The sequence below is a fragment of the Ailuropoda melanoleuca genome, chromosome 1 (assembly GCF_002007445.2).
Source record: "Ailuropoda melanoleuca isolate Jingjing chromosome 1, ASM200744v2, whole genome shotgun sequence".
NCBI classification, from domain to species: Eukaryota; Metazoa; Chordata; class Mammalia; order Carnivora; family Ursidae; genus Ailuropoda; species Ailuropoda melanoleuca.
Window position 1 is genome coordinate 195,409,085 of NC_048218.1, and position 70,177 is coordinate 195,479,261.

The 70,177-nt window shown below is 49.4% G+C and overlaps 2 protein-coding genes across 2 annotated transcripts; both read right to left on the reverse strand.

Moving 5' to 3' along the window:
* Nucleotides 1–2,309: 2,309 nt before the first annotated feature.
* On the reverse strand, nt 2,310–41,866 carry SLC13A4 (solute carrier family 13 member 4). The gene is made up of 16 exons (XM_019808334.2): nt 41,021–41,866; nt 35,617–35,745; nt 24,274–24,410; nt 22,129–22,301; nt 21,655–21,709; nt 19,360–19,399; nt 18,273–18,350; nt 16,119–16,303; nt 12,436–12,555; nt 11,353–11,454; nt 9,864–9,965; nt 9,039–9,136; nt 8,702–8,826; nt 5,881–6,042; nt 4,562–4,699; nt 2,310–2,497 (listed from the first exon to the last, which is right to left on the reverse strand). Exons 1-16 carry the CDS (start codon nt 41,117–41,119, stop codon nt 2,360–2,362), a joined length of 1,881 nt encoding a protein of 626 aa, XP_019663893.2. The 5' UTR covers nt 41,120–41,866; the 3' UTR covers nt 2,310–2,359.
* Nucleotides 41,867–43,064: 1,198 nt separating this feature from the next.
* On the reverse strand, nt 43,065–59,257 carry FAM180A (family with sequence similarity 180 member A). Its single transcript, XM_011235235.3, has 3 exons — nt 58,892–59,257; nt 48,398–48,498; nt 43,065–46,962 (listed from the first exon to the last, which is right to left on the reverse strand). The coding sequence occupies exons 1-3, from the start codon at nt 58,965–58,967 to the stop codon at nt 46,618–46,620; spliced, it is 522 nt and encodes a 173-aa protein (XP_011233537.1). The 5' UTR covers nt 58,968–59,257; the 3' UTR covers nt 43,065–46,617.
* Between the last annotated feature and the right edge of the window lie 10,920 nt (nt 59,258–70,177).

The following is a 70,177-nucleotide window of genomic DNA, read 5'->3' on the forward strand; positions in this document are numbered from 1 at the left end:
ATGAGCGGGCTCGGTTAGCCTGCAGTCTGGCTGTGGGAAGGAAGAGTGCTGCTCTGGAGAACAGTCAGTAGAGCCAAAACTGCGTGCACTGGCTCCTCGGAGCATCTGGCAGCAACTATGGAGGGGAGTTGCACCGCTTTCCCTTTAGGGCTGAGTGAGGTTCACAAACGCTGCACAGCGGCCAGGAATTCTAAGTCCACTGAATTCTCAGTCACCTCTTCTTCCTCTTTTTTACTATTTGTACTCTGGAATCTTACTATTTGCACCGTTGTCTTAATATGACTAGGGGCTTGGTGTCTTAAGTTCTGGCATGGGTCAGACAGTTGACAATTTGGCAGCTGTGACAATACGACAACACCCTGACTCTTCTGAACATTTTATAGCAAAATAACTGTAGAGCTGCTGCCTCGGTCAAACCAGCTATTGTGTTTATTTGGGCTCAGTAGGTCTTTATAAGGAGTCAAATAATGTGGCCTAGGCCAGTTGATAGGGCAGAAGCTGTAATATTCGTGGTTAAATCTGGTCATTTGTGCTGTGGTCAGAGCATGCAAGTGTTGGCCGGCACAAAAGAAATTTTAGAATTCACAGATATTTGATAAACTAAGGGAGTGACTTTATTGATAAGTTATTGTGTGGGAAAACTGCCCGTGCTATCAATAGTAACTTAAAATCAGTTAAAAGAATGAAGTAACTGTGGAGTATTACTTTTCCAGTAAGACTGATTTAGCAAGGTACTGGGGGTAGAAATCTGAAATATGTATTGCCTACAAGCCAGGGGCATTGGGAGCTATAGCCAGTCATATAGGAAGGACATCTGTCGTGGGGAAAATGGCATGGTTTTCAGGAGGAAACAGGAGGCCTTGATTTCCAAAGTGATTTTTCTCACGGGCAACATTTATTGAGTAGTTAGTTTACTATATTGTATAAGTTGCTGGAGATGTTAAGGAACATAAGACATCTTCTCTCCCCTCAAGGGACTCATTGACTTGTAGGAAGTGACTGATAGTTTGGAACTTTCTGTACTTGTCTTCTGAGGAATGAACTCCTCATTACATCCAGAAGAAAGCTAGTCAGATATCATTAATAGTACTGAGGTCTTAATGATAGTTTGGGCCCCATTAATAAAACAGGTATGAGAGTTTTTTCTCCCTCCCAACTGAACCAATGCAGTGATATTGATTAGTGGTAAGTGAAGAGAGAGACAGATGTCCCCCGCTATCCCAAAGTACAGCATTCCTGTGAAACCTTTCGTAAGCTGAAATGGCATTGAGCAAAGCAGCAGTTACCATTCATTTATATGGAAAAATATCTGAGCATTGGCAGACCCAAAAAAGAACCTCTCTTAGGCTTCTCTGATACCTTAGGACACTTGCTAACGGGGCACAAAATAAAGACAAAGCACAGGTGTTCGCAGCTCTGGCAGCTTGATGCTGAGATGCTAGGTGTTTCCCTGGAGGGGGCATGGTGGTACCACTCCAGCTGCTCAGGTTGTGCACTGCTCCTCTAAGGGCTTGCTGCAAAACCAGTGCTGAATGCTACATGCATTTTTCTCCTAAACCTGAAAATCCTCTTCAGATTTATTTCAGTTAGCGACAACTGGTACTAACGTAGGTCTTTCGTAAAAGTGAAGTGGTGTAACTAGAACTTTTGAAAAGCGGGGGATGCCTGTACTAATTTCAATGTGTCATCTTCCTCTACTTTTCCTTCGACAGAGAGAAGCCTACCAGCCCCTTTCTAAAGGAGAACACTATTTCTTTATGGGAATTTGGTGCCAAAGGTAGAGAGAAGCCATTGAAGGGAGATGCTTAAGTAATGAGAAAGGAGTACTGATTGCCACAAAGAGGACTTACCAAGATTGCCTTTTTGTGGTGAGAGCTTAAGGATAGAAACACTGATGAGAAAATTCTGGGGCAGAATTTCCTCCGAAAGAGGAGATGTAACTGGTTTCGTTATCTGTGCACAGGTAGGATGATTTGGATTCCCCCTTCAATTCCTAAAAAGCGGTTAAGGTATTAAGAATAAACCTAGTGAGGCTAGTTTGTGAGGCTTAGCCTCTGAGGGGCGACTAAGGTTTTCTTCTCTTCCTGTCTTCAGAAAGAAGTGGAGAGCCCAAGATACCGGAAGTGAGAAAGGTCACAGGGTTTCCTGAACTATGGTGCTAAGGAAGGAGGGCAGAGCAGAAGGCACGAACATCCAAGCTTGTGTTTTGGTTGTCGGAGGCTTGCTGCACTTTGCTTGAGGAGGCAGATGGCGGAATCTTCTGGTGTTGGTTGTGTGCTCCTGGTGGCTTCCTTGGCCTCTTGGTCAGATTCTATTAGGTGCTGGCAGCTCCTTCGGTTGGACCGTTTGCCCACTCACATTAGGCCCGATCAGTGATGTTACTGACCTTCGCCCAGGCTGGAAAAGTGTCCAAGTGGAAGAGGCTAACTCCCCATGTGTTGATGGCTACCATGACGATCACCAAGCCAATGACATTGACCCCCAGACCAGCTTTCACCTGTAGGACACAAAGCAGCCCACCCTCGTCACTGAGCAGGCCGCAGCACAGATCCCCCAGTGCTCCACATCTATGCTGACCACCCAAGCCTTGGCCCTGATCTGTTCGAGTCACTGCCTGGAATCTGGAGTGTTGCCTTCAAGGATGGCTCAGGACTGTGAAGGATGGGAGAAGCCATTAGAACCGTCTCCACTTGTGTTCTCACTCTCAAGTGGAAGCCTGGGAGGCATGTACTTGGAACACCAGGTCTTAGAATGTTAAGAGTTATGCTATGCAAGGATCCTGTTAGCTACATGATAGGGAAATGCATTAAGCAGGAACTTCTTGGAGCCTTTAATGTGCTGACACATAGGGGACCTGTAGGAGAGGCCCCACTGTATGAAGCCTTTGCCACTGTTAACTGTTTTTTCCTTCCGAAAGCAACAGCTTATGGAAGGTGGTGTGCCTTGGGTTCACCTGGAGAACCAGGTCAGCTGCCTCTGCTCAGCCCTTCCATGGGAGGGTGACACAGACATGCTAGCTTTGCTGCTTTCTGCTGAGGGAATGTCACCTCCATGACCCTGAACCCTCCCATTGCTGCCATGGAAGTGACACAGGCTAAGGGGGGTGTGGGAGGATGGCTGGCAGAGCCAGGGTCAGATGGAAAAATGTACAGTAAGGGTAGCTGGCAGCCTACCAGGGAGGAACCAAGCACACCGCTGTGGCCACCGCGGGTCCACTAGCCGGCATGAAGTTGGGAAATCCGTGAGGGAAAATGAACGCTAGGAAATTGTTCCAAGCAAGTGACTAGATGTGTTGCTTCTCTGCTTTCTGGCCAGAGCCCTTGACTTATTAATTATCTTGCCCCCTGGGCTTTGGGCGTGGAGAACTGCCCAGGTCCCCTAGCCAGAGGAGGCAGGTTCTAACAGGGCTGAACTGAAGTTGTTTAGAGCTGAAAGGAAGCAGAGCATGTATTTGGAACCTCCGTCTTCTGCAGGTGAGGAAATGGAGGTCTCAGGTCAGTGCCCGGGCTGGGAATAGAACCCACGACTGGCTCACCTCTTGTCATCTGGTGCCTTTGAAAGGCGCTGTCGCTGATCACTTGATTCCAGAGAAGATGGCGGGGAAAGGGGGTGAATGGTGGGGGTACCCAGGAGAGGAAGTAGGGGACAGGAGAGTTGGGACCGAGCTCAACTCTCTCGAGCAGACAGGGTTCTGCGGTAAGAGATGAGAGGGAAGGGAGGGGCGTTGGCTGTGCCCTCCCTTCCCTGAAGTATTACAGAGGACCTTTATGAGCGGTTTGAATGGTACAAAGGATCTGAATATCTGCTACTGGCCTGAAGCTCTCCCTTTCCTCCGTTTGGTATTTACAGGGCTGCTGGGTACGAGTTTGGACTTTACTGAACAAGAATGTTTGAGACCCTCAGCAAGGGGGACAGCCCTATCTCAGACAGCCTGGCCCCAGTAATCAGGAGTTGTTTTCATCTTTCCCCCATACCCCAGCGGCCTGGATATCCAGGAGCACAGCAGTGAGTATAGGTTGAGGGGTCGAGGGTAAATAGGCCCAACACAACAATCTGACCAGATGTCTCCCCAGAGCCATCTTGTGGGAGTCCAGCTGAGTACTAAGAAATGAGATGTGGGTGCTTCATTTTGCCATTGTTGCCTCAGAGGTTCTGGCGTTGGGGAGAGTTCAACGGGAGGGTCCTGTCCCATCAGACCTTTCACCCTAGGTTCCTACAGTTTCTCCCACTTCGCTTCTGTGAGTAAACCAGTGGCTTTTGCGGTGAACATCCCCACTGGTCCAGTGAAGAAACTGAGGCAGAGCCTTGTGCCGCCTCACCCTGGGCTGCATCTCGTGTCTGTTCCAGCTTTCTCTGCCTGGATAAGGGTGGGAGAGCACATTCTTGCTATTCTTGGTGCTTGTGGACCGGCTGAAGGCCTTTTTGCCAGCACCATTTTTCGACCACACTAGACTGGGTGTTGACAGACCACAGACACTGCTGCAAAATGATAAACTTCAGGAGAAGGCTATGAAGCCACTCGTCCCTGTCCATCGGCAGGAAGCGGGCACCCATGACTCACCATGTCTTTGATCTGGCAGTGCCCGTAGCTGAAGACGATGGCGTTGGGGGGATTGCCAACGGGCAGCATCACTGCAAAGGAGATGCACATGGTGACTGGGATCAGAGTGTAGAGTGGATTAATGTGCAGCGTTTCAGACTAGGAGAAGAGAGAATTCACAGAAACGTCAGCGCTGAGATGCGGCTTGCACTTCTTGGGCTTAAAATCACAAACATGCTCTAAGTGGTGGCTTGGTGGTGGCCAACCTTGGCTGGTGGGGGCAGTTAAATCACTACCCTCGAGGGCATACAGTGCTGGGCAACCCGGGTGGGCTCGTGCTGCTCACTCACTTCCAGTGGAAACGTGGGCTCTGAGTTCCTTCCTAGAAGGGATGTTTCATTTCTTGGTGCTGGTCTAATTTTATCCTTTAGCCAAGAGATTCATTCTTCAAACTCAAATCTCATGAGTAAGCTGCTTGGGTTGAGGTACGGATCCCTCATCCTTGGGGTGCAGAACTAAGGTGTTTTTCTAGGTGATGCTTGCTTTGTATGGGATTTGAAACCCATGGTCTTACCCTCAGTGTTGCCGCGTTTTAGCTAAGTGCACTCCCACGCTCACACAAATGAGATGATGGAGGGAGCAGGTGGAAGGCGACATCTGAGCAAAGAGCAAAGATAGTGGCTGGGGGTAGTTTGGGGTTAGAGAGAAGAGAAGGGTATCAATTTGTTGGGGATGGAGCCTTCATTTGATAGGTTCCAGCTTACTAATGGGACAGACGCAGCATTGTGTCTGGTGCGTTACCTTGGGGGTAGCCAGCCTGAGATCTGGGAGTTGCTCCCCTCCCCTCATTCATGAATAACAAATTGTTCTGAGACCATGGGATGAGGCTGGCATTGCCTCAGTTCTCAGACCCCCACCCCTGGACAGAGAAACGGGGGAGGTGGTGATGACAGAGCTGTGGTCTTGGTCTTTACAGCCAAGGGTACTTCTGGGAGCATTTTGCCCCCATTTTCTGTAGTTATTCCTCTGGCCCTACTCTTAAGTCTTAGGAGAGAAAAATGATTGTGAGGAATTGGAATCCTAGGGTTTTAAGGATATTCTCTGCATTCTTGTTTCCATTCAGGCTGCCTCTAAACTAATCCTAGTCTTTTGGAAAAGGGTTTTTAGAACCCTTGCTACAATTTTATCTATCTATCAAATCTGAAACCATTTCCAAACTAGCGCTGGAGCACCGATCTGTGGTGTCTGGGGCAGTGACCAGAGGAGAGAGGACAGCTGGGGAACTGCTCCCTGGGCCCAAGGCAGCTCCTCCTGACATCTGGGCGCCCTGCCCTACTCACCAGGCTGCATAGGATGGGCAGGAAGATGGTGATGGTGGCTGGGTTGCTCACAAACTCGGTGACAATGGACACCAGGATGCATGCCAACAGGGTGACAGCCCATGGTGGGAGGCCACTCAGAGACAACATCTGGTGCCCAATCCACGTGGAGAGGCCAGAGCTCTGCAGGGAGACGGGTGATACAGTAAGAAGAGAGGAGGAAGAGCACATTCCCCATGGCATTCTTAGACTCCAGAAGGTCAGGGACGTTGAGGGGTTGGAAGGAACCACTAGGAGTCATCTAATTTGCCATCCTATTTTCAGGCAGACAGGACCCAGAAGCATTACTGATTTGATGATAAGATCATTTTTACAGCCCAGAAAATTCTTTATGATTGTATAACGTTCAGTCTCGGGGTTTCCTGGGCAGTCGTCACAGCGCATGGAGAGCCATCCATCCTAATGGCTGTGATTTTTCTCCGGATTTTGCCATGATGGCTTGGCAGGGGCTGGAGATCTTTGGGGCGACAGGCCCTTCAACTTCAATCTCATTACTGTCTCCAGCCTCTGACATTCTCACTCTGTGCATCCAGTCAACAGTGATTTTGACACAGATTCCCCAGTGTAATCCTTAATTCTACTTTTGAAATCTAGCTCTCTTATCACCTGTGAAAGGAGGAAAATTATCAACATCTTTGGATAGTAGCCTTTCCTGTGGTTTGTGGGGAGTCAGTGGGCAGGGCCGAACACTAGAAGCTTTACATAGAGGGATTCCCAGTCTAGCCGCACTCATTGGGAGGGTGCCACCAGGCTGGCCCACCAAGCTAGTCATGGCCATCCGGCCTGTTTCAGGTTCAGTCTCATCATGGCTGACATCAGGATCTATGATCCACCAGTGCTTTTTCACGACACAAGATTTGAAGGTATGGTGCCACTCTTGAACCTTTTCCATTAGCAAAATTTATATAGATCTACTCCAATAAATGAATATTATTACCCACTTGGAATAACTTCTTTGGTTGGAAGCTGTTCCTTTGCCAATGGTGGAGATTCCCTCCCTCCCTTAGAAAATAAAGGACACCGCTGAGTTTTTGTACTATAAACCTCAGGTTGCCATATGCATTCTCCTGCCCTCCCTCCCTCCTCCTCCTCTCTTCTATGGCTGATGTGCTCTGACTTTTCCTGAGCCGAAGGCATACGCCCAACTGACTGAGCCACCCAGGCATCTCCTGGGAGTGCTTTCTTTTCTCTTTTTGCTCCATGGCCTGTGAGCTGCAAATCCAACATGTGGGGACTACAGCAATTCATGGTTGGAACAGGGCTTTGAGGCCTACAGGAACTCTGTGATTGTTACCTCTTATAGCACATTACACCTTATCCATTGGACAGAGGGGAGGAAGAGCAGTTAGCTCAGTGGAAACAGTACTTCTTACAAAGAAATGGCATTCCACTGATCACATTATCCAGACTGTACTCAAAAGTAAAGTGAAAAAATTTAATAGCAATTTTTTCCAGAAGCTATTTTATACTGTAATTTGAAATAAATTGAGAAATTAGATTGCCAAGTTAGAAAAGCACAACAAAGGAAGTCTTACTTTTTTCTTTAACCTTGATATGAAAACATTTTACATTGGATTTTCCTTATGTCAAAACTGAATTATTTCAAACTTGGTAGGAATCACCTATATCATACTTGAATTATATTATTAAAATTAGTAAAGTCAATAGATTTTACAGAAAATACACCTATGCTATCTGTAATACATACAAAATTTTGGTTTAAAAAATCAGGGGCTTAAACTAACAACTGAAATTCAATTAAGAGGTACGATATTTTAAACTTGGAATTAGAAATAACAGCACATAAGCAGGATTGGCTGCAAGACGGGACATTTAATAGTGGCTAACAATGAAAAGAATGAGAGTTTCAGTTGGCTGCAATTTCAATATAAGTGTTGACATGATTGCCAATGAAGCCTTATAAAAGCTTCCATAAAAATACAGATTGGTGCTTGGATCAGAGGTGAGAGATGGGGCTTGGGTAATATGACTACTTTACTCTGCAGTAGACTGACCACCTCTGGACCACGTTTGAATAAGTCCAAGGGCAAAGTGTAGTGAGTTCTGAGGAGGGGGACCAGAGTGGTAAGGAGTCACTGCTTCTTGAAGAATGGTTGAAGGATCTAGGGAGTTTTAGTTGGGGGGGGGAAGATGATCTAAGAGGATCTAATAACTTTTTATGACTTTAATAATTATTACCTAGGATGGGGTTCCAGAGGACAGAGCCAGAGTCAACTGGAAGACATACAGAAGATCTGAGCTAAAAGTAAAGAGCAATTCTCTGTTCCCTGCTCAGGGAGTGCCCTGTCACTGGTGCTGTCCAAGCCCAGGGGTGTCTAAAGCACAACTTTAGAACACATTCTCCAAAGGGACTCAATATATGCATATGGACTGACTGAGGCACAGTTTGCTCTGTGTAGATGTGGGGTGTGTCTGGACCCTTTAGAGACACATTTCTTACCACCACTGTCAAATGCCCAGAAGGAGATGGCTATAAAATCCAATAAATTTGTGCCTGTGGCTGTGTGGGCTGGGCAGTGAGGTGGGAGTGCCCATGTGCTGTGACTCCCTGGCGCAGCTGATCTGTAAGTCTGTTCTCAGAAGCACTAGCCTAGAAGCTCGGGGCAGGACAGGGTATCCATGCCAGGCTGTACTGGTCCATGGGATGAACGTTCACCTCTCCCTCAGCACCTTTGAATCTTCCCCCCAGAATCAAAATGACTCATTAGGTAAAGCTGCTTAAAAACTCTTTGGCCCAAGAAGAACAGGATTCAAGAGTTACCTTGCTGCCAGAAGCCAGGGCATAGCCTCCCCCCACCAGAATGACAATCTCCCAGGGCATGGTCTTCTGGAAGTCCTTCCATGTGATGATGGGCTCTGTCCCCAGTGAGGGCTCCTGGTTCTGCCCTGGATCACAGGTAGACAGAGGAAGAGCCAGATGAAACCTAAATGGGTAGGGGTTGTGGAGACAGGGGCCTAATGGGCGAACTGAGGATTTGGGAGGCTGCTCTGCCCTCGTGGGGGGACTCAAAAGGCCTTGGGAGGGCTCTTCTGAAAATTCTGACTGGGGTATGATTAACCAGAGCCAGCCCTGACTTCTTCCCTTGAACTTCTCTCACCGTCACTCTTCTTCCCAAAGCAGGGCTTCTTTGCTGGGATCAGGAAGAGGAGGAAGCCGAGGAACACAGAGACCGTAGCATCGGTGCGGTAGCCCTTCCTAGCAAAGAGACAAGCAGGGCTGGAGGCGGAGGATCAGCAGGGGGAGGGGACCATGATGTCTCGGGACAGTCTGTCTGAACACAGTGCCTCTTTTTAGGACCCAGTCTAGTGGGTGGTCAGCCTTCCTTCCTGCAGCTGCTGCCGTGCTGTCCAGCGGTGGATTGAGTGGGCGAGGGTTGAAGTCTGGAGGCTGGGTCTGGTGAGGGTAGGTGTCTTAGTGTGGCAGGAGTTATTTCGATAAAGGAGACTTGAAAAGGATGAGTCTCTTTCCTGCAAGGGTCACACCTTCGTGTGCGTCTTTGCTCCTCTGAGAAGCTGAGCTGAGAGAAGTGTGGCCCCGGCCTTCGGGGGTCCTGCAGGGGCGGCCCTGGGGCCTCTACCTGCCTCTGCCTGCCAAGGCCTCGGCCACCCCCTCAGGCTCTCACAGCTGGCATTTGATCTTTACGCCTCAGAGCCACCTGCGAGACAAGTGAGGTTCCAAGAGCTTAAGTAACAAGATCAAGGTCACACGGCTGGTCTGGTCGGGGCAGCACCAGGTCCCAACCCCAGACTCAGATGCCACACACTGTCCATACCGGCTTCCCTAAGAAGGGGGCACTTTCAAGGGGATGGAGTGCTTCCTGGGCTCATGGCTGCCCCTACGAGTCGAGGAGGGACACTGGTGGGAACTGCCTGAAGGGTGTGTGTCAGGGGGTTATTCGTAAGGAGGAGACAGTACCACTTACTTTTCAAAGAAAGAATCCCATCCAGGAACAAAGCCAGGCTCCCGGGTGAACCACAGCACGGTCATCAGGATGAAGAAAAATCCAGTTACCATTTCAGGGTAGCTATAAAATACAACAGGAAAAGCTGCTCCAGGAACTGGGAGGTTTCTGTTTGCTTTTTCACTTTGCGTGGGGTGCGCCTGTGTTCAGAGCCCCCATCCCGGGGACAAAACAGTGGCTGCCCCACCGCTCTGAGCTGCTGAGCAGAAGTGGGAAGAGGGCTGAGAAGATGCCAGACAACATGACGTCACCCGCATCTGCTAGAGAAGCCGAGGTGGGAAGGGTGGACGTGGAACAGCAGCCTATGTTTACACAGTGCAGAGTAGGGCCTCCAGGGAGAATGCAGTGGAAAAGGCCCTCACACTCGGCTGGTGGGGGTAGGAGTGGCTACAACCTTTTGGAGGGAATCTGATGACATGTCAGTAGCCTCAGATTCGGTCCTTCCTTCCATGTAAGGAAATAACCAGAAATGCACAGTGATATGTTATCTATTTAAAAATTAAACATTAAAAGTGGAAACAATCTACACATTCAGTGATATTCCATGATGTCAAATACATTTTGGTATAACTGTAGGCTCGAATGAGATGCATCTAATAATCATGTTTGCGCTGCAGAGCTGATGGCCTGGGAATATAATGACAGTCTAATGCTAAGTGAAAAAAAGACAAGATATAAAACTATGTTCAGTTTGGACTGAATTTTAGCAAAAATACATATAATTTTGCACGAAAAAAGCATGGAAGGAAGAGTACATTATGGTAACAGTTGTTAACAGTTAACACTGAATAAATAGAAGTCAATTTTAGTTTTTTTCTTTATATTCTCCTGTATTTTCTTAATGTTCTACAATGAATGGGTATTCCTTTTATAAATTAAAACATTTTAAAATACTGCTTATACCGGGATCCTTTTGCCCAAAGTTGTACCTGCCTATTGCCATAAAAGGAGAAAAATGGCACTGAATAGGCTGCGGGGTCACTGGGGAAAGCTGATAATGGCTGAGGGGGTGGTGATTCCTCGGGCCTTCTGTCTTCAAGTCTGTATTTGATGATGTCTGATGTCCCCCAGCTCCCCAGCAGTGGCCACGGGAGCGGCGGTAGCCCATTCAGAGCAGCAAGGGGTGCTGACTGTACGGGGAATTGGGCCTTTCCCAAGGGGGTGGCTGTGCTGTCTCATGCTTCTTTCCCGGGCCGCCCCAGCCGCGCCATCCACCCCCACATGCCAGCTATACGTTGGGCTTGGAACATGGCAAAGGGGAAGGGCGGCCACCTGGAATCTGGACTAGCCGGACTTGGGAATTCAGAAGCATCTGTAAAGGCCTGGATTCGTAGTTGTCGAAAATTCCCCAGCTCAGGGGGCTGTGGGGAACGAGGCTGCTTGCGTGCTCACTTCACCTGCTATGCTTTCTATCCGGGGGAAGGAGAGAGGGTGAAGGGCTGAATTTTACCTAATGGCTCCCAGCTTTTCATATTCCTCTTGGATTCTCTTCTCTGACACCTCTTCCCTTTTGGTCTTCTTCTTCTTGCTCAGGGAGCAGGTCTCTCTAAAACTGAGAAGGAAGAAGGAGCAGAAGAATAAAGGAAACGTGCTTCTGAGGCCCAGGGGAGTCAGGATTGAGCAAATGCTAAACTGTTGGCTTGCTGTGATCACTAGTCGCCTCTTCTCTCCAAGCCCAGCTCGCCTACGACTTTTATCTGCCAGGTTTCACAGCCTCCCCTCAGCCTCTCCCTGAGGCTTCCGGGTATGTCCATGTGGGTGTATCTCTGGTGTATTGACATGAAGTACCATGTCTTACAGACTTGTGCGAGTGTGTTTACGTGGGGTAGTTTCTACATTCTGGAGGTACAGAAATATACAGTTATCACTGATTTGATAGTAGCCTCTGAGTTATTAAAAAAAAAAAAAAGCAACTCAGAGAACATTCCCTGAGCAATGGGAATCTTGGGTCCCATGGACCAATAGCAAAACATTATATATATCTTCCCTTTATGTGTTTGAGGCTGATCGAAATATGGTCATGAAGAAAGGCTTGCTAGGCAGATTAATATCAGAAATAATATTGCAAGAGGAATGTCTAACTTATGACTTGGAGAAGTACATGAATAGTTAGTTCCTGCAACTACTACGTATGAATTGCTCGTGTCTATCAAATTAAGCCTAAGGAAACTCCTACTTGGAGTCACATTTCTTTAGAAGTTAGTTCAAATTATTCTGTATGCTTTGAGAGAAATGAAACTACATTAACCACCCTCCCCTTCAGACTTTTTATAAATGCCGGTTCCTTTAACCAGTGAGTTGGAAATAAGAACGTTCCATTGCAGAGCCCCTAGTGAAGCGCTGAGGCCATGCGTGTTTAGAGTGGGTAGACTGGAGGATGCCTGACTTCCCGTCTTGTCCAGTGGCTTCTCCTCGCGCATCCTCTGTGGTTACTCGGCAGCTCGGCCTCGGGTGGTGCTCCCCGGGCCTCCCGCCATGACTTTGGATGGACAGGAGAGCCTCGCTGCCTCGCCGGCGGGGCCCTGGGACTCACTTGCAGCCCAGGAACAGCCAGTGCATCCAGAACCAGCTGACCACCAGCATGAGGAGGGAGATGGGGAAGCTGAAGAGGAACCAGGTGCCGAAGTTGACCACCTCTGCAGCGGGGTACTGGCTGCGGGGGAAAGAACCAGGTCAGTGATGAGAAAAGGCTGGACTCCCACGTGGTTCCTGGGGGTGATAAGCTAAATGCTCCCTAAGAAGACAGACATCAGAGCTAATGCTAACGACATGGTAGGTAACACATTATCTAGAACTCACGTTTATCTCCCTGCTGCAACTGTACAGGGCCCAGCCAAGCAGCATGAAGTGAGCTGGAAGGGGCACCTAAGCAACCAGACTTGATACCACTGAAGTATATGTACTTTGCACTCAAGAGAAACACTCGGGAGCTGTTTGGCTCTTGGTCTATGTAAAGAGTCAGAACTAAGTTTACTCATCTGGTTTTCAGGACAACAGAGAATGGAAAGGGCAGTCTGGTAAACTTGATTTATAAAGTCCTTGAAGCAATGTGAGCTTTGATGGGGGATGCTAGGCACCAATTCTGGAGAAGTTTGGACTTTTGAGTGTCATGAAGGTTCCAGGTATTAATAGTGCCCCTAGGAGAGCCATGACTTGGAATCTCCAAATCTTTTATCAACAACCACTGCTGTCCTAGGGTCTCAGGAAGGTTACCCGGAGGACTCTTCATTCATCAGGAAGAGCTCTGGCCCCCAGCCCAGGTGTTGTTTCCTGAGGAGCCATGGTGGGCCACATGTGAGTCATGACTTTAGCCTAGACAACACCTGTGTTCCTTTCCTCTTGGGTTCTCCCACCTCTAAGGTGGGAGGAGACTGCCCCTCTTTTCACACTAGGCACTGCCTGGAAAAAGAGAAAGACAAAGAGCAGAATCCCCCCCCAGAGAGAATGCAGTGGAAACACAGGTTGTAAGAGTGTTTCATCTTCTCTGTCATCACAGGGACATCCACTTCTTTGCACTGTGGCCTGGTCAGGAATTTACCTTTACCATCCATGTGCTTCTTGGGAAATTGTGACAGCTTGTGCCTTCCCTAAGTGCCAGAGTGGGTCATTGATGGGGGGATGGGGTGGAAAGAAGGGCTTTTGGAACTAGAAGGCTACCACGGGGTGTAAGTCTGGCCTGTACTGGACTAACAGGAATAAAGTCTGTTGTGTCTTCTCTTCTCTGTACATAGAAATCTAGGCCCTGTTCCTGGACCCAGGAAAGGGAATGGGTTTTTAGACTAGATTAAATAGACTTTTGTGGATACATGTGGGAGCCTATTCCCATCTATAGCACTTTAGAAAGTGTAACAACTAACTTGTAGATTTTTGAAACACAGCCAGAATGAACTCGTGGTGGTCTGTTCACCAATGCCAAGAAGAAGCATGGCAGCACTTTCAGACTAGGGGCGACCCAGGGAGTGCACCTTTCTTTCATAGGATCCCTGTTGTCCATGTATGCCACAGTGATGACTCAATGTACCAGCACACAACCCAGGAAGGAGACTAAGAGAATATGAATTAGCCCAACCACAGAGTGAATCAGAAATTAGAGAGCAGAAATTCAGAGTCTGGACAGAGTAATATGGTGTGAGGACTCTGTGACACTCAGATCCTGAGGACTTGGGTCTTAACCTTTCATTGGTCCGTCCTCCCCTCCCCTCCCCTCTCTCCCTTCCTCCCTCCCTTCCTTCTCTCCTCCTCTCCTCTCTCCCCCCTCTTCCTTCCCTTCCTTCCTTGCTTCCTTCCTTCCTTTTCCTTCTAAAATGAAAAGTGTGTTTCTTCTCTTGTCTGTGATCAGTTTCTCTGCTCTCTGCTCTAGAGCCCTTCTTGTGTTCTCAGGGACATCACTCTATCAGTCATCCCCTCTCTCCCAAATCTTTAATTTTCCTTTCACCTGGAGGTTCCTATCGACATTTAAATGTCTTCCATCTTAAAAACCCCTCTTGACACCACTCGACTCTCCATTATCATCCCGTACCTGTCCTCATCACAGACAACTCTGTCTAACCACCTCCAGCTTACTCCTCAACTCACTGAAATTTGGCTTCACTTTTCAATCACTTGACCAAATTGCTCTTGCCTAGGTCACCAGTAACCTCCATGTCACCAAATCGAATGGACACATTTTTGTCCTTCTTTTGCTTAGTTATTCAGCCACTTTAAACAGTATGGCCCACTCCTTCCTCCTTGAATACTATCCCTTGGATAGAATGACAGCAGATTTTCCTCTTCCCTGTGTGATACCTACTATTCTCTCATTTACAGCCTACTTTAAATATTTGAGCTTAATATTTATGGCCCCTACTCTACTTACTCTATATATTCTCCCTGAGTGATTGATCTCCTTCACTCTCCTGGCTTCAATTTCCATATGCATCCCACCAGGACCCACTACCATCTAATTTGTGGGCCCCAGTACAAAATGCAAATGTGGGGCTGCTTGTTCAAAAATGATTAAGAATTTCCAGATGGGAGGGGCGCCTGGGTGGCACAGCGGTTAAGTGCCTGCCTTCGGCTCAGGGCGTGATCCCGGCGTTGGGGGATCGAGCCCCACATCAGGCTCCTCTGCTGTGAGCCTGCTTCTTCCTCTCCCACTCCCCCTGCTTGTGTTCCCTCTCTCGCTGGCTGTCTCTATCTCTGTCGAATAAATAAATAAAATCTTTAAAAAAAAAAAAAAGAATTTCCAGATGGTGAGAGCAGAGCATCAAGTGAAGTGTGGGGCCCTTCTGAGCATGGTGGTCAGTGCGACTGTTCAGGTTGCATGTTCATGAAGTCAGTTCTGAAGGCCCCTGTCTCTAAATCTATGCCTTTAGGCTAAAAATTCCTCTTGAGATTCAGAGCTGTGTATCCATCTGGACATCTCAACCTCTACGTCAACATTTCCTTATTTTTCTGCTCATTTAGGGCAAGGGCAACTCTGTTGCCCCAGCTGCAGAGGCCATGAGTCTGACAATCAGACTTGGCCTTTCGCTCTCTCAGACTCTTTCTAATCCTGCCAAGGCGGGTCAAGTCTACCTCTGCCTCTCTCTCAAATCTGACCATTTCTCCTCACCACTGCCTGGGTTAGCAGGCCACCGCCAGCCCTCTTCTGAGCATCTGCGGTGGTGTCCAAAGTTGTCTTCCTGCTGCCTCCTTTCTCTTTCCCATTTTTTTCAGTCGGAATCAGCTTTCAAAACTATAAACCTGAGCATCTCACTCCTACCTAAAATTCTTCAAAGGCTTCTCATGGCCTTTCGGATGAAGTCCAAAGTCCCTCGTGGGCCTCAAGAAGCCCTTCATGATCTGCACGTCCACCTCCCTGGCCTCCCGTTGCCCTCCACCATTCTCCTTTATGTGCTCTGCTCCCTCGCCTCGGAGTCCTCCCACTCGCTGTTGTCTTGGTCTGGAAAACCTCCCTTCATCCAGTGCAGGCCCCCGTGCTTCCCGTGTGGCTTCCATAGCTCCGTCCTTGGGGAGGTGTGTCCTCCCCGTGGACTGGGTGGCCCCCCGTGGGCTCTCCCAGCAGAACCCCGCCCTACTCCAGTCACACTGAACTGTCGTGCTCCATCGTCTCTTTTCCCTCTTGGTACAGAAACTGTTCTAGTTCCCTTTTCTGCCCTGTCCTTAGCACCTTATTCTGCTCCTGACATGTAGTGGGTGGTGAGTAGATATCTGTTGGCCAGGTGAGTTACTTACTTGTTGAAGTGTTCCAAGAAAATCAGGCTGGTGGATGTGCCAATGATGGTGGTCAGGCCCCCAATGGTAGCGGCATAGGATATGCTCAGAGAGAGGCACTTGCAGACCATCTGGTCATGCTGGGACTTGTACTTTCTGTTGAGCTCCTGGTTCCTGGGGCCAGGGATCAGGACCAGCGGCTTTTCCTAGCAGAGAAAAACCAGTGAATCTTTCTATCCCAGCATGGGCTGTCCGGGCCACAAAGCATGAAGATGGGCACCATGGTGCCGTGGAAAGGTTTTATGCTTGAGTGTCAGAAAGACAAACCCAATCCTGGTTCTACCGTTTACCAATGTGGGCAGCCCCTCTGAGCTGCCTGTTCTTCTGCAAAATGGAGAAGATCCTATTTTCTCCACCCGATTGTTGTGAAGAGTCATTGAAGTAATGTATGTAAAGCACTTAGAGCACTTCCAGGCGTTTGACAAATGGTAAGCTAGTATTACTTGTGTTGTTAGTCACAGCACGTTCTGTTTTCACTTGAACTCCAGCAAAACTGGCTGCACTCCGCCTTGCGCCTTGTGTGTGAATGACACATGGAAGATGGCGGTTCTCTCTGGAGTTGGAGTGACGGTCCTGACAGGGAGGTGTCTGAGAAAGAAGCCTGGGGTTGCCAAGGGAGTCTAGTGTGTGATTCTCTCCTCACTCTTTTCTGCTTCTTGCCTCTTGGTTTTGCCTCCCCACTTTCCCCCTCCCCTTGCATATAAGGCTAGCCTTCGGTGCTCCTCTCACACCCTCCTTGGCCCAGGTGGTGGCCTTTCAAGGTCAGAGGTTGCTGACCTCTGGTCTCCAGTGTAGATAAAGCAGCAAGTGGGGCACCTGGGTGACTCAGTCAGTTAAGCTTCCGACTCTTGTTTCGATCAGGTTGTGACCTCAGGGTCGTGGGATCGCGCCCTGTGTCAGGCTCCCAGCTCAGCATGGAGCCTGATTAAGACTCTCTCTCCCTCTTCCTTTGCCCCTTCCCACTGCACACGCTCTCTTTCTCTCTCTCTCAAATAAATAAATAAAACCTTTAAAAAAAAAGAATAATAATAAGAAACAAGTACCCTCTGCCCCTCTAGGCCTGGTCTCCCCTCACTGAGTCTTCATGAGACCAGGAGCCACCTGGTGCAAATGTCAGCAGGCCAGACCCTGGGAAAACCACAGGGAAGAGGCCACTTTGCCTCCTCTCTCAAAGCCCTTAACCAGTGCCCCACCTCATAGGAGGGCCCAAGTCAGTCTGGACCCTTGCAAGCCTTCCTGAGAAATTCATTATCAGAGCTGTAAGAGGCCTCATAGATTCTCTGGTCCAGTGGTTTTCCATGATCCTTTCTTCTCATGAAAATTTTCACGGACCTCCAATATGTAAAACATAACGTAGCATTTAATCAGCATACGTCTGTTTTATAACTGAAAGTAGACATGTGTGGTCAGCGAGACTTGGATTTGAATCGAGATGCTCCTCTCACTACTGGCTCTGAGGCCGTGGGCACATGATGTCGTCTCTTTGCCTCCTCTGCAGAAATGGGGTTCCAGACTGCTACCTCCCTGCGCCAAGACTAGGGAGAAAGTGCTCAGCACACTGTGCTTGGTACCTACTGAGGGTTTCAGAAATGGTGGCAGTTATTTATGCTGATGATGGATGTTAAATATTTGAGATTATTTGGATGGACACAAAAATTTGAAATCAAGGGTTACAAGTGATAGCTGCGATTTTAGGCCAGCTTCAAGATCTATCTCGTTTCCACATTTCGTCCCAGTGGAATAGCAAGTAGCAGGAAAATACTCATTTGCACAAAAAGAGCAGTTTTCGTACAGTCTCCGAATACTCAAATACAATATTTGCATTGTCCCCAAAGCACCTTTGAGAAAAAAATCTGAACACCTCTGATCTAGTCCAACCCCCTGCTTTTATAGTTGAAGATAAAACCAGGGGCTCCAATGGTAGAATGACTTGCAAAATCAAGAGTGGGTTAGATGTTTTACCTCCATGGCACACGCAGGCCAGGCATGTCTGTGGACTGAGTGCCTGGTGACAGCACACTGGCCTGATGCCCTCATAACTTCAAGACCAGTGCCCCTTGGGAAGCTCAAGGCCTTTTATGTAGGAAACAAGGTCAAGGGGGTGAGTTCCATTACCTGGGACCGGCGTTGCTTCTTGCCCTGGGGATTTGCTGTTTTGACTGGGCTGGTGACCGTGGGCACACCATTCACGTTCTGTGGGGACAAAGACCATCCCACTGTCAGGAAGAGGAGGTGGGGGGCCTCAAGGGGTGCTGCGTAATCGCCCCATGGTGACTCACGCCTCAGCAGTGTGGCCATCGGGGACCAGAAGCCACGGAGAGCATGCAGTGGGGAGACACCCCACTGTGCCTCCAAGACACAGAGTCCCATCCAGCGGGTGCCAAGCAGTCCATTTGCAGAGACTTCTGAAACTTGGCAGAACATGGCTCTGTCCTTGTAGGACAGCTTGACTTTCTGCAACTTCATTAGCTAATGAAGAATCCTTCATTTTTCTTTAACACAAAGAAAATGAAAAAAAAAAATCTCACCACAGCAAAGTCCACAGTTTGGTTATCACAATTTGGGGTGATATAAGAAGATGTGAAACCAGTTCTGGGGGAAGAGGTGAGGCCATAAACTCTGCTTTCCTCTACAAATGTGACCCTTTGGGGGCTCCTGGGTGGCGCAGTCGGTTGTGTCTGACTCTTGGTTTCAGCTCAAGTCATGATCTCATGGATTGTGGGATGGATCCCTGCCTCAGGCTCCTTGCTCAGCAGGGAGTCTGCTTGAAGATTTGCTCCCTCTGCTCCCCGCCCCAGTCACATACGAGTGTGCTCTCTTTCTCTAAAGTAAATAAATGAATCTCTAAATATGACCATTTTTATAATACAGTTTTTGTATGGAATCCCCACTGCAGGGGATCCTCCTGAGGATGAATGTGTCTCTTGGAAATCTGGATGGCTGAGTATTGGGTTTCCAGGGAAAGGCTAAGGGGCACTTTATGAGGCTAAGCCCTCTCAGGACTGGGGTTCAGAGGTACGCAGGCCCTCACCCGGAGCCCATCTAGCCCTTCTCACATCCAGGCTTGTGTGAGCACCTCTATGTTCTCACACCAGTGGCTGCGCCTGGGCTCTAGGACAAGCTGCCCGGCGTCTCTGTCCCTGAGCTGTCATGAAGGACATCCAAGTGATCTTAAAAGCACAGAAAAAAATCAAGGCCTTACCTTGTTCTGCATCAGAGAGGTGAAGTCTGCAGTCGATGTGCTGGAAGAAAGCAAAGGAAATGGGAAAACAACAGTGGACCAGACTCCATGAGATGGGAATGCCCCCCGCTCCCACTGGTGTTTGTGTAAGTGACCTCTCTAGAGTCCGGTTTCCTAAGCTACAAAGAACACTGATCTCACCTGAGGCTTCCTGGACTTCCAGGGATGCTGTCGGGGTTTGTGGGGACACAGCATTTCCTTAGAAGCAGTGCTGACACTCCCAATAACTAGCACAGAGTGCTTCTCAGGGGCCAAGCACTTTACTATGAACTGTAGTCCTCACAACATCGTTCCCCTCATAACGGGTGCATGGCGCAGGTGTTACTACCTGCACGTACGGAGTAGACAGTGCGACCAGATACGAGCCCCGGAGCCCCTGACCACATTCTCACCGGCTGACTCGGGGAAGGTCACTGTCTAGGAGGAGAAACTTGTGAAATGCTCATCTGAGGTTGCAGGAGCAGGGAGGGCCTGGGCTGCACGTGGAGAAAGGCAAATGAGAGCAAGAGGAAAGTGGAAACTGAACTACAGCGTTACTGGCTACGCTCAGGGCTAGCTGCATGCTTCGGTGTGTCTTAGTTCCGAGGACAGTGGGTGCCATGAGCTCACTGTGAAGACATTGGACACGTGTGCAGGACTGGAGTCCCATGGCCGACAGCCATGTCCAGGCTACCCCAGGGGAGGGTAAGGGGTTCGGAGGGAAGCATTCTTTGGAGAGGGTCGTTAGCCTGGAAAGAGTAGAGTGGTATTCCCAAATCAGGTGAGGAGGGCAGAGCCCCTCAGAGAGCATGGGAGGTGCTGGCCACCCCAGAAAACGGCCATTCTCACCCGGCAAATGGCCCAGCTCCCGCCAGCACTCTGCTGAGGGAGTTCTAGGGACAACTTGAACTTTTGCTTCGGAGCCTGGGGACATATATTTAGGTCTGGAGAAGAACAAAGGCAGGGCAGGCGGCGCACACGGAAGGTGGCCGGGCTAGAGCCGTCTTGCAGAGGCCCTACGCAAGAGGCCGAGACAACCCCAGGACGAAGAGGCTCTGGGGGAGTGAGGCAGCGGAGCGCAGAACCGAGGGGTGGGGAGAGTGGTCATCCAGGAGTGCCTCACCACCACCATCAGGCCTGGCACCCGCAGGGGGCACCTGAAGGGACTGCTCCAGGGACGCTCGATGTGGGCACTTGGCAAGTGAGAGAGCCAGGGAGTGTCAGAGAGGGGAGGACACCTGGAGAGGTCAGGAGCAACAGAGGGAGGGGCAGGGGCCCCGAGGCTGGGAGGAGGAAGGGTGAAAGAGGATTCTGTCCCCAGGTACTCTGACCCTGTAGGCCTGGGAGACAGGAGGCAGGAGTTGCTGTGAGAGACTGAAGTTTTGGAGTCCGGACCAGACTGTTGACTATCTGCAAAGGAGCTCATTCTGTTCTAACACCTTAAAGAACCAGAGAGCAGTGAAGTTTGCCTGAGCTCTCGTCCAGGACTGTGGAGGGGAATCGGGGAGCGGTGATTGAAGGCAGCAGTGCGGGGGAGAGCAGAGCTCGTCCCCACCCTTCTGCCTTCTCCCCTCACACATGCTGGTTGGGCAGCTCTCGTTGCCCAAGAAGACACCAAACTGCAAAACTCAGCTCTGCTGCACACCCAACTTTTAAAGGCAATATTCACAGTATCCTGTGAAGACCACATTTTGATACAGAATTTCTGGAAGAAATGAGCTGTTAATGAATCTGCCTCACATGCATGGTTGGGGGTGTATTTCTCCCGTTTTAGATTCTCTCCACCCTCACACGGCTCTCTCATCAACTGTCCTCGAATCCACTACCAGTCACCTCATCTTTCCTTGTCACATCTGACAAGGCCAAACCTCGTAAGACCGTAGCTGGTATCCAGAAGATACTTTGTGATTCTCTCAGAATCTCCAGTGACATTTATTATGCGAATGGTTTTCCATTAATTACATGTACTATTTTCCTAGGGACACCAATTCCGATGAAATTCTACTTGGTAGATGTGTGGATAATCAGATTCAGTCAGTCTTTCTGTCTCTTCTTTTGTGGCTGCAACTCCCTGTGGTCAAGGGAGTTGCCCTCAGGCCCTTGGCAGGTGGTTCCCAGGTATGGAGAGGGAATCAGGGCAGAGGGAAGTGGCGGTGTGGCAAGACGTGAGCCTGGCCCATTCACCTAAAAGAGCTGTTCAGGAGCTCATGCCAGCTTCCCTGACCTCTGGAATAGAGCTGGCAAGGCTCTGTCTGGGAGGAGGGCAGTCATACTCACTCTTCATTGACAAAGATGAGCTCCAGAGAGGGCTGGCTGTTGTTTACCTCCAGACCTACGGTAGCAAAGGAAAGCAGACGTGAGATGTGGAGGCTGGAGCCAAGCATGCAGGGCAGGGGCTCAGGGCCGGGGCTGCAGGGGGAAATCCGGGCATATCCTGCTGGCGGCAGGCATGACCGCTGCCCTTCTCTCCGCTCTGCAAGTGTGGCGGGGCTTACAGACAGGGGCAGGTCCAGGGTGTTGTCAGAACCCTTGAGTGTTTGGGGGACAGGAGCAGTGGTGGCTGCTGTGAGCAGGGGAGGAAGGAATAGCCAGGAACGCGGGGTCACCAGGGGGCTTCGGGTTCCAAGGGCTGGTGTGGGATCGAGGGGTGGGGTGGGGCCCAGGGGTGGGGTGTGGGGCAGCCCTGAGCGGGGCGGTGTCCCAAGAGGAGGGGCCCGGGGCAAAGGGGAGGTGAACTCCAGCAAACTGTACTGATGGGCTCGGCCTCTTCGGCGCTGGAGTTGCCAGCCACGAGCTGCTCGTCCTCGGCACTGACCAGCTCCTGCAGCACGGCCTCCACGATGGGCATCACCATGGCGGTGGTGGACGTGTTGGAGAGCCACATGGAGAGCAGCGTGGTGCAGCACATGAAACAGAGCAGCAGCCTGCAAGGCAGGGCAGGCGTGGTGTCCACGGCACGGCCACCAACCGGGCGTGGCCCCTGCTCGGCGTCCACGGCATGGCCACCAACTGGGTGTGGCCCCCGCTCCCCTCGCGGGGCTCCCTTGGGACCCCCTACAAACCCCCTGGAGCCGGTCTAGAGAAGGGGCTGGGGAGGGCGGGGGGCGGCGGGTGTGTATCCAGAAGGTCAGGGTTGTATGGCAAGCATTCCGCTTTGTACCCCCAGGGCTTGGCACAGAGTAAACGTGAAATTCGTATTTGTGGAATGAATAAACCACACTTCCTGGGCTAATGGCCTCGGCTCGCAAAAAGCCCTTCCTCCAGCAAAGGCTAGCTTTGGTCGTAGGGTCACCGGGCCTGGACCTGCTCATTGTTCGGCTCTGCAGACATTCGCTTGGTAATGAGGTGTGCTTTTGGTGCCTAAAGGAATTCTTTTTTTGCCCTGCAAACGGCTATTCTTCGGGGACCATTACAGTCCTTCCTCTGCGGCCATGTCACCAACTAGTAGTTACTAGTGACCAAGCAGAGTTCACAGTTCCGCCCACCACTTGCCCCTCTGCCCACCCGCTGAAAGGACAGCGCCCCCCCACCCCCAGGCCACACAAGTGTCCCATGTCACTGCGTGCACTTCTTCATCTAGGATCTTGAAGAGTCAACCCTTGGAGGAAAACGCTAACAAAAGTAACTCTCAAGTTATTTCACTTTGACTTTGGAAACATACAATGTGCGTTGGGACAGTCGTGTTCTCGCTTCCGTAAGACAAGCCAACATAAAAGACCATCCATGCTTCGGTGGGATCCCCGCCGTCTCGCAATGTGCGGACACCTATCGTGTGGATTATGTCAGGCAGGCCAAAGTCCTAGTGGTGTTTCTGTTTAGGCTGACAGCAACGTGAGTTTGCCTGCGCGGGACCCCCACCAGCAGGCAGAGAGCACAACAGGGACTGGAAACATGCTCAGGGGAGGGAGAACGAAGAAGAGTGGACGTGCAATGGGGTCAGCATTCCTGAGTTTGAGTTGAGTACATAGAGGTTTTAAAGAGCTGCGGAGTCCCAAGGTGATGTGTAGATGCCATTGTGTGCCTAGGAGGCTGAGTGTGGGGTACAAGGCTATTACTGAGTGAGGGGGCAAATGACACCAAATAAGCTGTAGTTATGTGGGAGACAGGAGCCTCCTTTAAGGCCTAGCCTGCATTCATCTAAATGACTAATGTTGAAAACCGAAACCATATTATTTATTTATACTCCACTGGACTCCCAAAGGAGTCAGGGCAGCTTACAGAAAAGGTCGCAAGAAAGGTCTTAGTAGAAGGTGAGACCCACATTCCAAAGGGAAGAGAAGGGTGGTGTTAACACAAAACTGTCAATCCCGACTTTCCCGCACATTCCCCAAGGCTGGCAGTGTCTCCCCTGGCATTCCTGACAGCACACAGAGAAGAGGCTGAGGCTGAGGGCCTGGGGGGCATCGCAGATGCCAGGTCAGAGGCTACAAGTCTGAGCTGCGGTGTGAACCAGTGACAACAAAAACTCAGAGTGGATGGGAGGAAACCTCCACATCTCCTTCAATAACAAAGAAGACACTCATTTCCCTGTCCAGCCTGTTCCCTGTTCGGCCAGAAAAAAGGCTGAGAAACAACTGACGTTGGTCCATCTCCTTTTACCCAGTGGGCCCCTTGTATTTTGTAACCTGCTGCCCGTGAAGTCTACGTGGCTCCGAGAAATGATTGAGACTGCGATAATAAATAACACCAAAGTCACACACTGACATCTCCCTTCCATGATCAAGGGCCCTCTCACCAGAGGGAGCAGTGCGAGCCCAGCAGCCCTGATGTCATTCCGTCCCCATTAGTAGAAAAACACCCTCACCTGGAGTCACCCAGGAACCCAGGACCCCTGTCCAGGTGGTCCCCTGGGAGCTGGAGGCAGCGCGGTGGCCAGGCACCCCAAGGGCTACTTACATGCCCGGCTTGGCTCCGGCCATCATGACCATGCGCAGAGCAATGCGTTTATGCAGGTTCCACTTCTCCACGGCAGCCGCCACGCAGATGACGCCCACCAGCAGCAGCGTGGTGTTCTTGAAGTACTCGGCGGCCACCTGCGGGAAGGCGGCGCGGTCAGCCCCTCCCCGGCCAGGGCCCCGCGCATGCGCCGCACGCAATTCATGCTCAACCGGGGGCTGGCAACGGGAAGCCGGGAGATGAGGGTTGTTGACGTAGCCGACTGCTTGAGATTGTGTGTGTGTATGTATATGCACATACATATTATATATTATATGTATTGTATGTATATGATATGTATATAACATATATATGTATATAATATGCACATGTATATATTATATATACCCACATACATATATATCTACAAACGTACATACTACCGTAGGCAGGCACTGTTCTAAACTCTTTTCAGAGGTTATTTCATTTAATCTGGCCAGTAACCCAATAGGGTAGATATTCTCCATTCTTAAAAAAACATTAGAGCACTCTATTTAATTACGATATCATTTCAAAGAATAAACATATAATTTTATCTTAATCCTTAAAAATTATTAAAATAACTCTGGGCGGGGGATGCCTGGGTGGCTCAGTTGTTTAAGCCTCTGCCTTCTGCTCAGGTCATGGATCTCAGAATCCTGGAATGGGGCCCCCTGTCGGGCTCCCTGCTCAGTGCGGGGTCTGCTTCTCCCTCTGCCTCTGCCTCTCCCCTGGCTTGTGCTCGCTTCTCTCTCTCTCTCGCTCATTCTCTCTCTCAAATAAATAATTAAAAAAAAAAAGCATAAAGTAACTCTGGGCTTATCCCCAAGTATCATTTTTAGAAATTTTTAGAAAATTACGTTCATTTTTTTATTAGAAAATTAATGCTTGCTCATTATGGAAAACTTCAAGATAAAGATAAATTTAAAGGTGAAATTATCTTTAATCTTACTACTGTTATTACTTTGGCATATTTCCAATTTATGTCTATATAGATACATAATTGGATTTACACAGTATGTAGTTTTTTGTTTTTTAGCATATAGTTTTATATTCTGCTTCCCCCCCATTTATATCATACCCTGATCATTTCTTATTTGACTTAAATTTGTTGTAAAAATTCATGTTAATGTAGCATAATGTGCCACAGAATTTGGCCATTTTCCTTTTATTGAATACTTAGGTTAATTCCTTTCTTTTTTAAACTACAAATGGAACAAAGACTGCTTAAATCATTAACCTTATATAAATGTGATTATTTCCTTAGGTTAGAGTTCTCAAGGGTACCTTTATAGCTTGCCTATCTTTATAGCTTGCCTATAAAACTTCAAAAAATTTAAATAACTCCAAATAATTCCAAAGTTGCAAAGAGTTCCAAAGTGATAATAATATAAGGAATGCCCATACACTGTCTACATTTTTTCCCCCTGAACCATCTGAAGGTAAGTTACATAGTGTTAGCCTTTCCCCCTAAATACTTCAGTGTCCATTTCCTAAGAAGAGGGGTTTTCTCTTCCACAACCAAGTACCAGTAATTAACTTCTTCCTACCACTTAAGGATGAGGAAATTAAGACCGGGGCCTGTGAAGATACTTTATGTGTTTAAGGTCCACAAATCAACCCTTCACTGATTTCCTCACTTGGAACAGTCTCTTCTCTGTGTTGCAATCAGATTTCAAAGCCCAGTTCAGGCCTTCCTTGTGAAAGAAGAAAACTTTCCTTGTGACTCTGGCCTCTGACTCCAGAACATTCCCTGTGGGCACCATTAATTCCACCCTTCACAGAGCAGGCAGAGCAAAGGTTGACTTGTTGCTTCATGCTCCCACTGTTTGTCTTTTTCTGTGTACCTCTCTTGTCTCTCAACTAAATCTCAGTCTGCAAAAAGGCCATGGATTATCTTGGTATCTCTCTCTTTTTTTTTAAGATTTTATTTATTTATTTGACAGAGATAGAGACAGCCAGCGAGAGAGGGAACACAAGCAGGGGGAGTGGGAGAGGAAGAAGCAGGATCCCAGAGGAAGAGCCTGACGTGGGGCTCGATCCCATAACGCCAGGATCACGCCCTGAGCGGAAGGCAGACGCTTAACCGCTGTGCCACCCAGGCGCCCCTGGTATCTTGATATCTCTTAACGCCTAGCACTGAGACGCGAAAGTAGACGCTCAGTCACATACAGAATTGTTCCCAAGAAGGGAGCCGTGACGGAAATTGAGAGAGAGATACAGAGAAGTTTAACTTCTAATTTAGAAACCCTCTTTAAAGTGGAAAAGCAACACTACTTCTCATTGCAGAAAAAATGAAAATTGCAGGAAACGTAAATATAGTAAAATAAGTGGTGTTGAAAATAAACACAATTTACATAATCATACTGTTAAACTTTGATTATCGAATTAACCAAAACCATGGTGTACCTATACTGGGAGGACTGGAGGCAGGAGAAGGGGGGCAGTGTAAGAGGACAAAATCCTCATCCGCTCAGTGCTATCGTGGTCACTTTCCCAGGGGACTGGCTGGCAACATGTTCATTTCTGCCTCTTTGGCACATATCGTAATAGGATACCAGTTTGTGATGGCCTTTTAGGAGCCCAGTGCCTAGAGGACAGGTGGCGCTACTTTCTCCGGATTCCCTTCAAGGGAAGGAGAGAGGAACCCACCTGCAGAGAGGGCCCTCGCCAGCCCAGGAGTTTGGCGTTTCGCATTCACTTTCTCAACAGTCTAGGAGGCAGGGACTGTGGGTACCTCACTTTGCAGGTGAGGAAACGGGCTCAGAGGGGGTAAGGTTAAGGAAGTCTTCAAGGTCACCGCGCGAGGGGCGGGGCGGGATAGCAATCCAGGTGCATTTAATCCAAAGCTACCACACAACGTTAACGCTCAGGACCTCAGGACCGGCCAACCGGAAACCATGCGTCTAACGCAACTCTAGGGGACTCTTCTTGGTCTCGCGCCAGCATGCGTAGGCACACATTTCTGGCTTCGTTCATAATCACAGTCCTGACACTGGCCAGTGCAATCCCCAGTCCCGGCTTTAGCGGGATCCTGGCTCTGGGCTGTTTTCAGACTTGGTGTTCCATAGGCTTAGGTCCATTCGCGTGCCCTCCCCGCCCCTTTGTAAGCAGGGTCATGCGCCTGGGCCATGCAGCCTGGCTGTAGTTTGTGATAAAGAGGAAGCACAGCCAAGTGGGGAAGAGTGAGTGCTCCAGAGTCAACCAGGACTCTGCTGTGTGACCCCAGGCAAGTTACTCAACCTCTCTCGGCTTCATTTAGGCATCTAAAATTTGAAGAAAAAAGTATGTGAGTCCCTACCTTTTGTAAAGCTGTTCTGAGGTGGACAACCGGGATTTTTGGCAGCTCTTCCTGTCACTCAGTGGTCCACACAAAGGCTGACCCGCTCTGAGGCCATTAGTACACAGAGAGCGCCCAGGCACAAAGCTGCCTTTCCACTTTTATAAATTAAAATTCTATCCGATGGCAGTGTTGCTAGCTGTCCAGCCCACTGGGTGTTTGTTTGTTTTATAATAAAACCTTGGTCATTGAGAACCCCTCAGGGAACACCAGGCTTCCAGGATTCTTGAGGGCTATTTTCACTGTTTTCTGACATGCGTTGCTTACTCCTGCTTGCTGTGGGCATTCCTTTCCCCACTACCTAATTTCTGAGCTCATAGTCTGAGTTGGGAAACTGAACAGCAAAGCTGGTTAGAATGATTTGCTGAGAGAAGTAGGGTCCCCAAACGAGCACTCCTTCCATGAGTAGAGTCCGCAGTGTCTGTGATGTTTGCAGTTTTATTCTTGCCTTTTCTGCTTTTCTGCTCTGCGGTTTTTCTCTGTTTGCCGGAGCCCTGAGCTGGGAGGTCAGAGGTGGTCCTGGACAGTGTTTTAGAAGAGATGTGCTCAAGGAGGCCACTTGGAAAGGCGGGGCAGAGAAGACCAATAGCATGGGCTCTGAGTACAGACGAGCTGGGTTTGAAGGGTTGCTCCCCTCCAGATGAGCTGCAGGCTCTTGGGCAGGCCACGAAACCCCCGTGGCCCCGTCATTCCTGTGTTTCTAGTGGCGAGAATCATGCCACACAGCTCATTTAATCCATCGTGGCATGGCCTCGAGTAAGATATGGCAGGCAGGGTCTTAGAACAGTGCCTGGCATACAGGAAGTGCTCAATAAATGTCCATATTATTAAAGAAGTAAAAAAAAAAAAAAGGAAAAAAACCTTCCAGATGACATTGAGGGTGATGCCGGGGAGGTCAGCATGACCGAAGGAGGGAGGAAGAGAAAGAAATGAAATAAGAAGGAGTAAGGTGGGCCTAAAAACCAAAGATTCCTCCAAATTTTCTCAGCGAAGTGGGAGCGCATTGCAAGAGCTTTCTGAGTCAGGCTCATGGAGAGGCCCAAGGACAGAAGGGCCGCTGGATGTGGTCCTTCACTAACTAGCTGATTGTTGGTGAATTGCAGGCAACATCCATTAGTGATGAGCTTTTAAAACCTTCCTTTCTTTGAAGGCGGAATTATTGATTGATCTCTGGATAGGTTAGGTTTTAAATGTTTAAAACAATTTTTATAAAGGTTGTGGCTCTGTTCCTAGACGTTGGAGAAGGAACTCTGGCCAGGAGGCTCAGCTCAGCGCTCTTCTCCGAGGATTGCGCATGGGCCTCCCTGGGGCCCTCCTGGTAGAGGCGGCCCCCAGGCCAGCCCCGCCCCCTGCCGCTGGCGCTAGTGCTGTGGTAGGCGCTTGCGCACTCACCATAGTGGACAATCCTCACAGCTCCCCTCGAGGTCCTTGTTTCTAGATCCTCCTTTTTCAGACAAGTAAAGGGCAGTTCGGAGAGATTATACAACTTGCTCAAGACTGGTTAGGGGGCGCCTGGGTGGCACAGCGGTTGGGCGTCTGCCTTCGGCTCAGGGCGTGATCCCGGCGTTATGGGATCGAGCCCCACATCAGGCTCTTCCGCTATGACCCTGCTTCTTCCTCTCCCACTCCCCCTGCTTGTGTTCCCTCTCTCTCTGGCTGTCTCTATCTCTGTTGAATGAATAAATAAATAAAATCTTTAAAAAAAAAAAAGAAAAAGACTGGTTAGTGCCAAAACTGGATTCAGACTCAGTTCTACCCTACTCCCATCTTGGATCCTGACCCTTTCCAGCTGCCATTCTACTTGCTTAGGGTGAGATGGCTGGAGGTGTGGTGGACCTGATGGTGTCCTGACTCGGACATCTGGCAGCTCTGGGTGGGGTTGGCCTCAGAAATGCAGACAGCGCTTTGCAGGTCAGCTGTGGGCACCTCTAGAAATGGTGGGAACGTGGCAAGCCCTCAGGAGACCAGCCGTGGCCTCTGGCAACGCACTTAGTTTGAGGCTCTTCTGGACATTGGAACAACTTCGCAGCGACATCCTCTAGACCCCAGGAGGGGACGCCTGGGTTGGCTTGCCCTCAGCACGGAGCTCAGCCCCCAGCCAGAGCCAGAGCCCAGGCCACTGCATTCTAGCCAGGGCCCCAGCAAGGCAGCCAAATCCGGTGCGCCTGACTCGAGGCCTTTCCCTGGGGAAAGGAATGCTGTTCCTGTGGGATAAGTCTCTGAGGGCTCCAGCACCCTCCTAATCACCTAATTGCACTCCCCAAGGCCAGAGCTTTGCAAATCACACTCCCTCAATTCAGGAGGCCTGCGGGAAGGGCCCAAACAGCCGGGGCTCTGGGCCTCCATGCCCCATTTGAGTAGGCCTTCCTCTTCCAACTGTTTTATGTATTGAGTCTCCCAAGATGTGGTTTACAGAAAAGGTTTTGTTGCTAAAAACATATCCTTTGCAAACCCTACCATAGAGAAGTCTAAAGCCGAGAGACTCAGAGGAGCGCTGACCTGGTCCGGGTGTCGGCTCAGCTCCCGGAGATGCTGAGTCATACAGCACCCCCAGTTTCTTCTCTGGCATCTTAGGAACTGCCCCCAGTGGAGGAAACAAAGGCAGGGGGCTGGGCTCTGAGTCCAGAAGCAAAGGGGCTGGCTCATATGTAGGGAATAGCTCTTATGCCAGAACCCTTAACTTGGCCTCAAGAGGCTGCAATATCTGTAAGTTCTTGGTCCCAGGCCCCACTCATGGCCTGGGTGTAGAGCTCAGCTCTGGGCCGCATCTGGATGGCTGTGGGTGATGAGTGGCTTGGGTTCAGGCAGGTGGCTGGGTCCTGATACTCAGCCTACCTCCCCACAGGCCTGCATGGAGGGGGGTCAGCCTCCGGGGTGAGCAGAGGCCAGAAAGGCAGAGCAGAGAGTGGTATAAACAAACAGAGAAAGTCAGGGTCTGGGTGATGGTCGGGAATCTGGCAGGTCAGAAAGATCAGGAACCAACAGGGAAGCAGATTCACGACATTGAACTCCAGTGTCATGGGGCTGCACAGGCCGTTTTGTTGTCACAGCTGGAGCTGCCCTGCTGCCTCTCCTGCCCTGGCAGGAGCTAGAATGCCAAGGAGACTTGCCAGGGGCCTGCAGTGCAGGGCCCGGAGAGAGCAGAGGGTGTGTGTGTGTGTGTGTGTGTGTGTGTGTGTGTGTGTGTGTGTGTTGGGCAGGGGAGAGAGAGAAAGCAGATGTCATCTCTGTTGCAGGTAGTTTCTGACCCTGGACACCCCGGAGACTATTCCCAAGCCCCATCATTCAAACCATGCCTTTTACTGCCCCGCAGAGCGCTCTCGCTCCCACCCTCCTAGAAGGACATCGATGATTTCCAAGGCAGATACAATGACAGTTGTGAGTCACAATGGAGGTAAAATAAAGAACAAACCCCAAGTCCAGGCCTGAGCTCTGTATACCAGCATAGGGAAGTAGTGACAGGATGCCAACAAGGTCAGAGGATCCCAAAGTCAAAGGGCCCTTTGCGTCCATCCCCTCTCCCAAGGCACGAAATCTATCTCTAATGTCCCTGACAGGGTCGCCTGGCCTGCATTCCCAGGAACAGGAATACCCAGACCCCCCATAGCAGCCCATTCCAGCATCTTCCCTCACATGGAGCAGGTCTCTCTTGCAGTGCTTGGACTCCGGTTCTGGTTTGACCCTCTGAGCCTCATGTGTTGAGATGCAGAGGCCAGAAATCATGTCCCTCTTGAGTCTTCTCTTGTTTCCCATGCGACTCACATTCTATATTTTGGACATCTTGGCTACCCACCACTGCACCACTACAGACTCACATTCTATATTTTGGACATCTTGGCTACCCACCACTGCATGGGCTCCTGATCTAGAATTTGATGCTCTGGACACAGACATTTATCAACTCAGTGGACTTCAGTATGTATTGGCCAGCGGTTAAAAGCACACATTCTGGGAGCACACACTCCTGGGTTCAAGTTCTGACTCCACCCCGTAGTAAGTTCCTTAACCTCTCTGAGCTTCCATTTCTGAACTCCTCTGTAAAGACAGAACAAATAACCGCTGTACAGAGGATTCAGTGACACGGGAGCATGTGAGGGACCTCCCAGAGTGCCTGGCGTATGGTAAATGCTCCAAATTTTGGCAGCCACGCTGGGCTGATGGATGATTCATGCCACATCTGTACTCAACTAAAAGCCAAGGTCTTTTCCATACACACTGTTAACATTTATCCCTAGTAAATGTCATTTTGTCAGTTCCAGGCCATTGTCTCATCCTGTCAGCATTGTTTCTGTCGTCATACAGTAGTGGCCCATCCAGCTTTGAGTCACGTGCAGATGCGGTAACATGCCTTTTGTGTTTCCCTTGGGCTCTCTCTCTGGTCCACTGCCAGTACGTTACTCAGGATTCTTTAGGTTCAGCTGTTTAGCCAGCACTCAGGCTACTCAACTGTGCCATCATCCAGCCCACACTGGCTCTTCTGAGTGAGAAATTTTTTTCCCCTGGGAATTGTGAAGGCTCCAAAGAAAAAGTTCATTTGTAGTCAACAACTTCTGTTTAAAAGGCTGGGGGAATTATAAGCCTTCTAGAAAGATGTCAATCAAAAACTGGTCAACAAAGTTTGGGCACTCGGTGGGGTAAATTTCATTTATCTAGAACATTCCCTTTTGGGGAATTGGGTGAATCTTCCACCATGCCAGAAAATGAGGCATTATGGCATGGGTTTTCTGGGTTTTCCAGTTTGGTTTGTGCCTTCTCTCTTTTAGAATAGAAACTTCTGAAGGTCAGGAGTCTATCATTTTGTATCTCTTCTCAGCAAGACAGAGAGAAGGAAGTCTAAGCTTTGCACACAACAGACTCTTAACACCTGCTGACCATCAAGTCATCACCATAAAAATTAACCATTTGTATGCATACATCCAAGTTGCCAGTGGGAAACTCAGGAGGGCAGAGATTCTGTGTTTCATTTTTGTCACCTTCAGGGTACCTATAATGCCCCATATGGCCCATGGTAGAAATATTTTTCCGGATGTTGAATGAGTACCACAAGGGACAAAAGCCACGGTTCAAGAGTCATACTGATCCTACCCACACGCCTTCCTCGGGTGGAGAGCACGCTATCGCACACCATCCAGAAACCACGCAACCAAGAACTCTTCACTGAGGGCCAGTGCAAGGATCCAGGCCATAGACACCACAAATCCTAGGGACTGCGAATCTTTTTGGAGAGAGGACATGTCTACAGAAAGTTTATGTCAGGTGTATCTGATGTACCACCTGAAGGCTAAAGACATCAGATCGCCTCAAGGGAAGGGAGCAACACTTTTAGCTGAGCCTTTTGGAAAGGCTTCACTGTAGAGGGTAATTGGGCAGGACTTTAAAGGTTGGAGGGAATTGGAGAGAACTTTGAGTCAAGGCAAGGCTAGGCAAGCGCAAGGTGGGTTTGGGGAATGACACGCAGATGATTTGTCTGCAGAAGGGGCTCCTGCAGACCCCCAGCCTGCCTTTTCCTGGGGAGACATGGCACATGCTGGTGTAGGGGTGTGGCTGCTGGTGGTGCGTCTGCAAATCTGAGTGGCTCGCAAAGGGTCATGAGCCATGTCCTATGCTTATTGGCATTTTCCTCTGATCTGAGTTGAAAAAGCTAGCTGAACAGACTCTCTTTGGCTGACACTGCTTCCTATAGCCCAGCTGTTAAATATCATTGCCAGCCACCGCTCCTTCATCAGAAAGATGGGGTAGGATTTTTCACTTCAAATGATAAGACCTGCCCTCTGGCTTCTCTAGTGCTTTCCATCTCCAGCCCCAGCAATAACAATGCCTAACCCTTCACCAGACAGTCTTCCTTTTCTCCTCACAAAGTCATGGTATCCCCACAAACCACTGACTCAATAGATGTCCTTATAGGTCTGGCATACCTGGCTGTGCAGAGGGGCGGGCCCTTGGATGAATGGTTGCCTAGCAACATCTCTACCGTGCTGAGGCGCTGATTGGGTCACCCCTCTGGAGGATTTCTGCAGCAGGCAGCCCTTGGAGAAATAGGGACATCATCTATTTCAAGGCTAAGGTATGCTGTCGGCTTTGGGGCTGCCAGTAGTGAAATACAAAGGTAGAAACCTTTTAATTAATAGTTAGGTCACTTTAAATGTTAGTTAAGATTCAATGCTTTCTATCACATCATTTTTTTCCTCTGCCCTCTATTTTCACCCCCTGACTCATGGGCTCCTGATTTCTCACTTCTAAAGAGAAACGTGCAGAATAAGTTTAAATGCTTTTCTCAAGAAAAGCCGTGTTTAAGGCTGGTGGTTCCTCTAGGCAGGCACACAGACTAAACTGCCTATTCTTATTTTCACAAAAGAAGGGGACACTTTGGAGCAACTGCCTGGTGATTCAGGTCACAGGCTGGCTTTTATGAAGGTCTCCAGGATATTGGTGTTGTACCTATCTTGGGAATAAAAGCACTGCTGATGGCTTGGGGGGTCCCATCCTTTTTGGAGCGGCTAAGGCTACTACAGCTACTCATTGCTACCAGCCCTCCCATCCCAAAGCAAAAACAATACAGAGTAAAACGACAGCAACCAAAAACACAACGAAACTCAAAAACTCAAATACCCCAAACACAAACAAACAAACAAATTGGCTAGTTGAGTCCATCTGGTAGAATAGGAAGCAAGAATATAGACTTCGAAATCTAATTGATATGAGTTTGAATCCAGTTCGGCTACTTCCTCCCTTGTGGTAGGTAAATAGATTTTGAGTGAGTTTCTTAACTCTCTGAGCCTCTTTACTCATCCGTAGAATGGAAATACTAACACCCACCTTGTAGAGATCTCAGGGGTAACACATAACTAATATAGTACTTCCGGGAGAGTGCCTGATTCCTAGTAGGCCTGCAAACATCAGTTCCCTTTCGTCTTTCATCTGTGCCTCTGTCCTTAGTCTCTACCGTTTGATCTTTATCAGAAACTCTAAGCAGAGACCAGGGGCTATAACGAGAGTCTAAATAGAACCAGGTGTTAATGAATGAGGACCATCTTTCATCTTGCTTCCGGGTTCTGGTTGTGTTTTCCTTCTTTCCCTTTTGTGGTAGGGTTAAATGTTTGCCCTGAAGTCTGACCACAGCCTGGGCTTGATATTGACAATTTCTGGTTGAGCTTTTAAGAATGCCATAGACAGAGAGAGTGGACAGAGAGGGCAGGTTCTAGGTAAACAGCAGTCAAGGAAAGAATATGCAGTAATCTTGACTTGGGGGAGAAGGAATAGAGTTTTTTGTGTTTTTTTAAGGGGAAGTGGATGAAAACATTGTTAGGACTCAGGAAAACGTGGTAGGTCTTTCTGTCAGCAAACATTTATTGAGCACCTACTGTATATGGGCTCAGGTTTATTTTTTTTTATTTTTTATTTTTTAAAGATTTTATTTATTTGACAGAGATAGAGACAGCCAGCGAGAGAGGGAACACAAGCAGGGGGAGTGGGAGAGGAAGAAGCAGGCTCATAGTAGAGGAGCCTGATGTGGGGCTCGATCCCATAACGCCGGGATCACGCCCTGAGCCGAAGGCAGACGCTTAACCGCGGTGCCACCCAGGCGCCCCTGGGCTCAGGTTTATAATGAGATTGCAAAGACCTGGGAAACTGCATTCCTACCTTTGATTATTGCCTTATAGTTTAAGCAGGCATACAAAAGACTGAGAAAGGTCAACAAGCATGCTAACCACCCAGTTCCTAGAGGGTTTCAGATGGAAGGAGCAATTGGATGTGATCAGTCAAGTAAGGCTTCCTGAAAGAGGCAGTTTGAGGGAGATGAAAGTTATGGGAAAGGAACTCAGGGTCTGGAAAAGCAGGTGCAAAGGCTTAGTGCTAAGAGGTTGTTCTGGAGGGTGAAGAAAGCGCCCCCCCTCAAGTGCTTTGTGATTCTCCCTTCACCTTGAGCCCTCTTTCACTGGCCCAGCAGGGTCCCCAGCAGGGATCTGGGCCACAAATGGTCTAACCTCGCTGGATCGGAGGACTCCGAAGAATGGGTACAGGAAGGCAGGCACCAGGGCTGCAGCTCCCAGAGGCACGGCCTCGGACACCCAGTACACAGCAGTCACGATCAACACGTAAGCACACGCAGCCTCCTGGAAGGGGAGGAAAGTGGGCGATTAGTCACAGGGACAGCCCTGGCCATGGAGAATCCAAATGAGACCCGGGGCGGAGGCCGTAGGCACCCAGACTCAAACATGGGCCCCAGGACACAGCCCGGGGAGGGGCAGAGCTGGCCTTGGTGGGGCGGGGGAGGGGGCTGCTGTGGATCCGTGGCGGGCCCGTACTTGGGTATGTGCAGTAATGGCTGCTCCCTGGGTGGGCCGGCGCCTGGCACATGGTCTGCAGCAGGGAAGCCACCAGGCTCAGGAGATCCCAGCTCCGCTTGAAACTGAGCTGAATGGGGACTGAAATGAACTCAGTGTCCAGACCCAAGATCATAGTCTCTAAAGATGGAGTTCACAGCTTTGACAGGCAGCAGAGTATTTTGGTGTGAAGTTGATTGGACGCTAGGTGTTCTTGGGGTCGCTGAAAGTTAGGATCCCTTTGTGTAAGTCACGTGTGAGCTCTGAGATCGGCCCATTTTGGGTCTGGAGAATTCCATGCTGGGGGGTGGGGCTGTCGTGGGCATTAAGAAGTTTAGCAGCATCCCTGGCCTCTACCCACTAGATGTCAGTAGCACCTCCCAATTGTGACAGCCACAAATGTCTTTAGACATTGCTAAATGTCCCTTGGGGGGATATTTGTCCCTGGTTGAGAACCCGTGTCCTTACCAGTGTCTGGTTCTTACTGCTCTGGGACTTCATTCCCCGTGCTTGATGCACATGGAAACATCCCTCTGATAAAGGAAATAAAAGTACCATCTACCTACAAGGGAAGGCCTGGAAATTTACAGAGTTTTCCCCAACGCCCTCTACTTTGCTGGCTGTACAACTTTGGGGTGCACAGAATAAAAAAGCACAACACTGTTACCAACAACCAGCCCTCCTTAACCTCAGCCTCTAGTAATGCTGGTTGCTCGGAACCGTGCTGCTTAATGGCACTGAGAAAGGTCACTGGCTTACTCTCAGGAGGGGTCACTGTCCGAAGGCCTTAACCATGGTCTTGGAGGGCCACTGTACAGAAGGTCCAAGCAGGCTCTGGGTTCCTCAATTTATACACACTTCTAAACCATCTGGGCTCAGGTCTGACCTGCCCTGAGGCTGGCTGGTGATCAAGGAGCCTGACAAATCTTGTTGTTTATCTCTCCCTTGGGTTCAGAACAAGCGTCCTCAAACTCTTGCACAAAAGTTACAAAAGGTCGCCTTGATCAGTGAGGGGCGTCAGGAGTGATTAACCCGGCTTGGCTGGATGGGACCTTGCTCCCTCCTGATATGCATGGATTACCGCCTTGGGGTTTGAGAAACGGGAACAGCGCCCAACAATTGTTGACTGTAGCTCCCACTGAGATTTCCTCTGGGGCCAAAAGATCAGAGAGAAGTTAAAACTTTTGGAAGTTGCTGATAAGACAACAGAATCAGTAAGGGGGAGAAAAAAAGACTCCGCTGGAAAAGAATGCAATTTAGAGAAATACCCCCCCCTTCGTTGCAGAAATAAAACTTCTTAAAGAAGTTCAAAGCCTTGAGCCCCTTTGAGCCCACTTATTCCTATCTCATTCCTGGGAAACAGAATGGCACGTCTTAACTCCAGCTGAAGATAAAGGGGACAGGATATCTGTCCCTCCCTGAGAGCCCTTATTCCTTCCTGAGAACCTTTAGTCTTTCTTGTCATTACAGGGCCGCAAATTAAGGTTAAGGGAGAGTAGAAGGGGAGACTGAGAGAAAGAATGAGAGAGAGAGAGAGAATAAACTTTCTTCCAGGTACCACCTTAGTTTGACTTAGGAGGACGTGGGTAAGCCAAGGTACACTTTTTGATGGTGATTATTGTTAATGAATTAGAATAGGTTGGCTTGGATGAAGTCAGCAAGCCACCTTCATCCAGAATTAAGAACAGGATAAACCACCATCATCATTTTTACCTGGACTTTCCTTAGAGCACAAGAATGGCCAAGAGACCTCCTCCAGAGGCCCTTTCCATATTTCTCACCCCATTCACCCACGGAATTTACGTGAACTTCCTTTTGCTCCTTCTCTACCTTCTCAAAATTCAATGGGTAAGCTTATATTTAGATAACCCCCCAAAATCTTTGTGAGGTTTGATTCCAGGAATCCTGGGGCCCCACAGCTGGCCAGTGTCTGGCAGGCGGGCTCAGTTAACGTTAGTTGAACTGAATTGGGTTCCTCTGCTGGCTATCAGGTTTCTCTTATCTATCTATTGGAGAGAATATTCTGGAAACCCTCGACCCCTTATCACTGCCACTAGTCAGCAGGTGTGTAGGGGCTGATGAATATTCAGGCAGAGCCTTTAAAGGATAGTACTGTCAGTTCTTTTTGGCTTCTGTTTACAAATAAAGGAGGAAGCTCAAAAGTGGCATTTCCCCATAGGGGCTGGTTCCTGACTCTGTACCAACTGACGTGTGCACCTGTTCCTTTCCCGTGCTGTCCCGTCACCTCAGTGATGTCCCATTCAAACTTCCCTGGAAGTTTGAGGTCTGTTTATTTGCTGTCATAAATGACTGTGAGTCCTTTCTGAAATTTAGTTTGGGGCTTGGGTGTAACCTTTATCCTGCCAGGGACACTGAGGCAGGCCTCAGTTATGGACAAGCCCCTCTTGTACCCTCCTCTTCCGTAACATGGGAGACCAAGTCTGGGCCCCTGGTGTTAGAGAGCTGAGCAGGAAAAAGGGAAGGTCATTCTGATCCCTCCTAGAATGTAGCTGTAGCTTATCTTTTCCAAGAACCATCAGAACAGTAGGCCCGGAACTCCTGGCCAGGTCCCTTCCCTCAGCTCTGGCCCAGGGCAACCAGGTCCGTTTAGGAATCTTAAGGATTAAATATCAGAACCTAAAAGTTTGACGCTCGGGAGCAAGAACGGGTGAGAGACGTTCTATGTGTTAGTTTGTGCTTCCCGTGGGCGCTGCTGACCTCAAGGTCACTTTATGTCATTGTAGGAGAAGAGCAGTGCTCTCGTTGACATGGTGACACATGCAGGGCATCCTGGGTAAGTGGCAAGCAAGCCGCGTGCAGCTCTGAGGGCACTGGCCATGCCGGGCTCCATCTAGCTGTCCCCGGGGCTATGGGATCACAATAGCCGCCCAGGGGCACCGACTGCGGAAGCTCTGAGGTGGTGTTAGGTCTACTGTCTTAAAAGGCAATTGTTCCGTTTTTGTTTTTGTTTTTGTTTTTTTGTTTATTTATTTGACAGAGAGAGACAGCCAGTGAGAGAGGGAACACAAGCAGGGGGAGTGGGAGAGGAAGAAGCAGGCTCCCGGTGGAAGAGCCCAACGTGGGGCTCGATCCCAGAACTCCAGGATCACGCCCTGAGCCAAAGGCAGACGCTTAAGGACTAAGCCACCCAGGCGCCCCTAAAAGGCACTTGTTCTTAACGGGGGCGATTTTCCCTGCCCCTCCTCCCACCCCAGGCCCAGGGGGTATTGGGTAATATCTAGAAACATTTTGGGCTGTCAGAGTGGAGGGGGGCGCTGTGTGCTCCTGGCGTCTAATGGGTGAAGACCAGGGGTGTGGCTAAACATCCTTCAATGTACAGGACAGCCCTCCCCACAGCACAGAATTACCTGGCCCCGAATGTCACTGGTGTGGCCATTGAGGAGCCCCGTTCGAAGGTGAAACTGAGTCTGGCAGAAGGAGCTAGGCCAAGAAAGGGCAGTGTCCCTTGGTCTCAGTAAGCAGCTGTAAAAACCTCTTCAAAGATTATGTACAGACCCAAACAGAGCAGAGGCTCACCCGCTCTTCCTTTACTCTCCTTTTTTTTTTTAAGATTTTTTTCTCTTCTTTTTTAAATAACACCTGTCTTCCATCGAATTTATAGATCGTTTTGCCTACTTCAAAAACTCGTTATTTTTTTTTCTTCTTCTTCTTCTTGTGAATACTTCTTACTAGGCAGTGGTGACTGAGAAGTTCAAAGCCAGGGCCCCAGAATGAAAAGTAAGCAACCCACACCCTAGAGTCATGGTCCCCAGAGATGGGGCTGACTTAGGGGGACACAGAGGTGCCTCATACTGCCACGGAGAAGAGGGCACTGTGTCTTTGGTGAACGTTCCCTTAAGTGCATCAGACATTGGGTAACAACAACAACAACAATAAACCTTGAAAAAAAAGAAAGAAAGAAAAACCAATCAGCCCATTTGGACAGAGCAGAGAATTGACTAGCGTGAGCCCAGGAAAACTGTCGGCAGCAATCACTGTCTGCTAATCCCAGCCTGCTCTTAATCAGCGTCTCCCTGGCACTCTGGGGTATTTATTCTAGTAAAGATTTAAGCCAGTTTGTTTTTAAGACGGGCCATTCTAATCCCCTCTATTTAACTTTATAACTCAATGTTGGTTACCAAGATACTCGGGGAGCTGCCTGGAAAATCTCTTCCCGTCGTCCCACAAACATGATTAACCTCTCTTAGCTTATTTTTCCTGAAGTCTCAAGGGTAGTGCCTGCAGGACAAGGGGTAAAGCCCCTGAGAGGAGGAGGGGAGAAGGGAGAGGAGAAGGAGGAGGAGGAGAAGGGGGAGGGGGAAGGAGACAGGAAGGGAAGGGAGGCCAGTGAAGGTCTGAGAAGCCAGCAGAAGGCAGAGCCAAAGCTTTGGCATCTCTGCTCATGCAAACCCCCTCAAAAATTGGGTCATGGTCTAGAGTTGGGGGCTCTTATTTCTTTTTTATCGCTTGGTTGAATGTCTCTCTCCTTCAAGAGCACAGAAAAGAAAACACAGAGGATACAAATGATCAAAGGGACACGTGCATGGGACTGGGGCAAGATGCCAACCTCTGCTTTCAACGTCAAGTTCAGAGGGACTTCTGCGATTGCATTTCAAAGTGTGGTNCCCCGTCCTCTGGGAGGCCTCCCTGCTCTCCAGCTCCCTCACAGAGAGCTGGTCACATGGTGACCCAGTTGAGTCCGGGACAAATGCCGGCCCAGCAGCGTGTCCCTCTGCTCAGGGGCACAGCGCGTGGCCCCCGCGCCGTTCCGGCGGCCCGAGGCCGGTGTAGCACCCCTCAGCTGGTTCAGCCACCCTGCCAACCTCACCCCTGGCTGGGGGGCCACCCGGTCAGGGGCCCCGGGAGGGGGGCGGAGGGACGAAAACAGCAGTGTGGGGAAAGAAAGCATTGGAGCCTCCCCCAGAAAGACCTGTCCATGCCTTGAGCCCGGGAGCAAAGCCTGTGGAGGAGCTGCCCTGCACCCCATCCCTCGGCCCCCCTGCCCTCCCTGCCCTCGCGCCCGACGGCCGGCCTGCAGGGACAGGAGGGGACGCGCGGTACTCACGCTGCTGGGGTGGAGCACGGGCAGCGGCAGCAGCAGGAGCGGCACGAAGATGACGAGCAGCAGGTTCCTTGCCCGGAGGAGGCCCTTGAGCAGGCCCATGGTGGCCCTTGGCACCCCCCTCCCGCCTCCCGCCGGCCGCCAGGGGCCTTTGCTCCTCACCACGCTCGGCTCAGTCCAGAAAGACTTCTGCAACCCTTCTCGGCTTCCAAGAGTCCTCTCTTGTCTTGGGGGCAGAAAAGGAGGCCAGTGACAGCTCCTGTGTGCACAAAAGCCTGGGCTCCTTGCCTCCTGGTTTAGGTGGGATTGGTGAGCATCGTTTTACGCCCAGCAGCAAGGGACCAGGAGAGGAGGCTGATTGGAGGCATAGTGGGTTCCCCCTTCGCTTGATTAGAAGTAGAGAAACTTCATTGCGGGCCTCCGCAGAAAGTCCCCCTAATCAATCAAAGACACCGCTCTGCTGCTGGTGGTGAGGCTAGAAGAAATCATGTAAAGGCTTTCACCAATTAAAAATACCCAGGGCACAGCTAGTGCCCTCCATCATTTTTGCTCTCTCTGATGGCCTGTTCGGGGCAGTATCGGTTTCTCTCCCACCTGCGCTGGCTGTACCCCCTTCCCTTAACCCAGGCCCCCAAGTTGGTCAGCGGTGGATGCAGACTTCAAACAGGGCTGGTCTTCTCTCCCAGGACCTGGCACCTGAACTCGGTTCAAATGTCTTTCCTTCCAATTGGTTTCCCACTTTAATTTGTCTTGAACCTGGGCCTCCAAAGCAGAAAAAAAAAATCCCCAAGACTTTCCCTGCTTGTCACCGGACAAAAATCTTGCCGGAGGCCCACCTTAACTTTGCTTCACCTATGGGGAGCCGGACCCCGCAGTGGCCCCGCCCCTGCCTCAAAGCCAATCAGGAGGGCGGAGAGATTGAGGCAGTCTCTCTTCCAGAGGCAGTCCAGGATTGGACCCAGCAGGGGCCCACCGAGTCCGCAGAACCTAGGCAACTTGCAAAGTTTATTTTTGTTTCTCAAACATCCTAGGGGCTGGAGTGATGATTATCATCAGAAACATAATCCCACTTAAGCGGAGCTTTCCCTGGGAGAGCACTCGCGAACCTAGTTCTTAGGAAGATGGGTTTAATAGTTCTGGAGAAATTTGCCTCCAGAGTGCACCATAGCAAGCCCTTCGGACTTCCCTGATGACAAAGATCATTTACTTCAGCGTCTGAGTGAATACGAAGCACCTGGGTTCAGCAGAGGGTGTCAGCCTATAAGAAAGACCACAGACCTTTCTTAGAATAGCTACCTCTCTAGAAAAGTTGAGATGCCGGTCTCATTGCAAAGGCCCTTGGAGTCCAGATGTCAGTGGTCTTTCTTGACTGGAGTAGGTGCTCAAACGCTCCTCTCTGAGGCTCTTTACCAAAAAAGAATCAGGGAGCTTCCTTTGGCCAGTATGCAAGGAGGAAGGAGGTGGGAGGGCAGGGAAGAAGTTGACAAGTTCAGGGTCAGGGCCTTAGCAGCTGCTGCACTCTGCAGTTTCTGCTGCTTAGAAATCGGGTGAAGCTGTTAGCCTCTTTTCCCAGAAGGGACGTGTGGATAAGGTTACCCGTGTTTTTCTTGAATTCACAGAATGCAAGAATGCAAGGTCTGCAGTTGGAAATGATCCCCAGGCTAAACGTCAAGAGAAGTGACTCCAGAAAACCAGAGAAGCGACTCCAGAAAACCAGTTCTTCCTGACTTCCAAGGCAGGTGCAATAATGGACCGTCGAGGTTCCCTTCGAGGCTATCTTGCCATTGCAGGATGGGCTATGATGACCCATCTCTTTAAATGTATGTGAAAGACTGGCTACCATATTTACTACATTTGTGTCTCATTCTTGTGCTGATTTTGAAACTCACAATGAACAAGACCACAGGTGGGATGTTTTGGGTGGCAGATATTAAAGAGGCTGGAAAATAATTAAACAGCTGCAGAAATCAACATCCCCCGTTCAACCCCTAGACCACTTCAAATTCCTTGGTGAGATAATCTGACATAACAAAGATTCCATGGAGCCTAGTAAACTCAATCATGACGTTTTTATTACACTGTTAAGTGAATAATTGTTAAATAAAATTAGGTAGGGTGAGCGACACAGTTAAGACCAGTAGTTCTTCTTCAGGACTCTATCCATTTTTTAGATGAAGAAAACATTTTCCAGAATACTAGACTTGAGAAATAGAAGGCAGGTTTCACTTAGATGAGGTATCTAAAGTAGTCAAACTCTTAGTAACAGGAAGTAGAAAGGCAGTTGCCAGGCACTGTGGGGGAGAGGGGGGGAGGGGAGCTGTTCCAGAGGTATCATTTTTTTGCAAGATGAAAAGTTCTAGAGATCTGTCATACCACAATATGCATGGAGCTGACACTATTATACTGCGCACTTAGACATTCAGATGGTGAATTTCATGTTGTGTTTTTTTACCACAATTTAAAAAAATGTAAGACGTTAAAATGAGTTAGGAAGCTAAGAGGTGCCATGTAAAGACATTTGACAGGCGTTTGATTTTAGACCAGTTCACCTGTGGAAATATCTTCTGACGTTTATCAGTGAGGTGGTTCTCTTTTCGATTCAAGGTGAGATGACAGAGGGTTGGAAGTTTCAGCACATAGATGTTTTTCGAAGTCTCTTGAGTGACACCAGAGGAAGCCATGAAGGTGCCAACTCTAGAAGACGGTTCCAGAATTTTTAGATCCTAAAAGTCTCCAGCAGTCTAGGGATGGCAGAATTAGTTAAAGGCAAATTCCATAAGTTACAGGCAAATTTCCATGACAGACACTACACCCTAGATTACTCTGTCTATGTGTGCATATGACAAAATGTGACCCAGTTGTGATCGTGGTGCTACAGAGCAGTATTCATGAGTCAAGACAGTCTGTTTCTGTCCAGTCTACTACTTTACTGTTCATTGAGCAAGGGTTGGGTCTTGGGGTGCTGGTGGTGAGTGTTATATTTGATTTTGCATGTAAATGAAGTTATTAATATAAACTGCTCTTGTGGGTCAACAGTCAATTTGTAGTCAGCCTAAAATAGTCATTAATAATGTCATCTAGTTAGTAAAAATGGAATTTTCATTTGTCTTTAAAAAAGTCATGCCCTTCTTGTTTTTTTTTTTTTTCCAGTCATGGACTGCCGCATAAATATGGGCCCTGATTGATGACTACGCAAATGCCTTCAGTTTTTTGCAGCAGGGTGAGTGAATTACCACTGGTCCTGGGAACCATCCTCCCATTCATAGGATCTCCTACCCCTCAGAGCAGCCAGGTATATCATAACATGGAAAGCAGGGCCTACAGGGTGGTCTTTCCACCCAGTGACTGGAAGAAAGCGCTCAGATCCTTCCCGATGGGGGTGGAGCCCTGGGGTGGGATGTAAGACACTGAGGTTGGGCTATTGCACAATGTCGAAGGGTTGAAGCCTGCGCTTACCTCCTCCCCACCCCTCATTCAGGGAAAGTACAAATAGTGAAGGTAGACCATGAGGCTCATCTGCCTTTTGGGAAATCCTGACCCTGTACATTGACCTTTGTTTGAGTCAGACAGTGATACCCAAAGGGGGCAGAAAGACAGTGAGCGTCAGAGTACAGGCAGGCAGAGCTTGAGTGAGCAAATGTCAGCCAAAAAACACTGGGAGAGGTCTCTAAGACGTGGATACAAAGATAATCAAAACTGGGCCCAAAGATAGAGCAGAAGAGACACCAACTAAAATAAAGAGACCAGCTTAGTGACCATGTCATAGAGAACACGTAATATTAAAAAGAGAAAAACTGAACAAAAAGGAAGTATCAGAGACTGCATTTGAGGAAGGTAGGAAGTATAACCAGGGAATGAGAACCAGAGAGACTGACAGCAATTAATCTTCTGAACCCAAGAACATGAGGATACCAAGCTGTATTCTTCTCTGATGATGACCACCTTCTTCCTCCATCCTACTATTTCTCCAAGCTGATCATACAGCTTGTGCTGCTCAGCAATCATTTATTCAAAGTTTTTAAGAAGTGCAGAGCAGCTTCAGGCATCATCAAATGACAACAGTTAAATACCCATTTCAGAATCAGATTTAGCCTGATAAGTTCTCACTCATTCAAAGGTTAGACCTCTTGCATCGTTAGCCTCCAAAACCCAGCCGTCAATCTAGGAGAGCCAGAAAGATCTCTGAGCTGGTGGGGAGTCTGTTCAAGAGCCCAGTGCTTTCCTGCTAGTGGAGATCTTCATCTATTAACTCATATTTAACAGAATTTAACATAGAATTATAACAAGCCTAGCCGTCTTGTGTGATAGCAGGTGATAGCAGCTAAAAAGAACACATTGCAAAGGGTGGGTTATGTTGGCAAGAAAGAAGAGTGCATCTTACAGCTTCACAGTGAAGAAGGCAGCCGAAGAGCTCACAGCACACACAGAATTAGCAAAGCCTGGGGCCTTCCAGGATTGGGGCAAACAGTCCAGCGGACCCCGTAGGTCCTGCTGTCCTCCCTGTAATAGCTCACGCTTAGCTCAATGAGCATGGAAATTTCAGAGTTAGAGCAATCTTAGAGGTTATTTTAATCCAGCTCCTTCATCAGGATGTTTCAAAGATACTGAATAAAAGCTTAGGGTGTTTTGTATGTAGAGTTTAAAAAGGTGCCAGGTCAATATTGCTCAAAGGAAAGTTCTGGCATTTGAAAGGGGAAATCCTGTCATCCGAAAATCACTTTTACTTGGAGCACCTCATTTTCCAATGATGCTGAATGATATTCAGCATTTGGATAGACATGGCCGTTAGTGCCACCTCTTCATTAGTGTGGTGAGAGTGACCCTCTCCGCATTAGCTTGCTTTCTCTGTTCAGAAGGCCAAGCAGGACTGTTTGCAGGCTTTCTGTGGACCCCCTTCATGTTTCTCCTCTGTATTAGAGAGAGAAGCTTTCAGAGAAGAAGAATCAAGACGTGTAGGTCATAAAATTACTGATTTTCTAACTGATTCTTCTTGGTGACTTTTGGAAAAGGTGAGAAGTATACCTTTGACCAACAATGTATTTATTTGGCTATAGCTCTAAGTTGGTTGGTTTGTTTTTTTTTTAATCTCTTACTATAGAACCTTCGGGAAGATGTTCGATCAACCTCACAGCCTGATGTCTGTCCCCCATCTTCCCGCCATGCCCAAACCTCTGCGTCATCTCCTCTAGCGTTAGAGGAGCTCGCGCTCGGCTGTGCTCGCGCTCGGCTGTGCTCGCGCTCGGCTGTGCTCGCGCTCGGCTGTGCTCGCGCTCGGCTGTGCTCGCGCTCGGCTGTTTGTGGCAGTTGCTTGGTGTCGAAGCGTGGCTGAGACTCCTACATATCACCAGGCCAATCATTTGGCCTTTGGAGGCTTCTCGAATTCCCACTCTAGCCCCTTCTTCCAGCCCAGGTCACAGCGTGACCTGAATCAGATGGGCTTGTGAGGACTCTACCAGGGGCAAAGAACATGGCGTCATTTATTTTACCTCTGCTACTCTGAGCTGGTGGTATGTGCTTTGTCGCTGGGCTCTGTAAACGGAGTAGAGAATGAAGAGTATTCGGGTTACTGTGTGTGCTGGTCCCTGCTGTGCGCCAGTCTCTCAGGGAGTCACTCTGGGGCCTGAGGACCGCATCAGGTCATGCCGCAGGGCCTGGAAGAGGCTACGGAGGGACTGGGCCCAGATGTCCTTCTGATGCCCTTGGGACAGGGCTGTGCGGTAGGCCGTGTAGGCCAGGGTTAGCGCTGTCCTTTCGAAGTCCTCTTTCTTGAGGGTGCCGGGGTGGCTGGAGAGGCTGGCGCTCAGCCGGCGGATGTCCGGGATGCGCTTGGGGATCACGTCATTGCAGATAATGCGGAAGTCAGAGGCCTTCCTCAAGGAGGCGAGCTCCTCGTCCTTGATGGAGATCTGCAGGTCAGGGCTGATGTCAAGTTCAGCCAGCAGGAACTGGAGAGAGACATGGGACGTGGAAAGACATGAAGCATTTGGGCATCGTTGAGGACATCAGTGTGTTCATTCTCAACTATGTTCATTTAGGGAGGCCGCTAAGTCTCCAGTTTCGACTTTCCCACTAGCTGTGTAACCCTGGATGAGTTACTTAACTTCTCTAAGCCTCATTCCCTCCTCTGTGAGATGATTAGTGACAACAGTACCTCACTGGGATATTGTGAGAAGTAAGTAAGACAAATGCGGACGGCATCTAATACGGTGCCTGGTACAAAGCCGCTATTTCAAGGACTGCTTATTGTTACTAGAGCCCTAGACCCACGTGCTAGTCCCTGCTTCCCTTCCTCCCTCCCACCCAGCAAAGATCTTCTAGAGCACCAACTGACTATTTTGGGTAATTTAAAATCAGAAGCTGAATTCGAAGAATGCAGAGAATTGTGCTAGGAATTAAGTGGGATACAGAGATTTGTCCTTGTTTCTCACCTGTTCTTAAAAAGTAGAGCTCTTCTAGGAACCTCAAAAATACTTCTCGCACTCAGAGTTCTAACTTTCCTCTCTGTCTCTGACTCCTCCTGGCTCTAATCCATCCCCCATGCTACTGTCTGCTGTCTTTCGAGAACAGATCTGTTCATGTGACTCCCAAGTTCAAGACTTGGCAAAGTTTGTTCCCCATGGCAGGATTGGAAATCTCTTCCCCTTCCCCCAGCTCAACGGCTTGGCTGCAGTAGGTTGTGTCTCAGCCAGACAGTTCTGGTACATGGAGGATGTGAGAGGATGTCAAGGCAGGAGGGGAATTTTGGAGATCATCGTAGTTCCTCCTTTAATAGTGGAGGAGATTCAGGCCCAGAGAGCCATGGCGGCTGACATGAGGTCACACAGCGGATGGGGGCAGAACCGAATGACAGCTCAGATCTTGAATGTGGAATTTTATCAGACTTGGGGAATTTACCTGCAGTTTGGAGAACGAGTGGGATCTTAGTGGCCCAGGAGAGCAAGGCAGAGGAAGAGAGCTTCGAGGTGGCCCCAGCCCATCAGAAATGGAGCTATCCCAGCATGCAGTTCCTGGAGACACGCCTCTGCTCAGACACCTGGCGTGGCATTGCCTGAACACTCCTGACCAGCCCTGCCTCAAAGCCCTCTGCTTGGGAATGTTGCCCTACTCTGCTGCTTGGGTGCTCGTGGTGGCTCCTCGGGGCCCAACAGAAATCTTTGATTTTGCCTCGACTGAACTCTTGATGCCATCATTCCCTGTCATGGCGTGTGGGAAAGGAGAGGAGATACGAGGAAGACCTGACTCCGGGACGGGCAGGATGTGATGAACCCACAACGTAGTCTAGACCAGTCCCTCCGGAGCTTAGGTCCCTTTTCCAAAAAACAGAGAGAAGGTGCAGCGCCTTTTGCATGACTTGAATTGACCACTTTCCCTTCTGCCTACCTCATAGAGCAGTTCGACTTCCTCCAGGGAGCTCTGCAGGACGGGGTTCAAGGGCACTGATGAGGATCGCTTTGGCCGATGGGCAGCAGGAAAGAGCACGGCTGCAAAAAACCAGAGTTAGCTTGAGGGGCTGTGCTGTGCACATGGCCTGGAGGCCAGCCAGCCAGCCAGTCCGGAGCGTGACTGAGTCCAGGTGGTGGTGGCCATGAAGCGGGGAGAGCTGACAGACGACTTTGGTGTGTCCCTGAGCACTCCCAGGCATGTCAGATGTTACTATTTCAGACCAACGATTTCAAACCTGGCTGCTCACCAGAATCACCCCAGAAAGTTTTGAAAAATACGTATGTCTAGGGGTATGTGTACCCTAGGGAATTCATGTGAAACAAAATAAAACAGACATGAGCAAACCGACAACCCTCCCCACCCTCCCAAATTCAACAGGTGAGTTCTCTAATAATACTGCTCCCCTTGTCAATAGGACGGTCTGGTTTATATTTATTGACAACCCTTTTAATCAGAGGATTGGACTTCTGGCTTGTCCCCGACCATCTGAGATATAGCGGCCAAGAATCTGAATACAGGTGACAAAGTACAGGAAAGGAGCTGCCGCAGACCCTGACGCCTGGCCCTAGGGGCGTGGGCAGCCAAGATCAGGGCTTCCCCCAAGGGCCGGCTGACTTAGAGATGCATTGGGTATGAAGTCAATGACTTGTCAATGTTACTCCTTGGTGACTGCATTTAGAAGTTGTAGCTGGAGGAAGATGGATGAGCTGCTAGACGTAGGGGGGTAGCCAAATTAGGGACCGACAGAGGACAGGTGAAGGAGAAGACCGACTATTGCAGAGTATGGGAATAATTCCGACAAATTGCAGTTCTCCAGGATCCTGTTGGGTAGGAGCAGACAGCCCCGTTCACCCCACAGCGCCACCTTGTACCAGTGCACTGTGCAGGCTTGACTGGTCACCCCGCTGTCGGCTGATTTAAAAAAAAAAAAAAAGATGCGTCTTCTTCAAGACACTTGATTGTGATGTGCTAGAAGCCTGGGCAGCTAACTGTAAAAGTCCAAGAGACTTGGAGGCAAAGTCGCGCCCCCTGAATTTGTGCGAACCACAAGTTGTATAACCATACACGACAGCTCTTGATAATGGTGCCCTTGGAACCATCAGGAGAGAGTCTAGTGATGTCCAGTGTCCTCTGGTTCAAGAAGGCAGGGCACTGCGTAAGCGTTTTGGAAGGTTTTCTATCGGAAGTGATACAAATGAAACATCTTCAGTGTAAAGGACATTTTGGGAAAAGCTCACTGGTAGGCATCTCCTACTTCCCGGAAAAAGCTGGTTGGATGTTGTATTGCTATCCTACTGTTTACTCTGTAACTCATTTATTATTTATACCACAGGTTCCTCCCGGGCTAGGATAAATATGGTTTCATGTTTCTGCACCCCCAGCAGAGCCTGGTAAGCCGGGCTGAGCCGGTTCTAGACTGAGATGTGACCTGCCTCTTTCTGCGCACCCGTCTTTTCTTCTTACCGTGAAAGGGTGGCTGAAATCCCACTCTCAGGATAGGATCCGAGGGTAACTTCTTTAATTCTTGTCCTGGGATTCCATTCTTAGTGTGAAATTACAGGTGGTGTTCCCTTAAAAAAAATTCACACCCCAGCAGGTGAAGGGGATAGGAGGGGATGAATGCCCTGGGCATGGAGCCCTTTCTGCTTCCTGTCATCTCAGACTTGGGATGGCCGCCTTCCGGGAAGTTCTTTACGGCTTAACTGTCTCCTGGTGAACGCCAGCGCTCCTTTAACACACACACCCCAGGTGGACCCTGAATTCTCAAAGATGGGGAAGAAAATGCTTCCAGATTCAAAGCTCAGCTTAATAATGAATAAACTATTGTTTCTAAGTCCTTATTTGATTCTTTTTAAAGTGCTAACACAACTGGGGAAGATCAGAATTAGCTTCAGCCTCTAGACAGGAGACTGATCATTGCCCCAGAAAGTGTGTGTGGGGGGGCACAGAAATCTGAAAGATGGACCCCTCCCTTCTTGTTTCCTGCTCCACATGCTTCCACCACCTTCTGCCGGAGCCCTGCCTGTTGCCACAGCTGCTTGGACTGTGTGTCGGGCAGGTGCTTTCCTACTACCCTGGGTGTGGAAACACAGCTGGCCGGGACCAGACATCTGAGAGGCCCAGGTCTGACTCTCTGGAAACAAAGTGAGGCCTGCAGAGGATAGATTCACCTTCATGGAGTTGCTGGAGGTGGGAGTGGGGGCTAGAAATAAGCTATGTCTGGTCCCTGGCAAAACATTTGGGTAAAAGGTTAAATATACAGTCACTCCCGATGTTCTGGTCTACGACAGTGAAGGCTGGACTCTGCCAGAAGGCAAATGGCCCACGTGAGAGCTGACCAGCTCCCAGAGGCTGTATGTGCAAAGCTTTAAACTAGACTTGCTCCCGCCGGGTTAGACACACAGCCCTGCTTCCCCAGGAAGCCTTTCCCTGCAACCCTGCTGCCCACCGGTGTCCTTTCTCTAGCTCCATATGCCCTCTGCATCCTGTCCCCACATTTCATGTCTTGCCGTCTGTCACCCCAAAGTGCTCGTCAGGATGGCCAGCCCCTGGGAGCAAGGGAGGAAGTTTATGCTTCCCCTGCGTGACCTCGATGTCTGCATAATGCTGGGCTTCAAGGGAAGGCTAGGTATATATGTGGGGATGAGTTTAAAGATGAGCCAGGCATTTTGGGGGGCGCCTGGCTGGCTCAGTGGGTTAAGCATCTGCCTTCAGCTCAGGTCATGATCTCAGGGTCCTGGGATCGAGCCCCATGTTGGGCTCTCTGCTCAGCAGGGAGTCTGCTTCTCCCTCTCCTTCCGCTGCTCCCCCTGCTTGTGCTCTCTCTCTTTGTCAAATAAATAAATAAATAAATACAAATCTTAAAAAAAAATCTTAAAAACAATAAAGATGAGCCAGGGATCTTTAAAAAGCCTCACAAAACCAAAACACCCATGGAGACTGTTGAGGCTTTGCTGGGGTTTCTCCTGTCCTGCCAGCTCGTCGCCTACCTGTATGGAGGTTATTATAAGTTTGGCTTCCCGCTCACTGTGGGTGATGAGTAAACCACTTGGGGCAGCACAGCCTCCACCAGGCTGATGGCGGGGAGATCTGAGGGCTCCCCACTAGATGGCAGTTAGTGTCAGCACCTCTCTGAGAGAGGGGACAGAGGGGAGCAGTGTGGGAGGCCAGAGATGGGCAGAGGGGCTCCACTTCCTCCTTATGGTGCCACCTGAGCATGGAGCCCCAGGCAAGAAGGCTATGGGGACAGGTGTGTCAAGATACTGACTTCATGTGCCTTTTGCTTGATGTAAAACCAATTTGTTTTCTTCTTCTCCACTCCAACATTCTGCAGCCAGCCTGCTCTCCAGCTATTTTTCTTCAGGATGTGAATGTGTTCACGAGGACCACTTAGGGTGACCAGGGGACCCCAGAGGCTTCCATGTCTCCCAGCACGAACGTCTGCTGCACGGCTAGTCTCGGGGCAGGGAGATCGTGAGCTTCTCCCCTCCTCCCCAACTCCCTGGACATATGAGCCTTGTGGGGGGAAATTGAGGGTTTATGGTACATTGGACAGATTGGCAGAGAACAAAGGATTCACTTGCTAAAGGTCATGGACATGCACTGATCCTGTCGCACTGATCCTGTCCAGGAATCCAGAGATTCGAGAGTCCTGTGTTGGGGCGTGTTCTGTCCGCATCTTCTCCTTCTTCCTCCTCCTCCTCTTCTTTTTTTTTTTTTTTTGAGGATTTTATTTATTTATTTGACAGAGGGGCAGCGAGAGAGGGAACACGAGCAGGGGGAGTGGGAGAGGGAGAAGCAGGCTTCCAGCCGAGCAGGAAGCCCGATGCGGGCCTCGATCTCAGGACCCTGGAATCATGACCTGAGCCGAAGGCAGACGCTTAACAACTGAGCCACCCAGGCGCCCTCTGTCCATATCTTCTGCTGAGAGACGCATATAGACCACACACCAAAGTTGTTAGAATGTGAAGTTCAGATACCGTCACCGCGTGTGAGCCTACTGTGTGCTGGTCAGCGTGCGCCCGTGCTTTCCACGTGCGCCTTGGGGGGGTGGGCACTAACATGCCAATTCGGAGATGAAGAAACGTGGAGGTTAAGAAACTTGCCCTAGGCCCCTCAATTTGTTTGCCGTAGGACTGAGATTAAATCCAGACCTCGCAGGCTCCCAAGCCCTATCTCACCGATAGGGAGAACAATGCTATCTTTTCCAAGGTGTGTCGGCCGAAGACTGGGCTCAGGAAAGATAGTGTAGTTAATTATGAATGAATGCATTTGGTATAAAACATATTCTGAAATGAACCACACGTAATTTTTTTTTTAAGAGAGAGAGTGCACGTGAGCAGGGGGAGGGGCCGAGGGAGAGGGAGAGAGAATTTGGAGCAGACTCCACGCCCAGAGCAGAGCCCGACACAGGGCTCAATCCCACGACCCCGAGACATGACCTGAGCCGAAATCAAGTCAGTCGCTTAACTGACTGAGCCATCCAGGCTCGCCTTACCGCACATAATCTTAAAAATTCTCTAACTTTGGTTTATAACCCTATGATATGCAAGGTCACATTACTGCAGCCCCGTGGTCACTCTCCTACATAGGCCCTCAGCTCCCTTGCTCCCTCTTTGTTCCTCTGCAATCACTTGGCCAAGTCAAAGCCCATCTTGCCACCTGTCCCCCACTGCACCTGTGCACCTAAATGTGGCCAGAACAAAACACAAGCCTGTTACCTGTTCTCATTCTGAGTTCACGGTCGTTCCGCACACAGGGGCCTTTCCACGCTGCCCAACCGCGACCCGGATTTCCTGGTTCCTCCTGCTTGGTCTCACACCTTCTACTCTTTCCTTAAAGCAGCTGCCTGTGCCTTGTCCTTAAACTCTGACTTCTCTGTCACTGTGCCCATGCGCCCCTCTGGAGCCGACGTCTCCCTGCGCACGAGTGACGTCGCCCAGGAAGATGGCACCCAACCTTCCCACTCGGCCTCTGTTCTCTCCTGCGTCTTTCATTTCCCCCTCACTACTGGATCTTTCACACCAGCACCAACGCTGCTTCTGTCTGACTTTCAGCTTCGCACTCCAGGCCAGATGGCCGGCCACCCAGCCACCTGCAGGCCTCTCCTTGCCCATTCGTGATAGCTGCCTCTCCTGACCCCAGACCCAGTCCCAACCCCAAAGCGTGCACACACATACACACACACACCATACACCCCCACCACACACACGCACACGTATGCACATACAGCACACACACCACACACACACATACCGCACATATACAAACACTGCTCCCCAGCACACCCACCCTGCTGTCTCTGGTCTTCCACATCTCTCTCAGTTGCTCAGGCCAGAGACCTTGGAGACATCATTGATTTTCCTCTTTCACATCACACGTCCAACCAAGCAGCAAAGCTTACTGGCTCTCCCTTCGGAATATATCTGGAATCCGTCTACTGCTTGCAACATCTCCGCTAGACTCCTGGTTCAAGGCTTGAGCGCCTCTCCTACGGTTGTCTTAGCTTCCAATCTTGGCTCCCGCCCTTGTTCTATTCTTTTTTTCAAAATTTATTCATTTATTTGAGAGGGAGAGAGAGAGAGAGAGCATGTGCGAGCAGAGGGAGAGGAAGAGAGAATCTCAAGCAGACTCCCTGCTGAGCCCAGAGCCCACTGTGGGTCTTGAACTCACGACCCTCAGATCATGACCTGAGCCAAAATCAAGAGTCGGACGCTTAACCGATGGAGCCACCCAGGAGCCCCATCATTCTATTCTTTTTTTTTTTTTTTTTTTAGTTTTTTTTTTTTTAATTTCTTTATTCTAAAGAGATAGAGACAGCCAGCGAGAGAGGGAACACAAGCAGGGGGAGTGGGAGAGGAAGAAGCAGGCTCATAGCAGAAGAGCCTGATGTGGGGCTCGATCCCATAACGCCGGGATCACGCCCTGAGCCGAAGGCAGACGCTTAACCGCTGTGCCACCCAGGCGCCCCCCATCATTCTATTCTTAATACGACTAAAGTGCTTCTGTGAAAACATAGGTCAGATGCTGTCCCTCCTTTGTCCAGAACCCTTAGTGGCTTTCCCTATCACTCAGAGTAAATGCCAAAGATCATCAAATGGCTACCAGGTGCTACATGATTTGCCTTTTTCCTGCCTCCCTGAGCCTGTAACTCCCCCCTGGCTCCTGCCACCCCAGCCACAGGCCCCTTCACTGCTCCGTAAGCACACGAGGTATGCTTCTGCCACAGGGCCTTTGCACTCCTGCTTCCTCTGCCTGGAATACTTTCTCCGGGGATTGCATGGCTTACTCCCATGTTTCCTTCAGGCCTTTAGTCACCTCCTCAGGGACAGCTTTCCTGATTTCTGTATTTAAAAGTATAATCCTTTATACTGTGTCCCTAATTTATTGTCAGCAAACAAACCAGATGTCTTACTTATATATGTGTTTGTGTCTGTTTCCCTCATTTGGATGTCAGCTTCCGGAGGGCATGGGGTCCTGTCTGTTCTGTTCGATGCTGTATTCCCAGTGCACAGTGTCCTGCTCACAACTATTGAAGGAGTAGATGATCTCATAGAAACACATTAACTACCCTTGTCACTAAACCGCATTCTTTTCAAACAGAGTGCTTTACTAAATCCTTTTCTCCCCTCCCTTTTTTTTTTTTTAATAGGCTCCACGCCCAGTGTGGAGCCCAAGGCGGGGCTTGAACTCACGACCCTGAGATCAAGACCTAAGCCGAAATCATGAGTCAGATGCTTAACAAAATGAACCACCCAGCTGCCCCTAAATTCTTCTCTTTCTAACAGGATGATTCTAGAACTTATTTTTAATTCCAGGTGCTGGCTAATTATCAAAATGTAGATGTGATCTCCTGTCTCTACCACCCCCTCCCTTATTCTCCGAGGAGCCTGTCTTCCTGCCTGGGAGAAGCTACTTTTAGTGATCTCAGTCAAGGCTGCCACCTGTCTCCCCCACACCTTAGCCTCTCCAAGCTTTCTTGTCCATACATATAGACATAAGTCTCCTTAAATGGAAGAGCCTGTCTTTGCAGCCTGACCTTCTTGCTGACTTTTTGTAATCTGGGATAAAATTCTCCCTCCCTGCAATCTTCCAAATATGTTTAATAGAACAGAATGGTATTAAGGCTAACCATGGTTCCCACATAACTACACAGCATTTGTACCAAAGAGCTTTTTGGAAAGGATTCAAACTGCACACCATATCGAGCCAAACTACGATATTTTTAACGAAACAGTCGAAGCAACTCAATGGAAATGGTGATGGGTGTGGAAAGGGAAAACTCTCATTTATGAAAGATCTTTTGTGAGATCTTACTGATGTCATTTACTTTTCTGCTCCCGGGCCAACCCTTCAGGAACACAGTGACATTCTGAGGGAGCCAGGATCTTGGCCCCGTGGGTTGGGGTCCTCTGGGAGTGGTTCTGAAAGGGTCAGACTGCCCCCCATCCCCATCCCAGGGAGCCTAGGGCCAGGGAGCAGGGAGCACTCAAGGGGTGGGGAGGGGATGAGGGAGGACAGCCAGGCTCTGATGCCACAGAAGTGGGGTGGGTGACAACCCCAGCTCTAGTCTTCCAGCTGAGTGATCTGGGGCTTCTCGACTGCTCGCCCATCTTCTAGTTTCCTCACCTGTGGATGGTCAGAAGGGCACCTGCCCCGGGGAGTCACTGGGGCCACGGGGCTGTGCTCAGTCCTGTTAGTCAGCCAATACTTACTGAACACTGATCACAGGCCCTTCCCTTCATGCCTGAAAACACACACAACTCTGAAAGGAACTCCCGAAAATGACATAAATTCCACCTGAATTTATGTCCGAATTTATAACTGAAGGGCCATCCTTCCCTATTAACTTGCTTTTAAAAAGAATAATTTACATGTACTTAATAAAAACAGTTCTAGTATGTAATACGTACATTTCTTTTTTTTCTTTTTTCTCTTTTTTTAAAGGCTGGTTAGTTCCCCTCAGCCCCCCAAGTGGTCTGGCAGGACCTGGGGGCTTGGGCCAGGTGTGTCCGGCTTCCCGGCTGGCCTCGGCTGGCCTCGCTAACCACAGGTGAGTCATTGGGTTTCCATGAAGTCCCTGAGGCTGGAGCGGGGATCCGGCTGGGCTGGTGTGGAAAGCTGCCTCCCAGGGTGGAATCCTAGAGAGCGCTTCTAGGGAGAGGCCCCGAGAATGGTAGGAAAAAGGCCGTCCTGACAGCAGGGTGTGTTCCTTTTGGGTTTATTTCTACATTTCCACTTGGGGGCAGGGGATGGGGGGGTGAAGGGGGGGTGGAGGGGGGCTTTGTGGGCAGAGGGGGAGGACCCTGCTGGAAGAGGTCGCCCTCAGGCTGTTCCTACAGGGAATTCTTCTAAATGAGGCCTGGCGCTGGAGGCGGGGTTGGGTTAAGTATGAAGGCGAAAGGAACAGTTAAGTACATTTGGAAAAATTGTTTTTTATTTGGGTGTGACTCCCATTCCATCTTTAAAAAATGGCGACTGCGTATTCCTTTTATAATTAGGAAAAAATGTTAAAAATGAAAAAAAATCAGCTATGTGGAAGACTTTTGATGATGGTTGGAGGGACTCTATCACTTGTTGACTCTGCCGGGAACCGCTAATCTAACACTTAACAAAGCCGCCTCATCATAGCCTCTGTTCCAGCTGTGCTGGCTTCCTGTCTCTAGACAGATTTGTTATTATTATTTAGGGGCCCGACCTTCCCCAGGAAGGGGGTGGACAGGGCATTGGCTTCTCGGATGTTGCTATAGAACCTTCTGCCGAGTGAGAACCTCAAATTTCTTCAATGAAACTTTTTTCATCGGTTTAAGTGATAGGTAATAATTCACTTTGATAAGTTTCTTCACCGTTTACAAAGCATTTTATTTACATTTTGAATTATGACCCTCACCACACGCAGTGAAGATAAGCTCTGTTATTGTTAATATGGGACTCGTTTGTGAACCGAAGCTCAGAGAGGTTAAGAGCCTTGCCAGACATCACACAGCCAATGAGAGGCAGAGCTTAAATCTTTGAGTTTCCTGCAGGATTGCCCATGATGTGGCTATGGTGTTTACAGCCTTGTTACAAATCAAATTACCTCATTCGGCTTTCTAACAGCCTGTGTATTGGGAGGGTGGGTATCAGCAAATTAGGGAAGGACCCCAGTAGCACACAGGGCTAAATGGCCAAAATGTAATGCCAAGGTCTTTTTGCTCTCCTAAATGTTGCCTCCAAAGTTTGTGCACATCACGAGCAGGGAGGGGGTGTGTGTGATGTTCTCAGAAGAAAAGGAAAATGCTCCATTAATTATTTGCCTCTGGGTAACAATCATTTCACAGCTCAGCTCAGAGAATTGGCAAATCACTGATCTCAGCCTTAAAAATGAGGGCATAAAACCCAAATAATGAATAAGGAATGGTTTTCGCTCCCCACCCGTGTCAGATTCATTTGCTCTGGTCCACACTGGCCGCTCCTTCCTTCCCCCACACTCTCCTTGAGAACCTGGAGGCTCAGCCCCACAGCCACCCCTCCCGCCATGCCAGTCTGTGTCTTCCTTTGGATCCCTAGAAACACCTGTGAGCCTGCCTTCTTTTTCCAGTGCTTCTGGGGACACAGACCTCCGTTGACTTTAGGCAGTGGAGAGGGCTGAGTTGAGCTCTGCTGCATGGAGTGGTCCACAGTACTCCTCCCTCAGTCCCCGTGATTGGCTGGACACGCCACCAGTGTCTGCCAACAGGCGCCACTCCTGGGCATAGAGAAAAGAGGCCACGGGGTCCCAAGGGAGAGGACGTCGGCCATGAGGGAACAGCCTTGCCGGGCTCCCTCCTTTCCGAGGTGGACCGCAGGGCAGGTGGGAGTAGCTGTCTGACGTACACCTGAGTGAATGCTGAAGGGTCACTCTTCCTCTCCTGCCACTGGGCCAGCTCTCTCCAGCTGGAAAGATGTGTCCACCTCTGCTCAGAGCAGCATGGAGACCTCCATGTGGACAGCCAGTGCCCAGGGCCCCTGGTCGGGGTCCCCCAGGTAACAGGCCTTTTGCACCCCAGCACCCCCAGTCCCATGATACTAGCGTCAGTCCTGGTACCTGCTCTTCATATGCCCTGCCTGGTGGTGGCAGCTGGGGATAGGGGGTGCTCAAGGGAGCCTGCTCACGGTCTTGGAAGCGAAGATGACTTAGCTCTGGCATGTCAGAAAGGCATGCCCTCTGTGTTCTTCACCTCGACCGAGTTCCCTCTGCGGCTTTGATAATTTTCAGTGTCCCATCCCTCATTAGCTTCTAGCACTTTCTAACATGTCAAGAAGCATAAAGCAACTGGCAGAGAGGAAATAAAAGGGGGGAGTACGGGGCTTCTAATTTCCTTCTACCACCTTACTCTTTGCCACCCAAATTCCTAATTGTATTTAAGAAAGAGTAATGAACATCAAACAGACAAATAGAAAGCAACTTACCCCTGCTCCACCTGTGGGACACAGTAGCCTGGGCATCGTAACACAATAGCAGAAGCAGCAGCGTCTTCCAGCACATCTTTTCTTCCCAAAAGGTGAAATGTTGTCCCCAAATCCAATGGGATCCCGGGAGCTACAGGTATGCCGGTACTGGTCCTCCCAGTGCGAAGATATAGTTTGTACCCCCCTTCCCTTGACGGAAGTGCACAGATGCCCTCTCCCGCCCCAGAAGGGTGGAGGCAGAGGCGGCCTCTTGCGGGGGGGCGGGGGGGACAGGAATTGGGACCTCTGCTAATTCCACTCTCTCCGGGATTGGGGGACTGGGCTTCCACAGAGAGACTCTGTTTTTGAGCACATCTGGAGTGACTCACGGGGCATGTGATCTCCTTGGCAGTGGGGTGGATAAATATAATTTCTGTACTTGAGTTCCATGTGTTGGATGGACCCACTGGAATTTTTCTTTAACAAACAGACTCGTGGAACTTGTTAGAGAGCCCGGCAGAGAGCTGGCTGCTGTCCCCGTCCACACACACACACAGCAGAGCCAGGGGCGAGGGCTGCTGGAAGAGCCGGGAGGCTTGGCTGGCAGACGCTGGGGCTGACAGCCCAGAGCTGCCTTCAGGACAGCAGAGTCATTGTGGTGTCTGGGCTGAGTGTCACTTGTCGCCCTTCCCCGGAGCTGGGCCTAGCCATACTGGTGCCTAGGGTGGGCTCCGAGAGCCTTGCCCAGGTTGTGGATGGATGGGCAGCCAGCAGTTGGGAGGAGCAGAAGTAGAGCTGTGCTGTGACGCATGGGTATCGTATACGCAGCTGACGATCCGGGACCCGCAGTGCCCCTCTCCTCCCGTTCATGTTCATGACACCCCGATTCCTGGACTGTGTCTAGCTAGACTTGGGACCAGACCACTTTGATTCTCCCAAGCAAATCGGTAGTGTTTTTCCATGATCTTGTTTTGGGTAATTGATTAATTAGCTTTTGTCAAGATATAATCCATCTATAACTTTGTGTAGGTTAAAGGCGTGCAGGTGCTGATTTGATTTGGGGCACGTCTGTATTGCACTACGATGACCACTGGAGCCTTAGCTAAGGCCTCTGTCATGCCGCGCGATTTCCATCCTTTCTTCTGGTGAGAACATTTGAGGTTCATGATCATTTTTCAAGTATGGCCTAGACAGACAGACATCGTGGTTTTTGTCTCGTATCTTCACCTTCTCTGAAGGTGCCAGAGCTTCAAGGACATTTCAGGATGACTTAACCTCACAGGTTTCTAGTCTGTGGAGGTTGTGCCCAGGGCGAATGTGTCCCTGGGGAGACCTCAAGATCTCTCTGCTTTGATCAGAACACCTTTAAGATTTTATTTATTTATTATTTTATTATATTTTAATTAATTAATTAATTTGAGAGAGAAAGAAAGAGAACACGAGCTGTGGGGTGGGGGCAAGCAGACTCCCCGCTGAGCAGGGAGCCCGATGTGGGACTCGATCCCAGGACCCTGGGATCGTGACCTGAGCTGTAGGCAGACGCTTAACCGACTGAGCCACCCAGGTGCCCCCAAAACTCCTTTTAAAAAATCCGTTCTAAGAAGTGGCTTGAAAAACAAACTTGACTATAAAATTTGAAAACCACTGATCTTACTAATATTAACAACAGCTCTTGGCACTTCCTTTGTTTCGGGCACTGTGCTAGGTCCTCTCCCTGTCTCGGTTGATTTCATGCTGGCCCCGAGCTATGAGGTCAGTACAGGACTGCACTCCTGTCCTGTAGACGTATACTGTGAGTCACAAATGTAGTTTAAAATTTTCTGGGAGCCCTGTTAAAAAAGGTGGAAAGGAACAGTATCGCGGCAATCATAACAACATGTTTCATTTAACCAAATGTATCTAAAATACAATTTCTATGTGTAATCAGTATGAACATCAACAGGGTATTTTCGATTCTTTTTCAGACCAAGTCTTTGAAATCCAGTGTGTATTTCCCACACCACAACTCGGTTCCGACCAGCCCCATTTTAAGTATCCAACAGCCACATGTGACTGGTGGCTACTGCCGTGGGCAGAGTGAGGCTGGAAGGTAAGAGGGCTGGTCCTGTCGCCAGAGCAACACGGGAAGTGTAGTTAACATTTCCCACCTCACCTAAGCTCTACTTTGTTGGCAGCTGTCACATGTACAATGAACTACTATTAGCTGCAGTCCCTGTGATGTACATCACGCCCAGGACATATTTATCCAATAACTGGAGTTTGTACCTTTGACCCACCTTCTCGCATTTTTTTTTTAAAGATTTTATTTATTTATTTGACAGAGATAGAGACAGCCAGCGAGAGAGGGAACACAAGCAGGGGGAGTGGGAGAGGAAGAAGCAGGCTCATAGCAGAGGAGCCTGATGTGGGGCTCGATCCCGTAACGCCGGGATCACGCCCTGAGCGGAAGGCAGACGCCCAACCGCTGTGCCACCCAGGCGCCCCCACCTTCTCGCATTTCTTCTACCTCTGGCTACTAATATTATCTGTTGTCTGTTTCTTTAAGTTTGGTTTTTTAGATTCCACATATAAGTGAGATCGTATAGGATTTGTCTTTCTCTATCTGGCTTATGTCACTTAGCATAATGCCCTCAAGTTCCGCCCATGTTGTTGCAAATGGCGTGACTTCCTCCTTTCCTATGGCTAAAAATATTCCACTGTGTGTGTGTGTGTCTTTGTATATACACACACCACATTTTCTTTACCCATTCATCTGTCAGTGGATGCTAGGTTGTTTCCATGTCTTGGCTATTGTAAATTATGCTGCAGTGAACATGGGGTGCAGATGTCAATTTGAGATGGGGATTTCGTTTCCCTTGGACATATACCCAGGAGTGGCATCGTTGGATCATGTGGTAATTCTAGTTTTAATTTTTTTTTTATAAAGATTTTATTTATTTATTCGACAGAGATAGAGACAGCCAGCGAGAGAGGGAACACAAGCAGGGGGAGTGGGAGAGGAAGAAGCAGGCTCATAGCAGAGGAGCCTGACGTGGGGCTCGATCCCACAACGCCGGGATCACGCCCTGAGCCGAAGGCAGACGCTTAACCGCTGTGCCACCCAGGCGCCCCTCTAGTTTTAATTTTTTGAGGACCCTCCATACTGTTTTCCACAGTGGCTACACCAATTTACATTTTCACTCACAGTGCTCAAGGGTTCCCTTTTTCCCACATCCTCATCAACACTTGTAATTACTTGTCTTTTTGATGATAGCCAACCTAACAGGTATGAGGCCATAGCCCATTGTGGTCCTGATTTGCATTTCTCTGGTGCTGAGTGAAGTTGAGTGCCTTTTCATATACCTGTTGGTGATTTGTATGTCTTCTTTGGAAAAATGTTCAGTTCCTCTGCCTGTCTTTTTTAATCAGACTGTTTTTTTGCTATTGAGTTTTACGAGTTTTTTTTTATGAGTTCTTTATATATCTTTGATATGGATCCCTTATCAGATATATGATTGGCAGATATTTTCTCCCATTCTGTAGGTTGTCTTGTCGTTTTGTTAATGGTTTCCTTTGCTATTCAGTATACTTCCTTCTTAAATCTGCCAAGATTGCCCAAAGGGCCTAGCACGGGACTGGGCACTCCAGCTGACCATGGAATATTTGTTGACTGATGGAGAAGCAGAGAAGGTGCCAGCTCCCCCTGTTCTCTTGCCAGCACTCCCATGAGCGAGGCAGTGCTGGGGAGGGAAGATGGACGTGACTGCCTGGCCACGGGGAAGCCAGGGCCAGAAATCACACCCTTGGCCTCTAGTCCTGGACTTTTTCATAGGTAGGCTCAAATCACCAAACTGTCACCTCCTAATTCCTAAGCTGAACTGAGGATTGGCTTTTGGATTTGGGCTGGAATGAATGTGTTTGTAACTAATTTCATTTCATAAGGTGATGAACTAGGCCTTCTCTCCCACCGCTACAACTTGGCTGCAGGAGGGAAGTGCCTCGTTTCTCCAGGAGCCTCACTGAAGTCTTGGAAAACCCTGGTCTAATGCACAGTTCCCACCCCCCCTCATTTTTTTGTTCGTTTTTCTTGTTCCATGCTGCAATTCTGCTCACATCGGGTAAGACTGGTAGGCAAATGGAAACCTTTTGTGACAACACAGTAAACCCACAACAAAGGAGCTGCCCCGAGTTACTGATTATGCGAAGAACACTTAGAGGGTGGGAGGATGTGCCCCTTAAGGCAGCAGTTTTCAAGGACATTTTTGCCTCTGAACCCCCACAGCACTTCCCTGCATACTTCTTGTCAGGACTGGTCGCTTTACAGCTTAGTTGCCCTGACCGTTTACTGAATTCTGACCATACACCTTATTTGATTTCACTCAGTTTTCATAGCAGTTCTGTTCAGTGGATACTATAATAGAGCCTGTTTTACAGATGGCAAACTGCAGCTTAGAAAAGCTAAAGGGCTAGGGTCACACAACTGTTAGATGGGAGGTCCTCCCATATCCTACCTTGCGGGGGCTGAGATGGAAACACGACCTAGTAAAGCGGCTTCTCTCCTTGGGAAGCACGATGTGGCCGAGGGACAGCTGGCCTGGGCCCATGTAATTGGGAGTAACAGGTGGGGGAAGATTCTGTTCATTTTGAGAGTTCCAGCACAGAAACGACACAGTCAACACCCATTTTTTTGTCACGCACTCCTTAATTCATCTCATCTTTGAGGATCAACTCTGTGCCAGGCAATAGTCATGTCAAACCAGATGAGACATGGTCCCTGGCATCAAGGATCTTTAATCAGGGAAATAGACACCTCCATAGCTATTTAGAATATGCGATATTAGATTTAATGATGGAGGACCCTATGGTAGGAAACAAGAGGAGAGGGCTATCTGGGAAGGCTTCTTGGAGGAGTTGATACCTAAATTAAGTTTTTAGGGATGAGTTGGATTTAATTAGGTTGTGGGGGAAGGGACGGTGGGGGGTGGGACAACCTGGAAAATGACACAGTGGGGCGAGACAACTTGATGTGTATGTGGAACTAAAAGTGGTGACCTTGTTGGAAGATCAAGGGTGAACCAGGCAGTGGTGGGAGGCAGGCTGGGAAGGAGGCAGGGCCCCATCATGGAGAGCCTTCTGTGCCACACCTGGACTGTATCCTGCCAGGAATACGGAGTCCTGGAGGCCGCCACCAGGGGAGCGAGGTGGGGAGGTTTATGGTGGCTTTGTTGTGGAGGGTGGATTTGATAGGGTAGAGACCACTCAAGGAGGGAGCAGATGCAAAGTTCTAGGGAAAGATGATAAGGACCTGAATCAGGGCAGGAGCTAGTGGTAAAGGAGAGGAGGGCGTGATACGAGAAAGATCAAAGAGGCAAAATCGGGAACACACAGTGATCCCTCAGAGTGAGAGCTGAGAGAGGGAGAGAGGGAGCAGACAAGAAGTTCTGGGGTGTCCCCAGCTGAGACTGTGAACACAGAAGGAGGAAGTGCTGGTTTCAGGACGCTGTGATTTCAGTGTGGACGTGTTGAGTTCGTGTGCTGGGCCTCATGTTACTTGGTTTCTAGGTGCTCGCTCCCTGCCATACTGTCTGTATTGTGCCGCTGCTCTTTACCTGTGAGCCCTGGGGATGGCTTCTCACTCTCTGAGCACTCCCTTCGACACACGGATTGTCTGCTGTGCTCTGCAGCTGTGAGGATGGGATAGAGTTTCAAGTCTTCTCAGAGAGGAGGGTCGCTTGTGGAGGGATTGGGGTATGAATGAAAATAGATCCCCCAGTGGAAGGAAATATGGACACCATGACATAACTCTTCGGGGAAAGGGGGGCCAAAGCTCCCCTCTTCATCTGGTTGACTCCATTCATCCTTTGCATTCCGGCCCAGGTGTCCCTCTCCCTGGGAAGCCCTTCCTGGCCTCTCTGACTAGAGTGATTCCCCCAGTGAAGCATGTTCATAGCTCTGTAAACCTAACCTCTGTATCTCAGCCTGGTTGCAATTTTACTTTGTGATATTTTGATGAAGGCTCTTAAACTGTGGACTGTAGCCCCATGAATGCAGGGATCATGCTAGTGTTTGCTCACCATTGTATCCCTAGAACCTTCTGGCAGTTTGTAGGTGGTCTACCAGCAAGGCAGTCAGGCAGTAGAGGTCTCCTGTCAAGGTCCTAGCAGAAAACAGGTGGCACTCTCTGAAAAGGAATTAGAGAGTCTAACAAAGTGACTCTTTATAGAAGAATGAAAGGGTTAAGGGACCAATGCAGGGACTCATCATGGTGGTGGCTGTTACCACGTGTTATAGTTTGAAATAGTCCTTCAAGAAGATATTTTGAAGTCCTAGACCCGAGTTTCTGTGAATGTAATCTTATTTTAAAATAGGGTCTTTGCAGATGTAATCAAGTTAAGATAAGGTCATTAGGGTGGGCCTCCAGCCAAAATGACTGGTATCCTTAGAAGAGGAGAAACAGACAGAGATGCATAAGGAGAAGACAGCCATGTGAGGAAGGGGACGGAGATTGGAGGGATGCACCTGTAAGCCAAGGAAGGCCCACGATTGTTGGCAACCATCAGAAACTAGAAGAGGCAAGGAAGGATTCTCCCTTACATGTTTCCGAGGGAGCATGGCCTTACCAACACCTCGTATTCAGACTTCTAGCCTCCAGACCTGGGAGACAATACACCTCTATTGTTTTCAACTATCCAATTTGTGGTGCTTTGTGACAGCAGCCCTGGGACACTCATACAGCCCTCCTAGGCTTCAGGGACAAGGGGAGGAAATCCATTGTTTGCAGTGACCGGTAGCAGAGGGACCACCTGCCAGGAAATGTGGTCCAGGTGGAAAGATGCAGCCACGGCAAGCTACAGCCTAGAGGGGAACAGGGGAGTAGATGCCTTGACCTCTCTCCTCTTCCACTTTCTAATTTCCATCTTCTGCTCCCATTAGCCTAACCCAATGGGCAGCCAGAGGGCAAGGGAGTGGGGTGATGTGGTCTGTGGAAGCTTCTGAAGCGCATAGCAGAGTGGCCAAGGGGGAGAGTGATATGGAGGCAAGGGGAGTAGATCTTATCCAGTAAGTAAGTAAGTAAGTAAGTAAGTAAGTAAGTAAGTAAGTAAAATGAATGCAAGCATGACAGGGATGGAATGCCAAGGTCATTCTTGTTTCTAGTTTGGGAACAGACAATTTTATGGCACTGCTCTGTTTCCACTAGGAGGAGAAAAGAGAGGAGACATAGGTTTTAACAGTTAGGACTTTGGCATCTGGCTTCGAGCCCTGCCCCCTGACTCCGCACCCAAGTTCTGGGGCTTCTGAAGCCTCCCTCCTTGTTTGTGCCGCTAGCACCTTGAGGCTGGACGCTATTTTGAGGCTTTAAGTGCAGTGAGCTGGTATGGCGCCAGAAACACAGCTGTAATTATGAAGTGCCAGCCTCGACAGCAGGAAAGTCACCGGCCCGTAAAAGTTGCCAACATAAATGACTCAGTAGGACGTGCACACCCGAGCCAGCCCAGGCCAGGATGCCCTCCTGCCATGCAGAGGTCCGCGGTGCACAGAGGAAAAGGAACATCAGGGTAATTCGGCTCCCAAGTCGATGTAAGGCCTCCGCATCCGGTGGCCAGCTCTGCGAGCCAGAGCAGTAATTCGGGGGAGCAAAGGTGAGGCCCATGAATTGATGGGCCAATTGAACAAAATGGGCCAGGTCTCTCGTCTGGGGGAAATACCGTCAAGCTCGGGCTGCGCGGGCAAAGCCTCTGGAGCTGGGTTTACGTGGCCCCACAACGTCTGCCATGCCACCGGCTCGGCGGCCTGGCTCTTGCATAGACCACGGGACCACGTGCTCTCCATTCTAAATGCAGGTGCCTGGTCTCGGGAGGCCAGAGACAGGAGACTATTTTTGTTGGACTTTGTCCAGTCTGGGATCTTTGTATTTCTCAGATTAAAAATAACCAACTACGCCCCGTGTTTCAAAGGTGTGTGCATGCGTGCGCGTTTGTGTGTGTGTGTGAAGGAGGGAGGGGGTAGCTAAAACAGGGACATTGCCTATGTACAGATTTAGCTGGAAAAAGTCTAGATGTTCCCATCCATCCCTTAGGGTTTTGAATGATAATAATGATGCTACTAGTCCCTCTTAGAATTGTCCCCGTTACCTTCAGATGACGAACATTCACTGGTGTCCACCACCACAAGCCACTGCAGGGAAAACGCAGGTGGTGGCGCTGTCCTTGGAGAGGTGACGATTTTTTTCTTCTTTAGCAAAAGAGACTGTCAAACAGGATCCCCCAAACGAAGTTCAGGGAGATCGAGATAGATAGATAGATAGATCGATCGATCCACCTGACTGATGTGGGAGAGAAGGGGGTAGGGGTTCTGGGTCTGTGAGGTGTTTGCTGGAACCCGTCCCGATCCAGTTCTCCCGGGGTTGCCTCACCTGAGGAAGCAGCTGAAGGAATCTTGGGGGGGGGGGCTCAGATCTTCAGTATAGCTTTTTTTTTTTTTTTCAGTTTTATGGAGACATAATTGACACACATCACCATGTAATTTAAGACGTACAGCATGACGGTTTGATTTACATGTGTTGTGAAGTAATGACCACGAGGGCTTCGGCTGCCATTCGCCTCCTCACGTAGACACAATAAGAGGAAAGACATTCTCCTCGGATGAGAGCACTCAGGAGCGCCTTTTCTGATGCGTCACACGGCAGGGTCAGCTGTGGTCATCACCTCGTGTGTCCCATCCCTAGTCCTTATTCATCTGATAACTGGAATTTTGTATCTTCGGACCACTTCCTCCCCTTTCCCTCCCCACCGGCATAGTTTTCTTGCCATCTAGAGAGATCCCTGCTGTGGCTTCCAGAAGGCACTCTGCTTGCTGCAACTCTATACCCAGGGAAGTGAAAGTCTTCTCCAGCCCTCAGCCTGCCGTGGCTGTTGGCACAGCTAGTGAGAAATAAAGACCATTTGATCCCTCCTCAAGACTTCTCATTTCCTTTGCATTTTCTCCTCCAATGCCCTACCTACATACTAACAAGAACTTGGATATTTTTGGATACGTAAAGGCCAAGGAGCTAGGGCCCTGGAAACACAAACTGGATTTCCAGCTACGACCCACTGTGGGATGTGGTCAAGGTTGGTGGTTGCTATTTGTACCGCAAACAATACAGACGGACATCTCAGTTGCGTAAAAATGCAGAAGTCACACTCCCTCAAAGAATTATGACCTGGAAGGCAAGACATTTAATTAGAAAAAAAACTTACAATCAAGACACTATCTGGTAAGAGCAGCAGGCATTTAATGTGAGACACAAGCCTTCCGTGTGTTAATCCACTGGGATGCTGGGAATGTTTGCAGGGGTTAGGCCTCCCCTGACTAACATACTGTGTGTGTGTGTGTGTGTGTGTGTGTATGTCTGTGTGTCGGGGGGAGGTGGGAGTAAGTGTCAGAGAGGTGGAGCTGGTGGCTGGATGATTCCAGAAGGAATTTCTCAGAACGGAAAGTTCTCTGGGGAGGGCATCTTGGCTGCTCTTTGGCTAGGATTCCAAAGAAGCCAAAGACATTGCCGAAACTTCATAAAGGAGGAAGTGTTGGCGTCTCTGCAACTTAAATCCCATCTTCCACCCTGAATTCTTGCCTAGCAGGGATTTGATGAATGGATATGAAAATACGCTACAAAGCTGTCACTTACAGTAAATGGCGGGTGGGCTCTGCTCAGAGCCAGGGGGTGGCAGGGCTGGAAATGGGGAGCAAGGGCCAGGGAGGAGTTGGCGGTCCCTGATCCCAGCAGGCTCCGGGAAGAGAGGCTAGTTATGCAGGGAATTTCCTGCCTCTGCAACCCCCCTAATGCCAATAACCACAGTTGAGCAAATTTACCTCCTGGCCGCCTTGGGGAAATTTTCAAAACAATACCTCAGAAGCTCTTTCAGGTTAGTTCTTAAAATCCAAATCCAGTCTAGGGCTAGTTCATTTCTGAATCAAATATTGGTAAATAACTGACAACTAGGTGATTTTCACCAGTTCCCAAAATGGAAGAAAATCTCCTCTCTCTTTTCCTCTTAATGCAGAAATGCTGGGGAAAAGAATTTGTTCCTGAAAGAAGAGGTGGGTGGCGGGTAGGGGAGAGGTGAGGAAAACACCCCGGGTTTTGGATGGTACTGTCAGGACTAGCATGCACCTGGGGCTGGGATGGGGCTGTCAGGAGCTGATGATACACGGGGTTGTCATTTTGAGAAAAACGTGAGAGCAGCTTTGGGAAAGAAACAGAAGGAGTCAGGTAACAGGCAAGCACCACCCCGGCTTGCCTTGCCGTGGGGATGAATGAGAGAGGCGAGCTCAGGGACCTCCTCCGGTGTGAGTAGAGACCATTTCGTTGAGACATCCCCTTCCCTTTTCTTGTGACCCCATAGAGCAGAGATCAGTAGAGAGATGGAACTAATTAGGAGGAAAAGGGAAAGGAGAGAAGTTTGGAAGAAAGGTGAGCTCAAGGGCCGAGCTAAGAGGGATGAAAGGAGAGCGGGAGGGAATGGGGTGAATTTGTGTTACCCCCCACTGCTCTGCCCTTTGTATATTCCCTGTGAGGAGGTTATATGTGAGAAGGGAGGCTGTCATTGGTTGAAACCCATGCACACAGGGAGCACAACAATAATAATTTGTACTACTAGGACTTCGAGTCTCTGTGGTTCAATAAATCTGTTAAATAAATCTTAAGGCAAAGTGATTTTTTTTTTAAAAATATGTATCATCCCAATGATTGTTCCCAATCTTTTCTCTGCATGTCCAGGAGGAGAATGAGAGTCCCTTGCTGTGGTTAAATGAATGTCTGACTTTATGATAGAGTTTGTGCCCTGCAGTTAGACTCTCAAGGTATAATATGGAGTCGTTAGACAAAATAAGAATCAGAAAGAATAAGAATGAGTGGTAGGAATTTAAGGGTCTGTAAACTCTGTCTGATGGAAGCGCTTCGGAGACCTGGTTAAGAGTCCCGCATGGGCCTTACTCTTTCCCACATATCTCAAGGCACAATGGTTGTTTTCCATGGAGGGCAGAGAAGTTGGCTGAAGTAGATATATTTATTTATATCTCACCGATTCGGCTGGCCTCCCTCAAGTCTCTTCCAGTGGGTAGAACACGGGAGCATCTTTCCTAGTTCTCATCTGGTGAAGAGAAGTGGGTGTGTTTCTTGTACTTCTAGTCTCTGTTGGTGAACCCAGAGGTACAGTGTTACGTTCCTGTGTATGAGGAAACAACCGCTCTCTGCCCTGCGGTTCCGAGAGGACACCGTCATAACCCTGTGCAAGGAGGGTGTCACGGCTGAAAGGGCTTTAGATCACCTAGTACCTCTTTCCTTCT

What these genes read in the sequence shown, in the direction of transcription:
- SLC13A4 (XM_019808334.2), bottom strand. Translation starts at nt 41,119, where the DNA reads ATGGGCCTGCTCAAGGGCCTCCTCCGGGCAAGGAACCTGCTGCTCGTC. An exon ending in CTTTGGGAAGAAGAGTGACG is followed by an intron (nt 8,827 to 9,038) that starts GTGAGAGAAGTT and finishes CCTGTGATCCAG; the next exon opens with GGCAGAACCAGGAGCCCTCA. An exon ending in CCCTGGCTTCTGGCAGCAAG is followed by an intron (nt 6,043 to 8,701) that starts GTAACTCTTGAA and finishes GTCTCCCTGCAG; the next exon opens with AGCTCTGGCCTCTCCACGTG.
- FAM180A (XM_011235235.3), bottom strand. Translation starts at nt 58,967, where the DNA reads ATGTGCTGGAAGACGCTGCTGCTTCTGCTATTGTGTTACGATGCCCAG. An exon ending in GTCCCACAGGTGGAGCAGGG is followed by an intron (nt 48,499 to 58,891) that starts GTAAGTTGCTTT and finishes GGTTTTTTGCAG; the next exon opens with CCGTGCTCTTTCCTGCTGCC. An exon ending in AAGTCGAACTGCTCTATGAG is followed by an intron (nt 46,963 to 48,397) that starts GTAGGCAGAAGG and finishes GTCTCTCTCCAG; the next exon opens with TTCCTGCTGGCTGAACTTGA.